Genomic DNA, 72,089 nt, shown 5'->3' with positions numbered 1-72,089 from the left:
TGAAGATCAACTAAAGATTAACTGAAGAGAGAGAGGACACAAGGCAGCTACACATCAGTTGCAAGCTGACTCATCCTTTCTCAATTCATCTATATATTGAGCTCTCTCCTATGAGCTCAGGAGGCTGGAATTTTGTGCAAAGTAATGATATGCTGTTGGTTTCACTATTGAGTTATTGGGTGATTGTTTGAGAGAGGTGAAGAAGAGCAATTCTTTCTGCTGGGAGGTGTTGCTGGGTTGGAGCCTTCAATGGTTGTAATACTCTCAGAACCTTTATTTCTTCATTAATAAAAGCTATTGAGGTTCTTCTACGTGCTCTTGTTTCAATAATATATTGTGATGATTGCATGTTTGGTTTACACTAATCCATGAACCAGTTATGATTGCATGCCTCTTGTAGTTTCCTTCTTTGTTATTTTGCAGGATCTCATTGTAGCTGGGCGAGCAGAAGAACAAAGAGCTAGGAGCAAGCGGCCAAAGAGAAGAGTTTGGATTCGACATTAAGCGCAAGGCAACGGTTAGTGCATTTCTCCATTCTCTTTTGCTTTCATAAAGAAGTAAACCTTAAGTAGTTTGTTTTACAGTTGTTGCTAAGGAACTGTCACCCTTAGAGTGGGATAGGGTCATCCGAGTCGGATACTTTTCCCTACAACAAACTGGCGACTCCGCTGGGGATCGTATCCGTTTGATTGTGTTTGTAGTATTTTGCTATTCATTTCCTGAACAAAAGAGTACCAAATCGAAAAGCTTTTGACTATATTAAATGCGAAGTAGAGGGCAGCTACTCTTGCTCATTTTCTGAGCAAGTTCATGATTTGAAGAGCTGATCTACAAGGATCCTTGTAAACTCTTAGTGATAGCTTTGCACCTTCTTAATCATCCCTTTGAGTGTGCTTGACTGATTGCTTCTGATTTGAGCAAAAACCGTGCATTTTTGAGAAAATTATGACCCGGAAACTGTGAAAACGCAATTCTCGTTTTCCAAAGCAGGTAGTACACAGGCTACCTGCTTTGCAACGCATGTCCCGAAGGGGCTACCTGCGCTGAGAGCCAGTTTGGCTGTGCAGAGCCTGCGTTGGCCCAAATTTGCCTAGTGCATTTGGGGTTTCCTCCTTTCTCTTGCCTGTTTTCACTTAGTTTTGCTGCTAGGTGTCAGTCTTGTGCCTGTTCTGAAACCAATATTACTTGCCATCATTCTGCCTCTGTTATATAACGAAATTGTACTTGTTCTTTGTATTTCTTACTCATTTACAATTTCTCATAACGAAGAGTAAACTAGTCTTGCTTTTGGCCTCTTAGATTTGAACCTGTGTTAGGCATTTTGCTGGTCTAAAGAGTTAGCTTATTTGCTGTCCATAGCTGATTAGTCATTTTACTTTCGTTAGTATGGTTTTATTTCATGTATTTCCAGTGATTAAGCAAGTGAATCTTAAGGTGTCTTTTGATTTTGGACAAACTTGTTTACTTTCTCTTTAAATCGAAATCAAAGTTATATAACCACTTTCTTTTTGTCTCCATCCACATTAAGAAAGGGAAAAGAAAATACATGCATTGTGCATTTTGCATTTGAAAAAAGTTTGCATGATGATTTAGGAGAAAGTGCATTAGTTTGTGCTGTATGAACTGTGTGAAAAGAATTTGCCTTTCTTCTCCCTCAGTAGTTAAGATTTTCATCAGTCAAAAAGATTTGAAAAAGCTTGCTTCTCATCTTAGGCTGCATTTAGGAATTTGTCATATACATCTCGTGGTGAACCTTGAAAGGAAAACTTTAAAAAGATCAACTTAAAATATACTGAATGAACCTAACAACGCATTTGAAACATAACGCAAACATCTAGAGGTCTAGGTAGAGACGTGTTCCGGCGTCGTTAAACATAGTGACTGTCGATCTCTAAGAAGGTGGGTGATTCCTCCTGAGAGTCGGTGGCACTAATACGGACTTGTGCTCCCACGTACCGTCGAGTATATATTGGGAGACCCCTATAGGCAATTATCCTTTATCCATAGGAAGCCGTGTCGGCCGCCCTACTGATCGCGATGCAGTGAACACAGCATTCACGAAGATCGACCACCCGTACCATAAAACGTATTCTGTGGTTTCGCGAAAGGTTTGGCACACCCTCTACCTAGATCTCCAGAGAAGTTTCTTTTGGCCCTTTTCAAACTCTATAACTGAAAAGGTCCAACCGAGCATTTGTCACTTCGGGCTCGTTAATACATCGAAGGAGACTAGAGTCATCTTTAGCTTTTTCTCGACTCTTAAAACATGAAAAAGCAAAGTTATGTTTAAAAGCGTCTAATAAAATTCATTCAAATCGGAAACAAAAATTTTCCCCTTTATATTTTAGTTGATCGAGTAATCCGCAATCGTGGAAGAAAGTCAATTGAATATCCGTCGTTCTCGGAGGCTTGCGAGTCAACCGTCTTTGTCTCCGGAATCGAAAACAATCCGGACAAAGCGAGCTCGTCGAACCAGTTCAAAATCTCCTTTAAAAGTTAGAATAAGTGTTCCAACAACATCTGAGATTCTGGTCACTCCAAACATTTCCGGAAACCCTGCCTCCATAGATGAAGTTCAATCGCCACGGAGGGACAGTAATACTGATCCTAGTCTGGGGGCAAATACTTGTATAACTGAACCAGTTCCATCTGTAACCGGTCCAGAGAGTTTTGTTCCTCAAACATCCGTCGCGGTCGATACAACCCCTTCTTCGGCACCGGAAATCTTTTACGGACCTGACGGTCTTCCTCTTCCACCTGGTCTGATTGCGATAGAGGAAATTATAGAAGAACCGCAAGTATCCACTCCAATTCAATTTGGAGTAGGGGTCACTCTATTTCCTGCTACAACAGAAGTTTGTCCATCACCAGTGGAAGTTCCTGTAGAATCACTAGGTGATCGATCGGATAGACTAAAAATGACTGAACAACCGTCGACATCTAGGACTGTGTCGAATGACACGGCGATGGCAGAATTACCTGCTGCAAATCCAACAATGTTCGCCGGCATACCATCTGTCCCAACTAGCTCTCAGTCGCTAGAAGGAGCCCACCAAGAGACTATCTCGACAGTATGGTCTGTTCCTGTTTGTTCCGGAGTAATGTCTGGTAACTCTCATGTTGAGACTCATCAAATTGACCCTTTTGGGAATCTAATTAGGCCATCCAGTCCTCCAGGACAATCAATTGCCTTGAGTTCTGGGTTGCTACCGTATGGGGGGCAGTATGCCCTTTCATTACCCCCTCTGGGAGGGTACCCATACGGGAGTTCTCAACCTTATTCAAGTTATGGAGGAATTGCAACGAGTAGTTGGGTACCTATGCTATCCCAGCCACCGAGAGTTGTATATTCTATGCAACAGTGTGTACCTGTGACAAACATCCCAACTACACCGGCTATTGTGACCGTGTCGCAAGTTCAAACAATGCCTGTTGTATGTCAACCTCAGATTGCTCAGGTTCTCATGCAACAGCCCCTTGACCCTGCGACCCAACCACAATCACCTACTGGTGGGGAAACACAAGTACAGTTGGGTACAACTACCCCACATCTTGGTCCAATGGTTAGTGTAGCGCAACAACCCATGGCGTCGCAACCGTGGATAATGCAATACCAACAACCGCAATTCCAACAAGTGTACCAAGGTTCTGAACAGCAAATATTTGCGAATACTGGACAACCATATATTCAAAATGGTCAAAATCAACCACTTTATAGTGGTCAAGTCCATCAACCGTATTCATCATACCAACATCAACTCCATTATGCTGGTATGCAAAGACCGTCTGTTCAAGCGATTCCATCGTATCCTGGTTACGCTTCACCTAACTTGAACCAGCAGTTACCATTCGTGGCGACTTTAGAGTTGCCTGATTTACATCGATTAACAAACGATCCAATTGCTTATGCCCCTTGGTGGCCAGTGATTCCGCACAAACTTCCATCCGACATTCCTAAATTCAATGGAAATCCAGGTGAAGACCCGTCGAATCATGTGATGACATTTCATCTATGGTGTTCGTCGAACACTTTGAATGACGATTCGATAAGGCTTCGCCTCTTTCAGAGGACATTGACAGGTCCAGCGGCAAAATGGTATATAGAATTGCCTAGAGCTTCGTTCGACAATTTCGGCTCCCTTGCCACGACATTCTTGACCCACTTTCAATTACCAATAAGGTATGAAACGGGAACAGAGATATTGACTAACTTCAAACAGACAACCGCAACTCATATATCAGATCATATACATGAGTGGCGACGTCGACGAAGAATGGTTAAAACATACGTTCCTGATCAGCTTTTAGCTGAGTGGTTTATAAAGTCGTTACTTCCGGCCATAACGGAAGATGTGGCAAAGGGAGGAGTCGTAACAGAAGAGCAAGTTATAGCTCGTGCACAATACTTGGATTTAGTATATACTCAGTCCGGCACGCTCTATGACAAAATACCGGACGCCCCTAGACCAGAGTTTTCAATCCCTCCTCCTCCTAAATCAAACAGTGACTCTCATGCCGGTGATGGCGTGATTGGCACGGCAAACACGAATCCGAAAAGGACCAATCAAAAGAAGGCCCGTAAGGATTCGAATCAAAATGCACATGAAGAAGTTCTTGCTTCGGAAGTAAATGCCGTATCGACAGATAAGGGCAAAGAAACCAATCAACCAAGAAGCAAGAAGAATCAAAACAAAGGGAGGAAGAATAAACAAGGTGGGTCATCCCCTAAGAAAAATTCTTCAAACCCTCCTGGGAATAGGAAACGGTTTCCGTGTCACATATGTGACGACGATCATCGGACGACAGATTGCCCGTACAAAGCTGAGTTTAAAAGATTCGTAAAAAATCCGCATACTCCAGCCGTATTGACTGATCCATTTCCCGACCCAAGTCAGAATCTGGTTGACAGTGGAAATGCTTCCCCATCACAAGTTATGATGTTGTCAAGTTTTAAGCGCCAAGATGATGCTTTAATTTCAACATTAAACAAAAGCCGTGGGAATCCACAGCCGTTGAATGGCGAAAGAAAAGGTCGACCAGGCAGTTCGACAACAACTTCGACAGAAGTTGAGCCGCCATCCAACACAAGAAGCATTCCATCGATCCATGGAAGCAATCATCCTCTCCAATATATCGGAGTAATTTTCCCAAAAGGCCCTTCTTTAATGGGCACTTTTACCCCACCACCGCCAAGTAATCTTGCGGAGTTGGATGCAATGGGATATGAAGCCTTCTATTTTTAATGGATCTAAAAGTTTCGAGGATAGTTCCTTTCTCAAGTCAACCTCGTTTAAAAAATGAAATAAGGAGTAAAAGAGGATAGTTCTTTACGATGTCAACCTCATTAAAAAATGAAATGTCCCCTTATGATTTAGGAGGCATGCGCCTCATCTGCATTATTATTATGCTGGGGGCATCATCGAGCAGTTTTAGCAATGTTCATGCTCGTTAAAAAATAAACGCAAGAATCGAGCAGTTTTGTACAGAGTTCATGCTCGTTAAAAAATAAACACAAGTTGTGAGCAATCTTTCCCTACAGTTCAAGCTCATCCAGAAAAAATGAACCGGTAAATAGCCTGGAGAAATGTAACCTTTGAAAGCCATATTAAAAGCCCTTGGTCGTGTTTATATGCCATCACCTCCATCCATTCATTTGGCCAATCGTTCACCTCCATATGTTTGTTTACCCATTTTGAGGAACAGTTGCGAAGAGTGATTTCACTTAGCCATCCTTGTGACACTGCCGTGATTGGAGAATTCCAACCTGTACCTGGAATCTGCTGCTATCCCTGTTCATCACTCGTTCCTCAAAAGACGAGTCTTCTTTGAGCTCTTTTCACTAACTCGTAAAATATGAAAAGTTTGCCGAGTTTTGGCCTTCCAGCTCGTTAAAGGACAAGAAGAGCTATCCCTCCTCTAGATTTTAATCTTTTTGGACCTGAGGGATTATTACACAAAAAGATCGAGCGCTTGTTTTGTTCGGCTCGTTAAAGAAATCGAAAATTCATCCCTTCTGTATTGTTTTATACTTTTTCGGACTTAAGGGATTAGAAGACGAAAAAGGAATTTTGGAGTTAACTTTTCGTACCTTTTCAGACTCTCTAAAAATGAAAAGGACCGAGTTTTCTTTGTCGTTAGACTCGTTAAAATGATTAAATAGCGACAAACTTGTCTTTAGACGAGAACGAGTTTCCCTATCGCTAGGCTCGTTAAAACATAGCGATGGGCTTGCCCGAAGGGTAGGTTATAGAAAAAGCATATGTTATCCTCCTCAAGCTTGACAAAAATAAAGAGGTACTGGTCAGCAATGACTGGGGAAAAATTGGGAGAACCTCACAGCATTAATGGTAGCAAGTCGCTCTTGAACATGACACTTTGTCCTCCGTATCATATCGGGTTGGGTTGTTTCATTCACCGGTCTCATAACCATGGTCCTCGCCACACCATCCACAATTGGGGTAATGCTACCAATCCATCACATCAGTGTCGTTATATGTTCAAGAGATGTGGTTCTGTAAAGAGTCAACCGTGTTCCACCCACTGCCATACATTATCCTTCATCCACTTCATGACTGCCACCCTGAATCATACATCACAGTTTGTTTTCACCTCATCACAATCACTAGCTCCGTTCCATGTCACTGATGTGGGATTCATTAAGGCCCTCCTTTGACGGATCACTCCTTGTCGACATCAGCTCATTATCCAAGGAGTTGATCTAGGAACAAGCCCCTCAGTACTTTGAAGCTTGCATGCCTCAATGGCAAGTTTCTCACTTCCGGCGACAGGTATACATCAATGACCTTCGACCAGAAGATTTTGCATGGTGGTCGACGCCAAGTCCTTTATTCCCACCATGTGGATTGTACTGTCGTACCTTGAGGGTCATCGTCCTTATCGGTGACTCCTCTCGCGCTTGTTAACGGTTTACATCATTGACCGGTAATCAAGCGATGTCTTTCCACGTTCGACTTCAAGAAATTCTCACATGGATCGACTTGTACATCGAGTGAAGATCGGAAGAGATTGAAGACCCCGGATCTAGTTTCATCCATTCGGGCTGCGATATATATTCAGGACATAAAGACATTTGATATGTCCATCATTCCAGCAGATGATCATCCTTCTCAAAGGATGATAATTTCGGCAGAGAATTATCAGTCTACAATCAGACGATCGTCTGTTCTATGTACCAAAATGTATTTATAAAGCTGAGCATGGGAATGCCCGCCTCAGCTAGATCATGAAAAATGTATGAAAAATAATGTATTGTATTGTATCTTATTACAGGACACTTCTCAACAGATTGAATGAACTTAGGATCCTCTCAATAAAGCATTTCACCCGATAAACGACCTCATACTTTAGGGGGCATCTGTTATAGACAATTTTGTGCCTTACAGCAACAAGCATGAATTGTCAATAATCCAAGGGATCCAAAGTTCCCTAAACATGATGTTCCTACCCCTAGAGGAACAAGGTCAGCAAACCAACAGCTCTCAGATCAGTTCTCCACCTGAAAACACTCAAAAACAAGCAATCCTGAAATCAAAGCAGGTGCTCCACTAGGTTTCTGCGCTGAAACTCAGTTTCTCCATGGTGTACCTGCGTTGCAAAGCAAGTGGGACAAAGGCCACCTGCGCTGAGCGAGAAAGGACAAGTGGCACAGTGAGTCATTGCTTTGGAATCTTCCAAAATGACACTTGGATCAGGGATTTCGCCTTGTGATGAGTCAGAGGCTTTGTTTCTCCAAGTGGAAGCAAGGTTCACCAAGTGGACTCAAGAACTGAAGATCAACTAAAGATTAACTGAAGAGAGAGAGGACACAAGGCAGCTACACATCAGTTGCAAGCTGACTCATCCTTTCTCAATTCATCTATATATTGAGCTCTCTCCTATGAGCTCAGGAGGCTGGAATTTTGTGCAAAGTAATGATATGCTGTTGGTTTCACTATTGAGTTATTGGGTGATTGTTTGAGAGAGGTGAAGAAGAGAAATTCTTTCTGCTGGGAGGTGTTGCTGGGTTGGAGCCTTCAATGGTTGTAATACTCTCAGAACCTTTATTTCTTCATTAATAAAAGCTATTGAGGTTCTTCTACGTGCTCTTGTTTCAATAATATATTGTGATGATTGCATGTTTGGTTTACACTAATCCATGAACCAGTTATGATTGCATGCCTCTTGTAGTTTCCTTCTTTGTTATTTTGCAGGATCTCATTGTAGTTGGGCGAGCAGAAGAACAAAGAGCTAGGAGCAAGCGGCCAAAGAGAAGAGTTTGGATTTGACATTAAGCGCAAGGCAACGGTTAGTGCATTTCTCCATTCTCTTTTGCTTTCATAAAGAAGTAAACCTTAAGTAGTTTGTTTTACAGTTGTTGCTAAGGAACTGTCACCCTTAGAGTGGGATAGGGTCATCCGAGTCGGATACTTTTCCCTACAACAGTATCTTCTCTAGAGCCCAGGATACACAGTAGAGAGACGCAGAGGGACACCATAGCGGTTGACGCTGAGCCAGAAGGGCCCACGTAGAGCTTGATGCTGAGCCAGAAGGGCCCATGCAGAAGTTCGATTTTTGCAGCGAAGATGATGTTTCTGAGACGGGATGGCTAGAAACTGCTCTAGAATGCAAGACATTTCCCAGTTGATTTGACATAGAGCCTTAGAGAGCTCCACGTAGGCCCACACAGTTATTGTGCAGGGGCAGCGTAGTTGTAGCTGAGGACAGTTGATTCAATTGTTGGAACAACCGGGATTTTCCGGGTAGAGTGAGGTAATCTCACAATTCTTGTCTGCTAGTTGTATTTCTTTGTAACTGGATTATCGGGAGGTAATCCAAAGTTCTATTCAGAAACTACTGCTTAATAATATAAAACCCTCAGAGTTGTTGCATCGGCTTTCCCGCATTCGGTTTTTTTGGGGACATTTGTCCAATATTAACGACATCATTTGTGTTGTATTTTCCTTCTTAATCAGTCTCTTGTTTCCACATAATATTTAATTAAGTGAAGGCTGCAATGTATGTATTACGATATTTTCCATGGGAAACTGCAAGTAATTTGTTTAAAGGAATTTAACAAATAGGAGTAATATCATCAGTTGCTGCAGTAGTTATTTTGGTTAAGGAATTTTCACATGGTATCAGAGCTATAGGTGGAACAAGAAGAGCAGTTCTAGAGAAGCCAATGCTGAGAAGAAAAGGAGATCGAATAGCTGCAAGAGGTAGCAGTTTGAAACCTAAGAGTGTTTGTGTAGTTCTTAGCAGGAGGGCTGAAATTTCGAGGTAGTCTCTCTCCAAGTGAGTCGAGGGAGAGAAGGGCTTCTAGATTGCATTTTCTCCAATGCAGAGGGAGCATCGCTAAATCCTCAGTGTGAGGAGAAGCTTGTGGGATACACATTTTTTTGCAAACAGTTTGATGGGCAAAACATTGTCAAAGGAGAGAGGAGAAGCACGGTTGAGGGATTTTCTTCCTTAGAGAATTCCTAGACAAGGAATTCGAATTATATAGAGCTAAGCAACAAGAAGGGTAACATTTTTACTAGCTCCAACTCGGAGTGCGTAAGCTAGCCAAGCAGTAGCATAGAGGAGAGAGGATATTTTCGACATTTTTGGTAGAAATGGAAACCAATGGTTTGAGGGATCAGGACAGGTTGGATGTGGCATCCAACTACGTCATTTGGAAGGCTAGAATGTAATTTCTTGTACATGAGCATGCCCTCAAGACGTGGTGGTTGTGTCTGTAGATGCGGATCTATTGAAGAAGTACCGAGCCGAAAAGGAAAAGGAAAAAAGAATGATCCTTGACAGAGTGAAGGATAATGTGGTCTATCACATCGCTAGCAGAGGGACTGATAAGGAGATGTGGGACACATTATCTACATTATATCAGGGATCTTCTGAGAAACGAAAGATGTACTTGGAGCAGAAGCTGAGATCTGGTTAGATGCAGAAGGGGGAGTGTGTGGATCCATTCCTCACGAAGCTTAAGGAGACTCGTGATGGAATGTTTGTTGTGAGGCATACACCTCAAGATTTAGAGTTGGTTAGACTGGCCTTCAATTTTTTCTTAGATGAGTGGCAAGTGTTTGTCCAGAGTATCCTGGGCAGAGCAACCTTGCCAAATTGGGATGAGATTTGGGAAGCTCTAAAACAAAAGTAGCTAAGGAGAGACTAAGTCAAGGTTAAACTTGACGGGAGAAGTAGAAGTGGGTTGAAGCCTAAGGAGGAGAAGGATAATGCATCTCTTGCATTGAAGGGATAGTAGGAGTAGCAGAGATGTAAGAAGTATGTCTCAAAGATCAAGTGTTTCAGGTGTGGTGAGATGGGTCACTACACTATTCAGTGTCCTCTCAAGAAGAAGGACAAGGATGAGAATCACAATCTGAAGCTTGTTACCACGAATATCAAAGAGGAGGATTTCGCCATGACAGTCGACATAACTCCAGGATGGTGGTGGGATGATTTGGAGTTGTAGTTCGTAGAGCTATAGATGGGCAGGAGCCTTGAGGAGTCCACCTTTTCGATCAATACCTTGCTATGAGAGCCTAGATCAGAAGTAACTAGATGGATTAGTGTCAGATGGTGCCTAGGAGTGTCGAGGAGACAGTTGTAGTGGCTAGGAGCACTAGAGACTGAACATCATAGAGCAAACTTTGCAAAAGTGCAGATGGCATAGAGTAGAGGTTAGCAACAATGCAGTAGAATCAGAGGGTCAATGTACAGACTAGTAGCATTCAGGCTCCATCATTCACATGGTATCATACTGAACACAGTTAGTTAAGTAATTTTGGATTCTTTTCCATTGTTTATGGAGTAGCAGCAACAGTTTATAATGCAGTGGCAGTGCTAGCGATAGCACAGATGCAACACTTGAGAGGAAGTTGTAGTATGGATGCAGTGTTGATAGTGGCAGTGTCAACAACAATATAGTTGCAACAATAATGTAGTAGTTGGTGGATAGCATGTCAGACATTAGCAACGCAGAGGACGATGCTTCAGAGTTAGAGTAGTATGCAGCAATGTATATTGCTAGAGCACATTCCTCGCTAAGAGGGAGTGTTGATTTGGGGTAGCATCAAATGTGCTATAGGCCTCAAATTTTGCAGGGAGGCTTGGGCACATAATTTCCAAAGAACTTGGAAAGCGTTTTGTGAAATTCCACCCAGAAACAATTTTATTAAAATAATTAATATTTTTTAATGGGCCCCTAAGTCTAAACTTAGGAAATTATAAATATTAATGGGTATTAATCTAATTGTGGATGTAACTTCTAGAAGAAGATGAGGATCAAGCTAAAATTATCTTAGGCATTGATTATATTTTAATCTGGGTCGTTGAATGTCAATGAGAAGATTATTTAAGGAAGCTTGAGGGTCATTTGGAAAACACAATGAGAGATAAGGTGATCAAATTTATGAAGTGAGAAGTTCTCAAGAGGAAATTTTGATCGAGGAGATTTCTTGCAGTTGAGGGGCAGGGATAGTTGGGTTGGAGTATCTTCTCCAAAGCCCAGGATACACAACAAAGAGAGGCAGAGAGACACTAGAGGGGTTGATGCTGAGTCAAAAGGGTCCACGAAGAGCTTGAAGTTGAGCCAGAAGGGCTCAAACAAAGGGAGCGTAGTTGTACCTGGGGACAGTTGATTCAACTGTCAGAACAACCTGGATTTGCCGGGTAGAGTGAGGTAATGTCAAAATTCTTCTCTTCCAGTTGTATTTCTCTGTAACTAGATTGTTGGGAGGGCATGCAGAGTTTATTCATAAACTACTGATTAATAATATAAATCCCTCTAAGTTGCAGCACCGTTTTTCCTACACTGGGCTTTTCCGGGGACATTTGTCCAAAAATAACGGTGTCATTTGTGTCATAGTTTCTTTCTTTCTTAGTCTCTTTTTTCGCATAATATTTAAGTAAGTGAAAGCTACAGTGTATGTATTACAATATTTGTTGTAGGAAAATGCAAGTAATTTGTTTAAAGGAATTTAACAAATAGGAGTAATATCATCAGTTGCTGCAGTAGGGATTTTGGTTGAGGAATTTTCACACCACACCCATCCTTAATGTTTTTTTTTTTTGTTGATTTGGATGAGTCGACCGCTTAGTCGAACAGGTTCAAACGCTACCTTCTCCGTGTCGTCGTATGAAAATGACCTTTGGTCCATGTTAATATAATGTGGTGGAGGGGTTTGACAACCAACCACCCTATTTAATACATCCTAGCCATTGGATGGGGCTGGCGGGGATGGAAACCCATTGCCCCTTTTTTAATATTTTTTTTTTGTTTTTTATAAACAAATTAGACAAAAAAAATCCGCCTGATTTTTGGAATTACTAGACAATTTAAGGAGGCAACAAATTCACCCTTTCTAGAGGCCAAAATTTGTGTGCTAGTAAATGCCAAATTGTTGCACCATTAGTGGCTGCCACTGGGCCTAGTTTGACCAAAACCTTGACCAGCCGTAACTTTCACATACAAACTCAGATTGAGGTGTCATTTGTGTTGTTGGAAATCTTGTGTCGAGATATTAGATCTGACCCTAGTTTCACTTCAATCCAACAACTTTATATTTTGAGCTTTTCCAAAGCCACTTCTGAATTTTGAGCATAAATGGAGCCACCTAGATCAATTGGCCTGGATGATTGCTTGGATTGACAATGATTTTATCTTTTCCTTCTCATTTCCCAGATAGCCATGATATTTTGGGTTTTCCACTTGATTTTTTTTATTTTTATTGGTGATCATGTTCCTTATGGTTGTGAGTTGGAACAAACACTCTGAAATCCTCGGAAAAACTTAGGTTGAGTTACTTGTCTTGAAGCCCAGGTTGGGACAACCACTCTAGAGCCCTTGGTGGGTGGAATTAATAGTCCCTGGAGCTAGGTTAGAAAAAGTCTCTAGCGCCCTAGAAAGTCATGGGTTGAGTTACTAGTTCCTGAAGCCCTGAACAACTTGGGTAGAGACCAATCTAGTTGGTGTTGTTGATGCCCAACTTTGAGGTGGAATCACTGTGGTTGAGGATTGAGGTAGTTTGGCCACTGGGAGCCCTATTTTGGTTTTTTCTTAGTTTATTCCATAAGATCCCACATTCATTCATGGAATATGGAATGAGGGTGACTTATTGAAAGAGATATTTGGTTCAGCCTAGTCTATTGTGGGGTGGTATATGGAGGTCCCTAGTTTTGTTGGAATTTTCATATGTTAATATGAGGTAATTTCCTATTGTGATCCACAAGCATATGTGTTGATTATGATGGTTATCTTATGGGTGTCTTGCCATGGTTTCTAATATGTTTATAAGTTGGTTATATGCTGCTTATATGATGTGTTATATCTATGGATCTTTACATGTTTTGATAATATATTGAATGGTTGATGAATGCATTCACTAACAGGTGTTATTGCAGATATGTGAAGAAGACATAGAGATTTCTTGTTCATTCTCAGACTCAATTGCGGACTATTATGATAAGATATTCCTTCGTGACATGTAGCTTCCATGTTCACGATATGTTTGACGAAATGAATGTTATGGCTAGGCCTAGTTAGGTCACGTTATTATTCAAGATTTGTATGATGGGCATTGTTATGATGTAATTTATCATTCTGAGAAGTTATAGGAAGTTATGGGCAATGGCCTCACAACTGACCTGGAAAGGTGGCTCAAATATTGGGACCACATCCCATGAACTAGAGAATTTGGGCTATAACCAAAGTGAGATAGGTTTATCTATGCAGTTGGAGGCTTATAGAAACACGCATGTGTATGCATGCAGTTGTAGGCCCAGTTCATATAAAAAAAGCTTCAACTTAGGGCTTGGTCACCTAGGGTGGTTCTTTGGCCCCTGAGGGTCCTGTAAGCCTTAATGTATGTTTGTGAGTTGTCAATTGTCGGCCCCACTTCCATATCTGAAGCTTGGATGTTGGGTCATGTCATATTAACTCTTTGTCTCATGTTTACCATAGCAAGCCAGTGAAATTGAGTAAATGTTGGAGGGGGATGTTACAAGTCACTCTTTGGTCTACCACCCCACTTATCATCTCCTTGTAAAATATATATTTGCCAATGGAATTCACAAGTCACTCCAACACATCCCTCGCCCACAGTGGAAGGGGAAATTTGGGAAACAAATCCCAAGATATGTTGAATTATAAAGGATTCATTTATGAGGTGGGAGATTAGGTGGTTATTCTTGAGAAAAATGCTCAAGTACCCTAGAACTAGAACTTGTCTCTTATAACATTTGCATTTTCCGTACACTTGAGAGACACATGTAGACATCATTTTACCAATAGATTAACTTGATGTGTATAACCAAATTTGGGGATTTAATTCTACTCCACGAAATCCTATAAACCCAACTTGAACACAAGCTTATTCATAAATTTTTCCATTAACCCCATTTCTGCCATGGTTTGTTCATTCCCCAACCTCACATCGAATCGTCAAACACCCCCTCTCATCTCTAAACACACTTAGCCTAAAGATAAATTTTAAATATAGACTTCTGATGCTCAATAATAGGGAGGGTCATGTTTTATTTCCTCGATTAAACATTGACTGGGAGGGACTTGTTGTTCATAACCTTTGGTCACTGGGACCAATTATTGTTTAAATCTTTTGGACCTGGCTGGGGAACCATGCCATTGACATCCCCCTTTAAGAGATTGCATGGAAGATCATCCTTTTGTACTTTTCCATCACTCAAGCCAAAGTAAGTCTTTTGGTGATAGTATTAGAGGAGTAAGCCGACCTATATGTGACAAACCTTTTTCCACCCGGCACAACCTCCTTCAAGATCTCAAGGTTTGAAAGGCTAATAGTAAAGTCTCTAACACATCCTAAGATTTCTTTGAATTCCTCGTCCATTTGAAACGCTTGTGGAAAAATCAATTACCTCAACCATAGCCCATAACTCCATCTTCTGACTATACATCCATTTCCTTAGCCTAGATTGCCACTTGTCTCACTAACCTCAAAGATACCTAAATAAAGAAGTGACACTATAGAACCATGAAATAACCTCCTTTCCCTTTGGAACTAATCTAGTTGATCAAACCTTCATTGCACATGTTTCAATAACTCCTTTGAATATATGTGAGAGAGTTAATAACACTTAAATTTTTTTTTTTTATATTTTGTTAATAATATTTTAATTTATTTTAAATATGATTACTAAATTGCAATATCCTACATCAACATTATTTTTAATTTTTACATTTAAATATATATATATATATATATATATATATATATATATTCTAAGTAAAGACTAGTTCTATATTAAGAAAATAAAAATATGTACATGGATTCAGACCTTCCGAGGAGGCCGAGGCCAGTCCTCATACAGTAAAACTTGGACTATACTGTCTATCCGTACAAACTGATTTACAAAAAACCCTCCATAGTTCTGATGTGTCTTGACTCTCTGACTGACTGGACTTAGACTGCAATTAGCATACCCATCAGGGATCATAACTAGACAAAACCAGTTGACATAACAGACTCTAGTACAGAGAAGTATAACTGTAATAGATTGAAACAGACAGGAAGATATAGACTGAGACATTAGACTGATACAAACAGGATGAAAAAGCTGCATTAACTTCGACACAAGTTCAAAAAAAGCTTGGCAAATGCACCCGAAGAAGATTAGGCTGCATGGCTGGGCGACGCTTGCTGCTCCTCTTTCTCCGGACTGGGCGAGGCCAGCCAAGTGACAAACCCTTCCTCATCAAGGATCGATTCTCCACGTGAGTCGGTGACCAGGTGAAGGCAGCCAAAGCCATGCTGAGATTGGTCGCTGAGCATCTCCTTCTCCATAGCAGGATTGGAAGACGGCGGGTCTCCCTGAACCGGGGCCGCCTGAACTGGAACATCTTGGACCTGAGTACCCTCGAGACAATCCGATTTGTAGGCTAAACCGTTCATATCCCCCAGTAAAATACCACTGTCCTGAGCGCTTGCTGAGGTAGGGGAAGTCGAAATGGGGGCGCTGGGCTCCTCCTCAGTAATATACACAGTGAGATTAACCACCACCTCTGGCCTGACAAGCTGGCTCGGGAACCTGAGACGGAAGGCTTGATAAGTGCCTTGCGGAACAAGGCTCTCCTGCTCCGAGCTCGAAGATGAGGGGGGAACCGAAGCAATTGGGGCAGCAGGCATCATATCTTCATGAGCAAGGCCGTCTCTAATACCCGACCTGCCTCCCCATCTCAGAACGCCTCTGCTGCGAGGCATGGAGCTCAGAACCAAAGACCCGAAAAACCGTTCAATCTCATGAACCCCGGATGCTGGAGTATCCCTGCTTACACCCCAAGCATCGACAGAGGAACAATGACCCTGAATTGGCCCAGAATTTGCCATATAAAGAACAGAACGGTGACCTCCGCGGGAGAATGACGCTCCTTCATTAAACTGGTTCGCATCGAGGTCAGAGCTTCCATGCTCGCCTTGAATGCAAAATTCTCTCGAGACTGATCCAAAATGCGCTCACTTACCTTGAGCATTAACTGTAAGTCGTTCCCCCAAATTTCCAGGTACAGATGCCTGCCATCCGTCAGTATCGAGGGTATCGTGGCGCGCAGCATTTTAATGACTAGTATAGACACCCACATCCGGGTGTAGTTTCTCTATCAGAGACTTGTCCTGAGAGACAATTTCCTGCAGACTGGCCCTTTGGTCCCTGGAAGTTAAGCTTTCTATGGTACCTTCAAAGTGGTTTTCTTTAGCCTCCACTCCAAGGTTGGCTAGAAGGTCAGCTACCTTATTCCCTTCTCTTCTGGTATGCTTGAATGTGATTGCTTGGTGCTGAGAAAGCCAGTGATCTATTAGTTCGAGCCTCTGGGCCATCCTCCAGCTGCTGCTTACCTTGTGAATTGGAGAGCCGTGTTGAAGCTTTGTGGCCATTCTGATTATGATCTGCGAGTCTCCTTCTATGATGAGGGGGAAGAGTTTTTTTCCGTGTGCTAGTTTAAGTCCTCGCCAAAGACCTTCCAATTCCGCTGAGTTGTTAGTGTCCCAGCCTATCGAGCCCATGTAGATACATAAAGGGTTGCCATTATGATCTCTGAAAACTCCTCCATAGCCTGCTTTTCTGGGGTTTCCTTTAGATGCCCCATCAAAGTTGAGTTGGAACATATCAACAGGAGGTGGATTCCAAGAGTTTGCGTCCTGACTGTGGTTGTTGGGGTTCCTGCCAATGATTGAATTTTGATTTATCCGCAGTTTCCAATTGTCCCAAACAGTTTTTTCCTGAGGAAGAGTGGGAAAGTCTTCGGAATGCCAATCTTTGAGTGACAGAGTCTCCATAATGTTTTGATGGAAATTGTTCCAAATTTTTTCCAGCGGCATCGTTTGATCTTTGAATATTCTTCTATTACGCTCTTTCCAAATATTCCACATCAATAAGCCTGGAATGAGTTGCCACAACGCATTGAGGAGATTACTTTGGAATGGTGTTTGGCTCCCTTTGCAAATGGTTCCTTTGAGGTCTCCTTGCACTCTTCGTTCAGTTTGACAGCGGAAAGCGATCTTCTCCCATAATTTCCTTCCCATTAGGCAATTTTGCATAAGATGAAGGGCTGTTTCTTCCTCCTGTCGGCACATATGACATATGGAAGGTCCAGAGAAACTCCTTTTTCTGAGATTATCCCACGTTAGGATTCTGTTATGACAGAGAAGCCATAAAAATGTGGATACTTTTGGCCAATTAGACTTGTGCCATACTTTTTCCCATAAGTTGTCTTTATTCATCTGCCCTTGAATGATTAAATTGTAAGCCTCCTTAGTAGTGAATGTTCCCTTTTCTCCGTAACCCCATCTTAAAATGTCCGGTTCCTCTGAGACTCTTATTTGCCTCTTTTGTAATTCTGTTTCGAGGAGCTGTTGAGTCTGGACTGAGCTATGTGGTAGGAGCTGATTGACATTTTTCCACTGCCGATGTTCTTGAGTAGTAGCTGTAGTCCAGAAGAGGTTGACTTTGGCCAAGTGATGTATCTCTCTCTCATCCGCTGGAAGTTCCTGGAGAATGTCTTTGATTTTTGGCAACTGCTGCCATGAGTCTTCCCAGAAACGAGCAGTGTTCCCATTTTTGATCTCCCAGAAGCAGTGCTCTTGGATGAGGTATCTATGTTGAATGGCTGAATTCCAGATTGCGGATCCTGAACTTGTCTCTGTCATACGCAGTCTTTCTTCCAAGGGATAATTACTTGCATACTTAGTAGTCCAAAGAGAAGCCCAGGGAGTATTAGAGTGGGCAAGCCACCTCCACCAGATTTTAGCTCCCATCGCTTTGTTGCTATGCTCAAGGTCTTTAAGGCCTATGCCGCCTGCGGACTTGGGAATATAGACCTTGTCCCATTTGAGTAGAGCCCATTTTCGATTCTGTCTTGAGCCCCCCCACAAAAAAGTACGCTGGAGATTCTTGATTTCTTTGAGGACCCATTTTGGGGCAGCTAGAATAGTAAAAAGATACAAAGGCATGGAGTGAAGAACTGCTTTGATAAGTACTATTCTGCCTTCCATGTTCAAAGCTCGATTAGTCCATAGGAACAGGCGAGCTTCTAATTTTTCTAACAGCTGCTTCCAGGAGGAATGTTTTAGAGCTGAGGCCATAAGGGGGGCTCCGAGATACTTGAATGGCAGAGAGGCATAGGTGAAGCCCAGAATATGCTCAATGGCTCTCTGGGTAGAAACCAGAGTATTGAAGAAAAAAATTTTGGATTTGATTCGATTGATGAGGGCGCCAGAAGCTTAAGAGAAGGTGGATAGAATGGACTTTAGAATACGAGCTTCCTGAACTGATGGATGACCAAAAAGCATATTGTCATCCACAAATTGCTAGTGGGTGTAGATAGGGGAATTTTTAAATGAGAGCCCTTTTAACCGCCTTTCATTCCTAGCAGTCGTAATGCTTATACCCAAGCCCTCAGCCATAATTACAAAAAGAAAGGGAGATAAGGGATCACCCTGTCTAATTCCTCTGGAAGGACGGTAGGTGGCTGAAGGGGTACCATTGATTAACACAGAGAAGAAAGCTGAGGAAATAAGATTGTAAATCCATCTAACCCAGGAGTGAGCGAAGCCAAAAGCAATAAGGATTTTTTGTATGTAGACCCAGCTGAGGCTATCAAAGGCTTTAGAAAGATCAAGTTTAAGCAACATACCTGGCTTCTTGGTGAGCTTTAGGGAATGGATTAGCTCGTGCGTAAGAATGATTCCATCTGTTATTTGACGCCCTTCTACATATCCCGACTGCTCAGGCGAGATGATGAGCGGGAGGATCGGTTTAAGCCTGGTAGCAATGACTTTTGAGATAATTTTATATATCATATTGCAAAGGGCTATGGGCCTGAATTTATCAGGGGTATTGGAACCTTTGCCTTTGGGTACTAGGGCTCTGAAAGTAGCATTTAATCCAGGGTACATCCATCTGAGCGCTCTGGATTCCTCTACGACCTTCCAGACTTCATTCTTTATCAAGTCCCAGAATTTGTGAAAAAAATTGGCTGTAAAGCCATCCGGACCTAGCACCTTTCCTTCCTTCATTTGTTTCATGGCCTCTTCTACTTCCTGCATACTGATAGGTTTGATAAGTAGACTATTGTGCTCCTCTGTTATGACCTTGGGTATGTGCTGTAGAAGTTGATTGATAGCTGGCATTCTGTTGAGATCAGGCTCCTGGTGGGCTTTTTTGAAGTAATTTATAAATTCCCCTTCAATGCCATCATGTGTTTCAATCTTCTCTCCCTGCTCATTTTTAATGTGCGTGATGTGGTTTATCATTCTCCGCTGTACAGTGGTTTTATGAAAAAATTTAGTGTTTTTTTCTCCACTTTTTAGCCATCTAATTCTGGATTTCTGCCTCCATAGAGTTTCTTCCTGCTTGTCTCTTTCTATAATTTTGGATTCTATGGTGTGTTCCTGTTTGGAGAGTTCCTCTGTTCGCCCCCCATTGATAATGGATTGTTGGATTTTCTTCATTTCTGCATTGAGCATAGCCTGGTCAGCAAAGATGTTACCAAAAGTTTTGTGATTCCATTGTTTGATGGCTCTTTTTAGATTCTTAAGTTTTTGCTGGAACCTGGACATTCTTGTACCGTCGATCGGATTGAAATTAAGCCAGCATGATCTGACTAGCTCTTCAAACTCTGGATGGGAGAACCAAAACTCTTCAAAACGAAAAGGGCGTCTGAGGTTGTTACCTGGCCTGTTCCATTGGAGCTCAATAGGCCAATGATCTGATCCGGAGAAAGGGAGAATCGTTGCAGTGAATTGCCCTCCGATGTGTGTTGCATTGTTTGAGATTAGGAATCGGTCAAGACGCGATGCAATTTGTTGCGCTCCTGCTCTCTTATTTGTCCATGTGAATACCTCGTTGCTTGTTGGAATGTCCATTAACTAGTTGTTGTTGATGAAATTCTTTAGAAGGCCGTCATCATTGTTTGTATTACTTCTGCCCCCTTTCTTTTCGTTCATGCTGGCAATCATGTTGTAATCCCCTCCCGCTATCCATAGAGGGAATGGTCTATCTTTGTTGAGATTTGACAGAGTATTCAGGATGTGGTTTTTTTGAGCAGTTTCATGTGGGAAGTAAACATTAGTTATCAGTCCATGAGTGTTCGTACCTGAGAGATGGAACGCGGCTTGGATGAAACTTTTGTTAGCTTGAATGTTGTTGAGATGGATGATCCGGGCATCCCAAAGAATTGCTAGGCCTCCTGAGGCTCCTTGTGCATCCACCGCTGTGACTAGCCCCCCTGGCCAAGCCTTCGCAGCTATCCTTTCCAAAATTGTAGAGCTACACTTCGTCTCCTGCAAAAAGAGTATACTAGGTTTTTCTTGCATCAACATATTTTTTAATATTCTGCCTTTCCTTGGGCCGTTGAGCCCTCTGATATTCCATGATATTAACTTCATTGAGAAGGGTGGGGGTTTACATTGAAGTACTTAGTCAGTTTGGCATACCTCCCTGACTCCACCAGAATTTCTCCTATCTTGATTGTTCTTTCTAGGGTTGTTTTCCTTCCCCTCTTCTTGCTATCCTTGGTTATAAATTTTCCATCACATGGACTGCCAATCTGGACTCCTAAAGAGTATTTCTTCTGTGCCCTGTTTAGTACTTCTACTAGATTATCCACTTGCGTTTCTGGGATTTTTTCAAAGTTTCTCGTGCGACAAGCCTATTCCAAGCCCAGTATGTCCAGCTCCCCTATATCTAAGGGCTCCGGATCTTCATCCATGACTTGGGTCGATTGAAAAATATCCTCAGGCTCGTTTGGGACTCTTTCGTTTGGCTGTGGGTACTCAACATCCATGCCTTGGGTTTGCCCTGGCATGGTTTTGGCCTGAGTTATCAGGTGCGCTTGACTTGTGGTTTTCTGACCTCCTTGCACTGATGATTCGCCGGGTTGTTCTTGATGTACCGTTTTGCCCTTCTCCTGTTCCTTTTCCGGCATCTGCTCATCAGTTTTGTTCAGGGCTTCAAATCTGTTGCTTGTTGTAGGCATTGCCTTGTTGGTGGGATTTACTTTGGGATTGCTAGCGGTTTTCTTGTTTCCTCTTCTTCTGTTAACAACCTTGGTGAATCCATCTGAGGTATGATTGTCAGGATTATCTTGATAAGAGGGTATCTTATTTTGAGGACAGTCTCTATAGAGATGCCCTATATCATGGCATTTCCTGCATCTAAATGGCACCTGTTCATAATCTATGACTTGAACCCACTCCGAATCTTCATGAAAGAAACTTACCGTGTCTGGAAGCGGTTGCTTGAGATCCATGTATACACAGATCCGAGCATATGAAGTGTTTTTGCATAACTTTGTTTCCTCTGCTACCCTTACAAATTCACCTATAGCATTCCCGATTTCCTGTAGAGACTTTTCCTCCCAATATTCCCATGGCAGTGAGTAAAGCCTTATCCACACTGGCGCACAACTCAGATCCTCCTTATCTGGGTTGAATCTTTCGACCCAGCCTTTGAGAAATAGACCTGCTGAGTTGAAAAAATACGGACCTCCCTCCAATATCCTGGTTCGGTCTTCCAGACAGTTAAATACTGCAGTGAAGAAGCCCTTGGCTCCCAAGTGCAGTGTTATATCTCCCTTTGGATGCCATTTGGTGCTGATCCAACTTCTCAGAGCTCTTTCTGTTGGCCAAATCCCTATAAACTTGCCGATCAGTGCATGATCTCGCATGTACTGTATCCTGGCATTGATGCGTTCGCTTGGGAAGTAAACCCGTGGTCTATGGGTTGCTACAGGTTTGCAAGTTGAGGAACTTGCTTTGTTTCTTTCCTCTGTAGCAATGTCCTTTCCCTTTTGTGGTCTGGTGTCCATTGTGCTACCGCTGGTACCGTTTTCATTCTCCCTGTCAGCCGTATGCCCTGATCTGTTATTCGGGGACGGGGGAGGCTCCTGGCCCTCCCCCTGAGGGGGGATCATTGTCCTGTTCCTTATGGACGCGTCCTCCTGCGCTCTGCCTCACCAGAATCCGTCGCAGGTACCCTGTTCGACAGACCTGCCGCCTGCAGGTTTCCGTCAAAACCCTAGGGTTGGTCACCGCCGCTGTAGCTCATCGCTCCACCTACATTTAAATATATTACTTGTAATTATAAAATATTTTTAAAATGATAAATTATATAATTATTAAGTTAATTTTCATTTTAATTTGAAATGTTTAATTTAAATGATACAAACTAGAAACATCTCATAAAATTGAAATGATAAATAGAAAAATAATATCGCCTTTATTTACAAATTTAAAAATAATAAAAATAATTTAGTTTAGTCTTATAAGAAATTAAAATTGGAATTATAGAGAAAATTAATATGGCCTTTATTCACAAATTTAAAAATAATTTTGTATATTTTGTTAAAATAAAAAATAAAAAATATAATGTGATTTATTATAAAATATCAATATACTTAATGATTATGATTAAAATTGCAATTATTTTTGTTAAGATTCACATAGATACATATTTTATATCAATTTAATGTTTAAATAAAGCTCAATCATTAATTAAATTAATATTTAATATTTTTATAGTTATAAACAATTATAATTTTAATATTATTATAAAATTATTTTTAATTTTCAAATAAATAATAAATATTTCTAAAGAGAATTAAAATAATTCAGGTACTTACTATTATTATGACTAATTATATATATTCAATATTTGAATAAAGAAAATTCATAGTTAGTGATCAAATTTCAAGGGTTGGTCTTAATTTTATTTGGAAAGGCATATATTCATCTAATTCTTTGGAGATGAAAGGTTGTGAAAAAAATGTACTTTTATTGACAAATGTATATTAAATAAACTCTTTATAAAAAAAAAATTCAAGATGAAAGTGTCCTTCTAAATATTTACAATTTGTAAAATTTAAATAGTGACCACATTAAAACACTATAATATCTCAATAGAACTTAATAAATAAGCAAACATTTTTCTCAAATTCCATTAAAAAAAGGTAAACATATGTTTCTTCTATACATGAGATGATCCTTAAAAGTATTTGGACTTACATTATTGAATATATAAATCTATTTGCATAATGGAAAATAATTTCTAATTTTCCTTTGTTTCTAGTTTATAATATCTATTTTGTTCAACATGAAGTAGTTTAAAACAAGCAAAAGAAACAAATATATACCTGCAACAACCAAGGGAATTGAAATTTTATTTTCATAGTGCCCAATCAAACTACCAAAAGGCTTTCATCTCCATTAAAAACTTTAGGTTTTATACATTCAAAAATTTATATAATTAATAATTATCAGGAGGAATCGGATGGAACGCGGAGCGTTAAACAAGGAAGGTAGGGCAAGGGTTTGACATCTTAGGGTTTGCAGAAGCTGAAGAGAACGGGAGATAACGACGGGGAAAAGAAGAAGGGTAATCCCTCTGCAAGCAAGTACGAGCTGCGAATCTATAACACGAGGCAGGGGATAAACAATACCAGGCAGAGCTGAAGCAAACCATGGAAAGAAGGTAGGGGAGGGGAGAGATCCCCTCCTACAAAAATATAACAGCAGGTGGAGAAAGTCGGAGCGGAATGCAGAGAAACCCAAAGGTGAGTAACAAAGATGCGCCAGTACTAGGGGACCATTGGCAAACCAAGACAGGAGGTCGATGCCTACCAAGGGCACAGAAGAAACCAAGGTATGTAATACCCAATAACAAACTCGAAGATTATAGATGTTATATGAGAGATCATGCCTTGATATGCAAGTTTGTCAGGTTTTGGCCATCAGAAAAGGACCTAGTAAAATGAATACAACAAATATGGAAGCCAAAAGGGCATATAGATATAAACTAGGAGTAAAAGGATTTTTCACAGTGATATTTGCAAACCTGGAAGATAAGGAAAGAACATTTGAAAAAGGACCATACTTTATGAATAATGCCGGATTTTTCATGAGACATTGGGAAGAAAGATATAACTCAGACAATGAGAAAATGCTAGCAGCACCCATTTGGGTCAGATTATTTGGCCTACCAGTGGAGTTCTGGGACCCTGAAATTTTAGAAGGGATTGGTAATACAATTGGGACCTTCGTCAAAGTAGCTGAGTCAACAAAAAGAGGGAGGTACACATCTTATGCAAGGATATGCGTCTATATGAATATAGCAGAGCCATTGCCTGAATATATAGAGCTAGAATACCATGATGAGATATGGTAGCAACCAATGGATTATGAACACATACCTTTCAGGTGTAGAAGGTGCCATGAATACGGGTATCTTTACAAGCAGTGCCCTTTAAACAAAGAAGTGGAAATATCAAGAAAACAAGAAGAAGAACAAAGGAGGGCAGAGAGAGCAGATGCTGGGGAATTGGGCTTCCAGGAGGTCCATAGGAGGAAAAAATCAGGCAAGGAAGGAATAAGGATACAACAACAAGAGAAACCTGTAATAGTTGAAAGTCAAAATAAATTCCAGGCCCTACAGGAGGATGAAGAAGAGAACGCAGGAAAAACGATTGAAGAAGATGACAATGAGAATGAGACAATGGAAATTATTAAAGAGTCAAAGGATACAGACATAGCTCACATCAGGGAGGCCGAAGAAGGGGTAGGGGAAAGCCTAGAGATAACAATAGAGCAAGCCCAGAGAGGGATAGAATCACAAAAGGACAGTGGGAATGAGGAGGAAAGAATCATGAGGAAATTGCTATAGGAATGGAAAAATATTGATGAGAGATTTATCCGAGAAACTCAGAAACAATTATATAAAGAAACATTCCAAAAATACAAGGATAAGAAAGGCGGCACCTTGGAAAACCAAATAGACCAAACAGGGGCACAAGCAAGCCATAGCTTGGGAATGGACAGTACTGGAAAGGGGGGCAGAAAGAGAGGTAGAAGAACACTAAATGAGACTATACAAGCGGTAGGAGAAATCTTGGTCAACTCAGGTAGGGTTATACCCCTATCAGAGGTTTTCCAACAACCACCAAAGAAGTTTTAAATGATAGTCACAAGTTGGAATATTAGGGGCCTCAAGAGTAAAGGAAAGCAGAGGTATTTAAAAGAGAAGCTGAATAAAGACAAACCTAGTATCATGATAATCCAAGAGACGAAAATTAGCTCGCAACAACAGGAAGGAATAATTAAAAAACTAAGAATGCAATATGAGGTAATGGCCCAAGATGCGAGTGGTACAACAAGGGGCCTAGCAATCATATGGAACCCTGAGGAGATAATATTTGAAAATTGGATAAGCCTTCCCAGAATCCTCACTGGGTTGTTTAAAATAGTAGGATCAGTGGAGAGGATCCTCATTTCAGGAGTATATGGACTGCACATACCAAGAGAATGAGAAAATTTTCTTAAGAACGTGCAAGCTGCTAGAAGGATCTCCCCTGGAACACCTTGGATAGTAGGAGGAGATTTTAATATGATTAGAACTACAGATGAAAAGAAAGGTGGCATAAGAAGACTAGATCAGAATATGGAGGCATTTAATGAGATGATTACAGAACAGAGGTTGGTGGATATACCAACAATTAATGGTATTTATACATGGAACAATCGAAGAGGGGGAAGAAATCAAATAACTTCTAGATTAGACAGATTCCTTTTATCATAACAAATTATGAACCGGGATGTTCTTGTGGAAGCAAAAATAATGCTCGCAATAGGCTCAGATCATTGGTTGATCAGGCTGGAAATAGATATCAAGAAAAATTCAGGTAAAAAACCTTTCAGGTTTGAGGCCTTTTGTCTCAGGAACCCTCAATTCTTACTAAAAATAGAGGAATGGTGGACTCAAAGTACACTAAAAGGAAAAGGGAAGATGCACACTTTCCAGCTAAAACTCAAAGAATTGAAAGGGAAAATAAAGAAATGGAATAAAGAATAATTTGGGAATATACTGGAGGAGAAACATAAACTAGAAAAAGAAATGGAAGAAATACAACAAAGAATAATTACAGAAGGATGAACGGAGGAAAGATGTAAAGAAGAAGGAGTCATAATAAGTCAACTAGAAGAGTGGAGGAAACAGGAGGAGATCCTGTGGAAACAAAAAGCCAGGGTCAACTGGTTACGGGAAGGAGAAAGAAACACCAAGTTCTTTCACCAAGCTATGATACAACATAGACAAAAGAATAGGATTTTCTCCATTAAAAATGAAGAAGGGGAAAGGATAATAGAACAAGAAGGAATTGAGAAAGTATTGGTTGAACACCACAAAGAAATTCTGACAGAACCACAAAATGATCGTACAACAGCTATAGAACGCATATGTAATGAAATCCCTAAAATAGTGACAGAAGAGCAGAACAAGGTCCTTGTCAGAGCAGCTACGCTTGAGGAAGTGGAAGAAATTGTGAAGAGTATGAATAAAGGAAAATCACCAGGACTTGATGGATACACGGTGGAGTTTTATCAAGCAGGATGGCATTTTATGGGTAAGGAGATCCTGGAGGTAGTAGAAGAATCCCGCATGAAACAAAAGGTATGGCCAGCTATAAACTCGACCTTTTTTACCCTGATCCCTAAAAATGCTAACTCTGAAAATGCCCAGGGTTTTCGCCCAATTTCCTTGTGTAATGTAATATACGAAATAATAGCCACTCTGATAGCAAAAAGATTAAAACCCCTTATCTCTAGCTTAATTTATCCAGAACAAACAGGATTTGTTGAGGGAAGACAAATTCTTGATGGTTTAGTAGTAACACAAGAAGTGATACACTCTCTAAAAAAGAAGAAGCAGAAAGGAATGATGATAAAGCTCGATTTGTCAAAAGCCTATGACTGCTTGAGTTGGAAATATCTCAAGAAAGTCCTGGAGACCTTCGGTTTCAGTAACAGATGGATAGAATGGGTGTACAACATGATATCAACTCCTAATTTCTCAATTCTAATAAATGGGGTACCTACGACAACTTTCAATGCTACTAGAGGAATAAGGCAAGGGGACCCTTTATCTCCTTTCTTATTCATAATGGCAGCAGAGGGTCTAGGAAGATACTTTAAAAAGGAGATGAGGGAAAGGAGAATTAAGGGATTAAAGTTATGGGGAAACAATCTGCCCATAACCCATCAACAGTTTGTAGATGACATTATGCTATTCTGTGAGGTCTCAATAAAAGAAGTAAGGAATATCAAAAGAATCCTGGACCTGTTTATGGAGGCATCGGGTATGGAAGTTAATAAGGAGAAATCATGTACTTTCATATTTAACACTATGGATTCAATCAAGACTCATCTAACCAGAACGTTAGGGTTCAGGCAGGGAGAACTTCCAACAAAATACTTGGGGATTCAGTTAGATACAAATCCCACAAGAATGGTAAATTGGCAGAAGATTATAGAAAAACTCAAGAACAAATTGGCAAGCTGGTCTTTTAGATCTCTGAATATAGCAGGCAGAATAGTTCTACTGAAGTCAGTCCTCCAAGCAATACCTATTTACCCCTTATCTATCATGGCTGCTCCCAAAGGGGCGTGCACAAAAATAAAAGAAATTTTTGGAAAATTCATTTGGCGCAGACAAAATCAACAAAGGAAATGGGCTTTGGTCTCATGGAAAAGTTTAATGAAAAGAAAAGAGGAAGGGGGCCTTGGATTGAGAGACCCAGAGGTGCTAAACAAGGTGCTAGGAGCAAAACTGTGGTGGCGGTGGATGAGGGGAGGAAATGACCTATGGAAGAGAATATGGACCCAGAAGTATAATATGCCTGCAACAATGGATGAAATCCTTAGAATGGAAGAGACCCCGAAAGGCTCTACAATTTGGGAACTTGCAAGCCAGAACAGGAATATTATAAACAACCATGCCTTCTGGGAAATAAGAGGAGGAAGGAATGCCAGATTTTGGGAAGAGGGGTGGCAACAAAGAAACAAATTGATCAATATTCAAGCTCTGCAAAGTATACAACAAAAAGCGCTCAGGGAGGAGAGAAAATATGTAAGGGACTATTGGATACAAGGAGAGACAAATGGAATATGGAGAATATGGAGAAAGCCAGAAGAATGGGATGAAAACATCAATCAAGAACAACAAGGAATATATTTAAGAGAATTGGAATCAAGGAAAATAAAAGCCAGAACAGGGGAAGATATTCTCAGATGGGGAAAATCAATGAAAGGAACCTTTACAGTTAAGGAGGCCTATTATTTGACAAGGCATCAAGAGAGGGTGGAGGAAACCACAGAATGGAAAGCTATTTGGGACAGCAAATGGTGGCCAAAGATAGCCATATTTGCATCGCTAGTTGGAAGAGAAAGAATTTTAACATGGGATAAAATTCAAAAGAGAGGCTTCCTTGGGCCATCGAGGTGTAGTCTCTGCAATATAGAAACTGAAACCCAGGAACACATTTTGAACAACTGCTCGTATGCTCGGCATATATGGGAAGAGGTCAGAAATCTTTTTGGTAAATTAAATAGAGACCCCAGTGACATAAAAAAGACCATTTTTCAATGGAGTAAAGAACAATTCCTCTGTAAAGTGGTCAAGAGAGCTTGGAATCTGACAGTGGGTTTTGTGATATGGCTCCTTTGGAAGGAACGAAATCCAAGGATTTTCTTAGACAAAAAAATAAACCAGAAGGAATATGGAAAAGAATTCTAAGCTCTATTAGAGAAACGGTTCTGGCCAAAGACTGGGATGAGGAAGATTGGAAAGCAAATCAGGAAGAAGGAAAAATCCTAACAAAATTAAATCTGAAATTTGATATGATATACCCCAAGAAAGAAAGATAGTAAAGTACTCAGATTCACAGCCCAGAGCAGTTCAGATACCCAAGAGAAAAATTCATCAAGTTGAATTTTGATGGGGCAGCCAAAGGGAACCTAGGGAATGCAGGCTTTGGGGGCATCTTAAGAGACAGTGAGAAACACACCAGATGGGTGTACACGGAATGGGGAGGTGAAATGACTAATAATGAAGCAGAACTGTGGGTGGTGCATCAAGGGTTAAGGATAGCTGTAAGGAATAGCTACATGAACCTAGAGATAGAGGGGGATTCACAGGTAGTAGTAGAGATGCTCTGGTAACTTAATAATGGGAGAAACTGGGAGCAGATAGCTAGAAGTTGGAGGACAACCGGGATTGTTCAAGATTTGGCGGAATTATTAAACAGAATAGACTATAAAATTATCAATCATGTCAGAAGGAAGGGCAATAAGGCTGCAGACTTCCTTGCCAACTTGGGGAATAATGAACATGAAAGGAAAATTGATAACAGATGGCCTAAAATAATGAATAATTCGAGATGGGAGGAACTTGCAACCATAATTACTCAAGACCATGATGAATCCACAAACCAATAAAAATGATTGCAAGAGCTCCCCAATCGGGGTGATTTCGACGGTGTACAGAACAATTAATTCAAATCAGGTGAGAAGGAAGGACAGGACAGAGGAGGGTCAAGTAATTGTGAATAGGGATAGAGGGATCATCAGAAGAGAGCGCATCTCAAGGAGGAATGCTGATGGAGTGGTGACTGAGGGAGGTGGGAATGGCAGAATGTCAGAAATCAAACATGAGTATGATAGTACAAAGGAAGAATGAAATGACGCAGGCGGTGAAAGAGGTAACAAGTGGCAAGTAGAATGGGCAAAGGAAGAAACGAGAAATCGGAAGAGACGAAGACATAAAAAAGGAAAGCGGGATAAAGGAAAGCAAATGCGAAATGAAAAAATAGAGAATTGGTGAAGAGGTAGGGTGGCGAGGGTTCAGACCAAGATAACAGGAGGACAGAGGAGTTGGAAAATCCAAACAGACAGTGTAGAAGGTAAGGGTCGAATGGCGACAAGAAGAAGGTCGAGGAATGATGGGAATGAAGCCAATGGAGAACGAAGCAGCCAGGAAAATAAAGGAAAAGGAATAGCGGAAGAAGAAATGGCTGAGGAAATCTTAATTGTCCAGCAAGATTCAGAGGATGACATAGAGATGTTTGATTCAAACCAGGACAGAGGGGAGCAGGCACGAGAGAAGGTTAGGAGGGTAGTAAAGCCCGGGACGAATGATAAGCAGGAGACTAGGGAAGATGACGAATGGAGAGGTCAAGGGCGAGAAGGAGGTCGTGACTTCGGCAGTGCCTCGGGCACGAAGAGTCGGGGAGGAAGAGGAAATTACAGGAATATAGGAGGCATAGGAGGGAGACGGGGACAACGCGGAAGGGGAAGGGGAAGAGCGGGAGGCTACCGAGAAGAACATGCAACTACATCTGCTAGAAAATCCAGAAGATCTATAGGAAAAAAGATTCAGTTCGCGGAGAGAGCCTATTGTGAGAACACCAACAAGGACATTAGAAGGATAATAAAACAACTGGAAGAGGAAGCAACTCAGGGACAATCAGACTCTGAAATGGAAGACTGGGAATATCTCCTCCCGGATCTAGGAAACACGAGAGGCCGTATGACTCTGTATAAGCAGGCTCTACACATATACTGGGTAATGAAAAGACTGCTAGCTAAGGCAATGGAGCAAGTAGCTATGGAAATGGCAGAGCCTTCTCAAGGAATTCCAAATCTAAGGAAAGAACTGAAGAACATCCAAATCACTCTGTTAATGCAGGACAAAAAAATGGATAAAATACAGCAGCAGATAAAGGACTGCTACCCAGACATCAAGAAAGAAGTGGAGCAGCAGACAGGCATGGCGGCGCAATAATGGAAGATATGTATATATGCTGGTTTCAAGAAATTGTTAGATAGTAGAGTGGCATCTTTAGTTCCTTTTTGAAGTTTAGAATGCAGACACGAAACAATAGAAATCTTTATGATTGTTTAGTATATCTAGCTTGGACAAGAAGAATTAGAACTTTCTATTTTTGGATGGATGTTAAGAATTTAAGGTGGCCAATAAACCCGGTTTCCCCTTGGGGCGGGTTGAGGCCACCACAAGCATGTAGTGGTTTTGATTCGCAGTAATAGAAAAAGAAATGTCCCTCCGTAGTTTACAAAAAAAAAATTATATAATTAATAGGATAATTTTCTATATCTAATAAGGAAATATTGTAATGTGCAATATACATCTACGGTGTAAACTAGATCTAGCCATTATTGTTGTCAAAAGCTAAAGAATCAACTTTATTGATAAACTGGGTAGCTCACAAGTGAGGAGCTCCACCTCGAGACTGCCTCTAGCAGAACGCTTTACATCAATCATCTTACAATCAAAAATATATATAGTTTTCACACATCTAGGAAGTTAGAACAACTACCTAAGAAGTAGGAACTAATTCCTAATCTAATGCTCTAGTGAACCAAATCTCTCTAGATTTACATATTCTCCATTATCTTCAACACTCCCCCTTATTGGAGAAAGGGGTTCACAAGTATTCCTAACATTTCCTTAAAAAATTCAAACTTGATTCTACCAAGAGGCTTAGTGAAAATATCAACAGCATTGTCACATGGATTATAATATTCAATATGGATTTCCTTTGACTAAACTTTCTCCTTGAGAAAATGAAACTGTGTATCAATTTGCTTTGTATTTTTATGAAATACTAGATTATTTGCAAGTTTGATATAGTTCTGGTTGTCACATTTGATAACTATTGCAACCTTATGTTCTGCTCCAGCATCATGGAGAATTCTCCTCAACCAAACTGCTTCACAAGTTGTTGGACACATCGCTTGATACTCAGCTTCTGCTAAAGACAAGGATACTGCGTTTTGCTTTTTTCTTCTCCATGCAATGACTATGGACCCAATGCTAAATGCATAGCATGTTATGGATCGTCTATCATCTACATTTCCAGCCCAATCGAAGTCTAAAAAACCTGTCAATCTAACACCAAACGAATCAGTATAAATAATACGAAAGTCTAAGGTTCCTCGCAAATACCTTAAGATGCCTTTTGCTGGAACCCAATGACTCTCAAGAGGCTTTAACATGAATTGGCTCAATACACTGACTTCATAAGCCAAATCTGACCTAGTTGTAGTCAAGTAGATTAGACTCTCAACCATCTGTCAATACAATGTTGCATCTGCCTCCTTAGAACCATCATCATTTTGAAGTTTGGTATTCTGTTGTAAAGGCACTGTTGCAGCTTTGCACTGATCCATTCTGAACTTTTCCAGTAAGCTCTTGACATACTTACCCTATGACAGAAAAGTCTGGCCAGAGTCCCTCCAGACTTCCAGACCCAAATAGTAGTGTAGCTCTCCAAGGTCTTTCATCTCGAAAACCTGTGACATATGCTCTTTGATTTCTTTAATGAGTTCATATGCATTTCCTGTAATGATAAGATCATCTACATATAAATAAATCAAAACAATTCACCCCTCTTTGTCAAACACCTTGTATAGATTAGGTTCACTCTTGCTTCTTTTATAACTATGTTGTAGGAAAAATGAATCAATTTTGTCATACCATGACCTGGGTGCCTGTTTTAGTCCATACAATTCTTTCTTCAATCTATAGGCTAAATGTTCTCCCCCTTGTTTAACAAACCCCTCAGGTTTCACTAAATACACTTATTCTTTTAATTCTCCATTTAAAAATGCATATTTCACATCTAGTTGGTGTATCGCCTAAGGATGTTTGGTAGCTAAAGAAATTAACATTCTGATTGTGTTTAATTTAGCTATAGGGGTGAAGGTTTCCTCATAGTTAATACCTTCTTTCTGTGAATACCCCTTTGCAACCAACCTAGACTTATATTTGTCTATACTCCCATCTGCTTTAAATTTATGCTTGTGTAACCATTTACAACCTATAGGTTGTTTGCCTTCAGGTAATTCAACTAGATCCCAAGTTTTGTTTTTAAGTATTGATTCATATTCCTCTTCCATGGCTGCCCTTCATTCACTATATTGACTAACTTCTTTATAACTAGAGGGTTCAACAACACTTAACATACTAGTTATAAAATAATTCTCCCTATTTCTTGTTGGAAATTGAGTTTTCCTACCTGATCTCCTGAGTGGTGGAGTGGCTTCAAACGTGTTCTGATCTCCTCTCTGCGGATTGGTTTCAAACCTAATTTAACCAGCCACCTCTTCTTTCGCCTGTTGTTGTTGTTACTGCGGCTGTCACTACTCACCAGCCCCTGTTTCATCACCTTCTTCTAATAGTAAAAGCACATGCCATTCTTCATCACTCCAAACAGGGTTTCCATCATCTAATTATTCATGGAATATCACATCTTTGCTTGCAAACACCTTATGAGTAGAAGGATTAAAGAAATTATAAGCCTTAAAATCACTGCAATATCCAACAAAAGTACACTTAATGGCTTTTGAATCTAACTTCTTCCTATCTTCTTTCGGGACATGAGAAAAAGCCTTACATCTAAAGACTCTAAGATGACTTACTGCAAGCTTGAAGCCAAACAATGCTTCGAAAGCAGTTTTATAATCTAAACACTTAGTAGGACTCATATTCTTAAGATACACTACAGTGTTTACATCTTTTGCCCAAAAGCCATTGGTCAAATTCTTACCTTTCAACATAATGCAGGCACACTCCATGTGTTAGGTCCCTATACTACTAGTGTAACCCCTTATTGTTATTAGTACAACCCCCTTATTATATTGTTGTGCCCATGTAGTCCCCATATTGTTATTATTGTGCCCCATAGAAGCCCACTATTTTTATTATTGTGCCCTTACATTATTATTGTTATGTCAACTCTGATCTGAGAAGAAATCGGTCTGAACCTCGCATCCAAATTTCAGATATTTTCGTGCTATATTTTCGGAGATATAATCTGAGGAAGTTAGGGTTTTTGCAAGCTCCAAAATTTCCTCTAAAACAGGTCATCGTGGAATTTTCGCTATAACTCTTTCGCTATGACTCTTTAGAATTTAAACAAAAAGCCCATTTGAGACGAAATCGATTTGAACCTCGACTCTGAATTTCAGATCTTGTCTCGCTCTATTTTTGGAGATATAATCTAAAGAAGTTAGGGTTTTTGTAGACCCCTGAATTACATTCCAAATAGGTCACCTTGGGAAAAGTGTCATAACTTTTGCTCTGAGCATCAAATTAAATTTTCGTAAGAATTTGCAAAAATAGGACAGGTGGTGGGCTCCAGTATTGTAGCAATAATGCTACAACTCCTGGGGCTTCCTATCTCTAATTTTATCAACCCGGTAGTTCGTACAAACTTGGAAGCGACGGTGCTGTATGCGCAAGTACTAGCTCTTGTCATAGCTGTCACTTGGTCAGCTGGCACAAGTCCGCTAGGGCTCAAGCCAACTTCGATATGCTCTCAGAAGAAGCTTTCTAAATGATGGATGGAGGCTATCTCAAAGGAAATTAATCTACTTTGCAAAAATGAACTGAAAGCCAACCAAAACATGGAAACCCTAGTAAACCTAAATCTGACTAGCTTAATCTCTATGATGCAATGGTTGGAGTGAAAATGTCTAAGAATGATGCCATTACTGCTAGTGATATGAATTGCATGAACTTAAACTACTTCCATTGAAAAGAACATTGTTTTTGTATTTTTGCTTAAGTGGTTGGAGTGATTATGATTTTGTTTCTTATTAGGGTTTGGCTGTGCAGAGGTGGTGCGAAGGGAGAGAAAGCTTGGGAAAGGTCAGGAGGGCTAGGAGAGGTCCCAGGGGATCCCTAGCATCAGTCCACATAAGTCCACAACGTTCAGGTGCTCGGCAACCGAGTTTGCAAGCTTCTACAGGATGTCTGCAGGGGATCCTACAGGAAACTCAGGAATTCTACAGGAAGTCTGCTAACTTCTACAGGATGTTTTACCGTGGGAGTTTTGGGTGATGGTGAAGTGATGAAGCGGTATGGGTGGATAGGTAAGGTGGAGATGGAGCTTGTGATGGCTCAGGGGCAGAGAAATAAGATGGAGAAAGAGTGCATGAAGTTGGTTGGTGGATAGAAGGATGGAAGCAACGAAAGGTCAAGAAAATGGAGCTACGTGGGCAATGGAAGAGTTGGAAGGTAAACGAGCTGAACATAGGTCGAGTAGGTGGCTTTAGGCGTGGTTAAGAAGAAGAAGAAGGAAACGGAATGATACTGAGCAGTGTAAATAAAACAAATTGCTTATGTCTTGCACCAAAAACGAAAATCCATTAACCTGTGCTACCTGCGCTATTAAACCAATGAACAACAATGTAAATCGTGAAGAGAAGTCGTGCATGGAGTTGGAATGACGAAGTATGGCTCAAGATCAGAGTGCATGGATGGATCTATAATTAAAATGACTGTGTTGCAGCTTGCATAAAAGTAAAAAAGACTGTGTTTTTTTGGTGGTTGGTACAGACTGCACCCTAATCTCTAAACAGAGATGGCAGTGAAGGCACTATCAACCTTTTCTTGGAGTTCCAATGAATTACAATCCTCCTATTCTAATCTAAGCAACTGAAAGCGATTTAACCATAAGCTAATCCTTCTCAATCTCATTAAAGAAATCAAATCAGCAGACTGTGTTCTTGAAATGCATGTCAAAACAAAGAAACAAATTGCTGAAAAGAAAGGCAAATAACACTACAAAGAAGAGGAGGTCTATTGCTCTCAGGTTGGGCCCTAACCTGAGAGCTATAGCTCCCTTAAAAGCTCAGAATTAGATCCAAATCTACTTGCCTTTATTCATAATCAAGAGTCTAATGTCATGCCAAAACTAGCTTACAAAAACAAACACCGAGCTGTAGCTCGTGCTCAGAAATTACAATATTAGTTCAAAAGTTCAAAAAGCTCCTATCAAAGGCTACGGCCTTCATATTTATACACAATGAAGATCAAGCTAGCTTCCTCCATTCGTGGAGCTTGGCTGTCCAACTGAAAGTCAAACTGCTGATCCTGTAGAATCCGTTGGCTGCCTTTAAGCTCGGTGGGGAGAGCTGTTGGAGCTCAGAGTTAAGGTGAAAATCACGAGGAAGGTCATCAAGACTGTGGACAACCTCCCTATGAACCCGCAATGTCACCTTTGTTGTCTCCTTGTCTCCATTTGCGTGGTCTTTTGCTCTCTTTAATGCCAAAAACCTAAAATCGTCATGTATTAGCCACATAGATATAATGCTTGCCCTTCTTCCTACAAATAACATGAATATACTAAGAAATGAATGCATAAGTGATAAAAGATGAATGGTTGAGCAAGGTAAGTAGGCCAAATGAGCCCAAATTGTACCAAAAATTGGGGCTCATCATCACCCCCCAGCTAAAATATTTGCTCATCCTTGAGCAACTTTGCTCCAGCTCCTTGGCCGAGAACTACGGCCCGGAACATGCTCTTCCTTTCCTATTCTTGGTGGCCCTGCCTCTTCTGCCCCTGGTGGTGACGAGGGTGGCGCTTCTTCCCTCTTTTCTGTTTCCTTGAGCCGGGATTCGGAAGTCGACTGGCCTATCCTTTGTGTCCAGGTAGTTATTTTTGGGCTTCCCCTCTCGGGGGTGGCCGATGTTTTAGAGGGGGATCTCTCACTGGGTGAAGTAGGGACACCCCCTAAAATGGTCTGGCTGTTGGGTGGAGGTTGCGGCTTGCCCGTTTTTATTCTCTTACTTCTCCTAGCTTCAAAAGGTAGAGGGATCTCCCTCTCTCTCTTCTCCTTTGGCTTTGGAGGTGTACTGAGGGCGGCCAGCGCAGCTGCTGCCTCCTTTTTGAGAATGCCAGCCTTCTCTTTCTTGCGTTTTGCTTTCCCAGGGCTCCCTGTAGAGGGCCCCTTCCTTTCTGATTTCGGGCTTCCTGTAGAAGACCCTGCTTTACCCGCTTTCGGGCCTCCTGTAGAAGACCCTTTCTTTACCAATTTTGGGCTTCCTGTAGAAGACCCTGTTTTGACCAATTTCGGGCTTCATGTAGGAGACCCTTTCTCTGTTTTCGGGCTTCCTGTAGAAGCCTGTTTCTGCTTTCCTGTAGACACAGGTGTCACCACCTTTTCTTGCTTTGCTACATGGGTTTTTCTTTTTGGTTTGGTTGCAGGTGCTGATGAGGTACTTGGGCTGATGTGGACCATCTCAGCTTTGTCCATTCTGCTCTGCAACCTCTCCTCTCTTGCTGATAAGATGGGTGTGTCACCTTTTTATTTGTCATCCTTTTTATCATGCTTCTTCTTTTTTTCTTTCTTCTCCACTGTGGTCGGGGTCTTCTGGCCTGTTTCCTTCTTTCCCTCGGCCACTGATTCTTTTTCCTCACTGTTGGAGGAACCACTTTCTTCAGTCAGCATCCTTATGTCTCCGTCTCTTGTCAAATTCCTGAATTCTTCCCATGAGAGGGGAACCTTATATGAATGAAGCGCATCCTCCACAAGAAGTTTGATCAATCCATGGTGGGCTACCTGATCTGGTATACCTTCTTTTAGCTTTGTGGCACACTCAATTAGAGACTGTAGCAGGAAATAAGGGATGCTCAGTTTCTTTTCTACAGGAAGATCAATCTGGTGCCTCAATTCAGTGAGCAACCGAAAGTGATACCCGTACACGATGCTATAATGGCCTTCATAGGTTATATACTTCATGATCTGTAGGCTAACTTCATTCAATGGTGGCAGCAAACTGGTTCTACGCACCCCATTTTTGTCCTCCGAGAATTCCTCCTCAGGTGGAAAGAATTCTTTCTTGGCCTGCTGGCTCAACTTCCTTTCTTCCTTATCCCATGGCAAACCCATTGGAAGTTCAGTAATTCGACTGATATATTGCGGGGTGAGCTTGAGGCTTAGGCCCCTGAAGTTCACTATGGCCAGTGTCTTGGATTTCGGCCTCAGAGCCTGCAAAAATTCTTCTGCCACTTCATCGTCGTAACCCTGCAATTTGTCACAAAAAGATATCCATTGAACCCGTGTGAAGAGATCCACCACCTCCTGGTTTTCCCTTAACTTGGTTGAATCAGTGGGTTCTCGTCTAATAAACCCACCCGGCATGATAAAACAGTTTCCTTAACTAGAGTTGGTGATTGTGGAAGAAATTTGGTCTACTGAGACAGAGCGTAGAATTACGCTTCTGTCATGCACATAATCCACAAAACTTATCCCTGAGGAACTTAACACAATTTAATTACCCTGACATCCTGTAGAATGACAGTATAGGCACAGCAGACAACAATTTCACCACTTTTCTATGGCCAGACTGTGGACGACGATTCTGCCACCTTTAAAAACCAGTTGCATTAAGAGTTCAGGGTTACCTTTTTAATCTGCCACCTTTTTACGTGAGGCACCCGCCTTCCTGTAGAAACTGCGTTCCTGTAGAAACAGCGTTCCTGTAGGAGCAGCGCGCGATTTTCGGGAAAGACTGCAGTTGGTCTGCGCTCTGGGTGTGCTTCACAAGTGTTATGATAGCCAAAGGCTCGGCGTATCGAACTGCAGAAAGATCAGGATAGCCACTCGAGTTCAAAACGGTGGTTGATAAATGCATGAGGGAAATCTAGCCGATTAGATTTTGAATCGGCGAAATCCATGGCACGGTGGTGAGCTGTCCCCACCGGACCGTTGGGCGACGTCATCCCATCATTTTCCTGCGAGTTCCCTTGCTGCCGCATCAATTCCCGCAGATCTGCCGCCGCCTCTTCTGTTAAACTCGTTTTTTCCCGACGGGATTGCTCTCACGTGCGTGCTGCCCATTTTTTGTCATGGCCGCCACCCAAACATCCAACTATACCATTAACTGGCCGACGTGGCCGGCCGACGTGGCCGGCCAAATGGCGATACGGCCGCTCAACCCATTCACCTTTACACTTTGCAATCGATTCAAAGTAAAATTCATGCAATCTGATGGAAGGAAGGGTCGAGAGACTTACCTGCGCGGCTGCACACGATGTTTCAGTTTTTTTTTTTGGACGCTGATGAGTGGATTTACCTGCTGCTGGCGAACTTACACAGGCCCAGAGGTCCATGTTTACAGGCTGCCGACGATGGATTGGATGCTTTGGTTGCATGCGCCCGCGTTTCATTGCATATGGCCGGCGCTGTGAATGGTATCCACTCTAGCGGGCTTAACTGTTACAGGACCCCCGCGGGATGTCTTGTAACAGTTCTTCCTCCTTGGGTGCATGCTGCATGACGAAGGATCTGGCCTCGCGATCACGCTCCCGGAGCTTCTAGATGACTGGGATGAATATGGTGTGAGATCTCCAGCATTTTTTCATTTAAAATTTGCTTTTTCTTGAGAACTCATCGATCTGCTTTGCTGGTGCAGGTAACTTCGTTGCATGTCGACAAGGATGGCAGGATGAGGTGACAACAATGTGCAAGGGAGATAACAATAGCTTGCATGCGTCGAAACTGATCCTTAGTCATTAGATCTCCTCACAAAATGGATTCTGGGCCGTTCTGAGCTTCTACAAGAAGTTTCCTGTAGAAATACAGAGCTTCCTGTAGAAAGGCCACGTTTCCTGTAGAGAGAGTCTGCACCTTCCTGTAGAAAATCTGCGTCTTCCTGTAGAAGACTCAAGCTGTAATAAAATTGCACATACCTTGGAGAAAATGAGTATTCTTGGAGGAGGTGCTGGTGAGGTGTCCTGACTGCATGATAAGGACCCTTGGCTTTGAGTTGAGAGGCTCCCTCTCCTCCATAGAACACCTGCAATCTGCATGCAATTTCACATGATAAACTTGTTGTCTTTGTCTTTCTTGTTTTTTTCTTGTTTTTTTCTTTTTCTCTTTTTTTTTTTTTTGAAAGATAACAGGGGCACCTTAATGAGGTTTTCGCCCTTGCCATCTGCCCTGAGCGCCTCAGAAAGGTTTTCAGTCAAGGATCTTTCCCAAATTGTCAGGCGGAAAGAGTTGATAGTGCGGGCACAACCAACCTCCCTAGGAGCCTAAGACTCTCTAGTGACAAACAAGACAAACAAGAGCAATCCTTCTCTAAACATGCATTTACTATATAAGAAATCAAGTGTTTAGATCCCACCTGTAATCCAACACTGTTGCAGTAGTCCAGCCTCGCTGATCTGGATGAGCTCCTCCTTCACTTCGAAACCTGCATTCACTAACAATCAAACGATTAAATAACACTTGATAATCTCATAAAATAAAACATGTTTAACACATAGACCAAGGAGTACATGAAACAACTCATAAATAACAAGTTACTGAGAAGAATGGACTCATTTGCATTAATAGGAAACAAAAGGAACAATTACAACCTGAGCCTTGGTGTTGTGCAAGTCCCTCCCAGGGTCCATCAAGAGTTCTCCTTTACTTTGAAAAAGCTCATCCACTTCCAAATAGAACAAGCAAAGATGGCAATCTCTCCTCACAAGCTTCTAATGGGAGTCCTAATTCCAGCAGCATCTACCCTTAGAAATGTTTAGCTTCCAACCTCCCCTCCTTCTGGCCCAATGCCTGTATTTATAGTGCTCTAGAGGAAGTTATTCAGGTCCACCATCAATGGGATAATCCCCTCTTTGGATGGGATAGCTCCCTTATTGATGGGATAAGTTCCTCTTTGGTAGGGGTACATGAACCATCTGGAGGCGCTCAATACACGTCGAACAACCTTCTAGAATTCTCTAGAAATGACCACAAATAACTTTTTAAAGATGAAACTTGCGCATTTTGACCTTTACAGGGGTACGCACCTGCCCCTTTACATACAGAGCGTACACGTATGCAGCTTTTGTGAACATTAGGTGCGTATCCGCAGGAAAGGTTGAGAGAACCTACGTAACCAGAGATAAACACATTTACAAAGACTTTCTCTCTTTCTTGAAGTTTGACATGGAGAGCAGAGGCATGAGACTTGCCGAGGAGGATAGCATGACTGTTGATGGAGCCATACTAACTGTAAATAGCCATGGTGACATTTTTTAGTGTAACAGATTGCCCCCTAAAGTGCGAAGCCTGTAGTAGATTAGGGTTTTGTATTATCTAGGAAGGGTGAAGCGCTTTATCATTTCAAGGATTATCTCGTGGAGAGCCTGGTCAGAACTTGCAATTTTCAACACAAAATACATGTATAAGATTATATCATCGCTGAGGTAGGCATTCCCATACTCAGATCAAAACTTTAACTAACAGACTAACTACTCTGATACAGGAATGATCTTGCAGTACATCATAATCATAGACTTTTGTAGACACAGTATGGGTGCAACCATCTGTTTATGATTAGTCTACTAGATAATGAATACAAAACTCCTCGCAGCCTGGATGGTGGAAACTAGATCCAGGGTCTTCATTTCTACTTCCCGAATTGGTACGATTCTAGCCATGCGAATAAATGAGTTGATGTCGAACATGGTAGAAACCACTTGATTACCAGTCGATGATGTAAACTGTTAACAAGTGTGAGAGAGACCACCAGTAATGTCAATGGTTCTCAAAGTACCCAGTACAATCCATGAGATGTGAATGAATGAGTTGATGTCGAACATTTCACGGAATCCTTCGATCGAGAGTCAATGATGTAAACTGACGTCAAAGGCGAGAAACCTGCCATTGATGCATGCAGACTTCAAGGTACTGACGATTTCTAAGTCATCTCTCTAGATAATGTGCTGATGTCGATAGAAAGCGACCCGTTGCAGGCAAGCCCACAACACGAAATCATTGATCAAGTTGAAGAAATGTTGTTGTAAGGGCTGACGCAGGGATGGTCAAATGGATGAAAAGTATTTTGCAGATGAAAGTTTTGCTTACAGACCTCTTGAACACATAACGACACGACAGATGGCTTGGTGATGAACGACTCAAAGTTAATCCCCGGAACCCGGCTGAAGACTTTCAAAGTGGTTTGATCAACTGTGAGGTAAAGGATTTCCCAACCCAGGTGAATGAAAAGTGTCGTGTCCAAGAGTGGTAATAAAGTTTCTTCTGAGACAAAAGATAACAAATAGGCTCATTCTTCTCTCTTTTCCCCCACCATTTCTGGCAAGTACCTCTTTATTTTTAACAAGCTTGAGGAGGATAACATATGCTTGATTATAAGCTCATCCTTCGGATGAGTCCAACCTAGTTTTGATTCGAACCCTAGGAAAGAGTGGTTCGTTCCTGTTTGTAATTGAACAGGTCCTTTACTGTGAAATTTTAACGAGCCCAGTATAGGAGAAACTCGACGTTTTTCAATTTTAGAGAGTCTGAAAAACTTAAGAAGACTCCAGGTTTAACTTTTTCGTAAATTTGTGTCCCCCAAGCCCGAAAAAGTATAAAATAATACCTGGGAGAACCGCTTGATCTTGCGACCAAGGAGTACTTTCATGATTAGTGTCTCTAACCTAAAAAGTAAAAAGCGATCAAGGACACGTCGTTTTCTTTCCGTATCGAGTTTGAAATGACAAAAACCCGGCAATCTTTTCCTGATTTTACGGTCAGAAAAGAGCTATAAGGGGACCGTCTTTTAATTCCGTTTTAACAAGTGTAAAAGAAACGCTCGGCGATCTTTTCATATTTTAGGAGTCAGAAAAGAGCTTAAAAGATGACTCTGACGTGAAAAATGATAATTTACCCTAAAGTCCCTTTGTCCTGCACAGAAACAACACATTACTCATACCTGTTTAAGATGGGCAAAAATTCATCGAAAATGTCCTTTCATGGTGAAAAATAAACAAATCTAGCATTTATTTATCCAAAAAACCTATAAAAAGACTTCTTACCATGTCATTTTTACCATTTTACTGTTGAGGTTGAGAAAAGGGCTTTTGACAAGAAACTTCCCGTGGAGATTGTGGAGAATCCGACCATCAGAATCGAACGTCGTTTCACCAGGTATTCTACAACACCCCTCTCTTGTTTTCCATCCGTTTAGAATTCATTTTTAAGCTTTTATTTGATTTTTTGGGGGCATTGGGGTTTCAAGATGCGCCCTTCGGGGTACGCAGGTCATGCACTGCTGACCTGCGTACCCCGATATTTTCCCAATGGGAAAATTACGGGGTGTACGCACCCGGCCTTAAGGGAAGCTGCGTCTGGGTGCTCTGTCCCTAAAGGCCGGGGTGCGTACCCCGCAAAACATAAATTGAAACCCTCATACCTCCAAAATAGCCCAAATTTTTAAATTTTATGGATTATAACTGATGTTTTATGATGTGCAGGGAGCACACCATGCTTGATTGGCGTGAAAGAGAGCACGAGGATGTTGATTTGGCCGCGATAGGTCATCAACCTTCCATTGATGCATTAAAAGCATGCGGACTGTACAAATACTGGGCCATACCTGGCATGAGGGACCAAGTGCCGTTCCTTGAGTGGCTGGTTGAAAGGTGGAACATTCAGGAGCAATGTTTCTACATCGGAGAGCACCAGCTCGAGATAGAGCCCTCCGACATATATTTTCTCACTGGCTTGCCTAACAGGGGCGAGCAACTTTCTCTATTCGGGACTAGGCTGGGTGGCCAATCCCTTGCTAGTCTCCGACTAGAGTGGTGCAACAACCAAAACCATGAGAAGGGGATAGAAATCAAGTACATATCCCGACCTGAACTTATGTTGATAGCCTTTACTGTTACCAGACTTTGCGGCGCGGCCGCTTTGCAGCAATCCACCGGGTCCCAAATGCGGATGGCTATAGACTGCTTCCGAGGCACCATTTTCAACTGGTGCGATGCTGTGTTGGCTAATTTGAAGAGCCAACTAACCAGGGCAAAGAGAGGACAACTGAAGACCTTTGGATATGGGCCTTTAGTTGTAAGCTTTTCCCTAGAGAGAGTTCCAATGCTGGTCCCCTGGCATCTTACAGTTCCAGTTGGGGCTCCTCGGGAGCCTAAGTTGACGAGATGGGTTGCGGTAATGGCCCGGCATCCTGATGAGGGCGCAGCAGTTGTTCGATTTCCTGATGGTTACTTTCACTGGCTAGAGAGCCAGGTCTTTGCTATTCAGGACTTTCCTTATGCCGGAATGGATTTTCGGAATGATTCGGACATGGTTCTTCCACAGGGAGAACAGTGGGACGACAAAGGTATTTCATTTTCCACGAGTTTTCAAATTATGTATTTTTTTTGTTTTTATATATCGCCTCAAAACTGACAGCACAAATTTTCAAAATGCAGATGTAGGTCCGCGGCGTCCAGCCAACCTCCAAGCTTTTGAGAGGAGAGTACCAGCTGTACCAGCACCATCCCCACAGGATGCGGTCGCAGAGACCTTAGCCGAGTTGGAACAGGATCTAGAGCGTCTGACGGCGGATATACCAGAGACCACCATAGATGATATTCCCATTCGACTTCAGCGCTATGTGGTTACAGTCCCAGGACCTTTTAGGAGGTTCTTGTGTAGGGTAGCGCGGGCAGTGGTCTCGTATAGAGAGCACCACCAGTGATTGACTAGTCACTTTTGTAGACACATATGACATTTTGGCTTTTTGTACTTATCATTTTTGCCGATCATAAGGTGTTTTTCAACCTATGATCGAAGACGATGTATATTTTTGACACACTCCTATCTATATATATATCATTATTACCGGCTTATCTTGTTTAACATACGTGATGAAATGTTTTTAAATTTACTTGTATGATTATCGCAAATGTCTGTCCAACATTCGAGAAGCAATTACATCTGCTAATGTATTTAAACACCTTGGAATATGCTGATTTTCAATGTAATCAAATTCACGTTCCAAGAGACGCACTCTCAAAAACAACCTTAATAACACAGGATTTCTAATGGCATGTACTCTATTAAGCTGTATACAACGAGTTCAGAATCTAACCTCACTATCAAACGTTGAATTCCAAATGAAATAGATTCAGACAATAATTCAACCACTGCACTGTATTCTGCAATGTTGTTCGTCGTTTGACCGAGGCTCACCCCATGCATAGAAACTAACTCGTCAGAGGGCGAATAGATAACCCAAGCTGCGGAAGAGATATTCCATGTACTACGACAAGCACCATCGGCAAATCCAATGTACGTTTGGAGAGGCGTCAACATCTGCAATATCAAGAGTAAAACCAAGATAAGCCAGAATAACGACGAAAAACACACTTTCTAAGCTAAGAACACTAACTAAACTAACAAACATACTAGCTAGAAAGAAAACCTAACCTAACTAAAAATTCTCCATACCCACCATTTAAGCATAATACCTCTTTAGGTAAAGTCCATTTCTGGGTTTACCCAAAGAGTCCCCATCAAAATCTACCAGCTCATAGGCCCCTTTTGCTAGTTTTCGCTTTATAATGTAGGGTCCATGCCACATAGGAACGAATTTTCCAGCACATAGCTTATCGTTAGCTTGATCATATAACAGCACTAGGTCTCCCTTCGAAAAACTCCGAGGGGTCACATTTCTATCATACTCAGCTTTCATTCGCTTCGCGTGGGTCTCGATTGCCAATGCAGCGTCACGTCGAGTCTCATCTAATTGAGCTACGTATAATAAACATTTCTCCTCTTCGGAAGTGGCTGGGAGTAATTCAACAGCCATTTGAAGTGATGGGATCTCGCATTCAATGGGTAACACAGCTTCCAGGCCATAAACTAGCTGGAAAGGAGTGAACCCTGTTGAAGTTTTCACTGAAGTTCGGTATGCCCATAGCGCTGAAAATAACATGTTGTGCCAATTTGACTGATGAATACCAATGATTCGTCGGATCATGATAACCAGAACTTTGTTGATAGACTCAACCAAACCGTTGGCTTGTGGATAATAAGGAGTAGAGCTATTGTGGCGCAAACCAAGCTGGCTTGTAAGCTCAGTCATCATGATGTTTCGAAAATGGCTCCCATGGTCAGTGATGTTTGCTTGTGGGACACCAAACCTAGTTATAATGTGATTGAATACGAAAACTGCAGCTGTTTTGCTGCTTGCGTCGAATGTAGGCATCGCCTCGGCCCATTTAGTAAAATAATCAACCGCGAGGATGATATACGCATGCCCCCCGGCCGAGTGAGGGTTACAAGTAATAAAATCAATACCCCATTTAGCGAAAGGACCAACGACAATTATAGGATGGAGAGGAGCAGGTGGTGCGTGCATCTTGCGATCAAACACTTGACAGTTGTGGCACTTTCGGACCGCAATGATACAATCTTTAAACATGGACAGCCAGAAATAGCCTGCGCACAACACCTTCTGAGCTGTGGCATACCCAGACATATGACCACCACATGCTCCAGAGTGACAATCATTCAAAACCCTCTCAGCCTCTTCGTGAGTTAAGCAACGTCGAAAAACTAAGTCTGCCCCGCGGCGATAAAGTGTATCTCCAATAATCTTGTATTGCTGGGATTGAAACCGAATTTTTCGACGTTCCGCCTTTGAAGCTTCTGACCGGCAACTGAAAGTGAGTTAAGAACGAGGTAGCTAACTGGCTAAAATTATAAAAAGAGGCCCGTGGTAACTCAATGTACCACTTGGCCGCGAGACCAATGAGTGTACGCTGGAAAAAATGTAAGCAGATCGAATCATCCGAGATAGAATTTGAAGCACACTAGAGATGGTAAGTCATCACATGATTGGACGGATCCTCTCCAGAATTACCTTCGAACTTGGGTATATCACTGGGTAACTTATTTGGCATTGGCGGCCAGAACGGAAGATATTGAATTGGATCGTTCGTTTGGCGCGTCAAGTCTGGTAAATCCAAAGTTGCGATAAACGGTAATTGCCAGTTAGGATCTCTAAAACTCTGGGTCAGAAGACCAGTCCCAGGAGGAGGATATCCAGGATAACTAGGAACAGGAGTCGCATTAGGGATATTATAGCCTCCTGGAAAACCAGGATTAACCGAACCGTACTGGGGTTGTTGAGGTTGTTGATAAGTGTACCCAGGATACAGTCGATACTGGTAAAGATGTCTGAGGAGTGGTTGCAGAGACAGTAGAAACCAGAGCTGTCGATACTCCAGAAGTAAGCGCGGTAGATGTAGCGGTAGTTGCAGCAGCCGTTTGAGATGGAGTACTAGGTGCAATTGGCGGCTGAGTAACTACCGAAGTTACAGAAGTTTGAACATTTGACTGGACGGGTTGCGGTTGCTGGGGTGGACCAGAAACTACGGGTTGTCCAGCTTGAGGTACCAACTGTATACTTGGCTGCAACACCTGTTGACCCTGTGATGGATCCCACACTATCATTCCGGGGTATTGACCCGTAACAGGTTGAGGATACTGAGATCCATAACCGGATTGAGGATAGGATTGATAATTGAAAGGTACAGTTCCCATACCTTGAACATATGACTGACCTTGAGGTGGTTGATAACCTTGACTCGATTATTGACCTTGAGGTAAATACGGATACTGGGGTTGACCTTGACCTTGAGGTTGATACCATTGAGGTTGATACCCTTGGGGTTGATACCCTTGAGGTAAATATTGATACTGAGGTTGACCCTGGGGTACATATTAAGGCTGGGGTTGACCTTGAGGCATGTATTACACCATAGGTACATACTGACCTTGAGGTTGCCCCCCAGACACGATTTGTGTACCTTGAGGTTGCCCCCCAGGCGTTAACTGAAGCTGCCCCCCAGGCGGTAATTGGCCACCTTGAGGTTGGGAAACGGGAACTGAACCTAACATCATGTAAATGTCTCCTACACCCAATGGTATATTACCATTGTTTCCAGCTAATAACTCATGATCAATGGGTTGAGGAGATGCCCCCGCAAAGGTACCAGAAAGTGATTGATACCCGGTGGGAACAGAAGGATTGCCGTGTAAGAAAGATTCATGAGTTTGAGTAAACACGGACGACTGACCAGACATATTTACAGGAGTATAAATACCTCCAGGTGGAAAGGGAGTACGAGGTGTAGAAAAACCTACCCCTGAGTTGTCTAAATAATTGGTTAACGAAAGGTACCAAGTAGTACTTCTAGGAGGACTGTAAAAGATAGATTCACGCTCCCTGAGCTCAATAGTAAGTTGATCTTCAAGGTTAGAGACGCCTATTTCTTCCTCTGGAGCAAGTTCTTCGATAGCAATCAGACCAGTAGGAAGATTTTCGGTGATAACTCGTTCTACTCTTGGTGAATCTGGAACACTAGAAGTTGGAGTAACAGGTTCAGATATTTTAGGTTCTTCGCCTGTATCACTAGTAGACGAAAAACTACCAGCAAGCTCAGAAACTGTAACAGCTTCGGGATTATAACCTGTCTCTAGACTTTGGTAATCTGGATGGACTACCAAGGAATATTCTCCTTCTTCAGGTGAACCTACTCTACTGCCACTAGGAGGAGTTACAAGGACATTCAAACCTTCTAGATTACTCGGGTCATCTCGAGGAGGTTCACCCCAAAGTCTACGGGATCTCCTCAACAATTCGGCCACAGAAACAACTTCAGGAGACTGGCCCCGAAGTCTACGGGACTGTCTCGGTAATTCCGCCACAGCTAAAAACTTTTAACTACTACACATGAAAACAAAGTAAAATCTCAAATCAAACCAGCTAAAGTCTCTAAAGAACCAAACAAATTTGAAGCACACGCCTAAAGAATCTAGGGCGTCAAACCAAGCACAAACAGTAGCCTTCCAGACCGAAAACGCTAGTTGGAGATGAAACCCAACATCGCCGGATTCAGTACAGAAGTGGCGGGTGGAACAGTTACCCCGGCAACCTGCTTAATGAATAGACTGGCACAAGTTCCTCCACTTTAACCGTCTCGAGTGAAGTGAACCCCCCGGAAAATCCAAGTGAGTCTAGCCGACGTCTGCTCCAGGTACAGTGGGATCTTCCCTCCAGCGTCACCTCGGTAGAATCCTAAAGATAATGGTCACTAAGGCTACCAACCGCAACAAATGCACCTGGGGGAACAGTCTACACTCCGACAGCACGCAATTGCAGAGTATCAAGCTCAATCCCCTTGCCGGTTCCTTGAAAATAATCCAAGGTTTACCGACAAGTGACCCCTGGCTCCTCGACAATGGTTAATCTGAGGTTTACCGTTTGTAATACGTGCGTGTCTGGCGTCGTTCCCAATGAGGGAGGATTGATCCCCTCACTGGTTCGGACACGAGCTCGTGCTTCTCCTTTAAGAGCAGCTTTCCCAGAGTACAAATGAGACAATTGGATTTATTCTATCACAAGATAAGCTACTTGTTTGGTTTTGTTGTCTTGGAGAGTTAATTACTCTCCTACTCCAAGACACTATCCTGATCTAAATTGGTGTTTCAGAGCCCTAGTAAATAAAAATTACTAAGTTGATTTTACTTTAAGCGTTAATTTTATGGTTTTTCTTAAAGACAAAAGGTAGCGGAAATGAAACCAATGGGGTGTAGACTCGACTCAAACCACTACAAAGATGCACCTAAGATGATCTACGCTGCTTTTCTCTTTCAATGAAACTCCTAACTAAGAGAGTTGGAAAATGCAAATTTTATAGAAAACAACTTTCTTAGTAAATACAATCAAAGAAACAATTCTCTTTATCTTTCCAAGCATACAAACATGACCACTCCTTACGTGCACGAAAAATTCTTTTTTCTTTCAAAAATCCCTCAAAGCTACTTGAAACAAAACTTTTCAAAGGAGATGTTTTTGTATTTTCTCTTATTTAATAAAGCATATAAATCTATTTTAACGAAAATCAATCTTAAAAGCTATAAAATCTATGAAAAATTGACTCACAAGCAAATCAAAAAGAAATTTACTCTAAGCAAACCTAACGAGGCAAAAGCCTACAAGGATGATTCTAGGTTGTTTTACCTGACCACAATCAAGCCAAGGACCAGCTAATGCAGAATCAAAAGACCAGTCAAAACAAAACTCAAATCTTTTTGTTCTTTTTGTAAAATGGAATTCAATACTCAATGAACAAGTACTTAGAAATTTGCCAAAGAGACAACTCAAAGGTAAGTTGCTCTCACAGGTAGACTTTACGACAGGTCCGACTCCTAAGAAGGCTGATAAAACCAGAGAGATCTAAGGCTTGACAACTTCTACCGCCAAAGTCACTACAAGACCTACTCAAAAATCAAACCCTAGGGCTTAAACTTCTATGAAATCCACTAAAACACTCAATGCTATCGAAACAAGTTCAGGTGAAGATCTTTGACAAGAGACTAATGGATCTGGGCAGTAAAAACTAAGAAAAAGCAAAATCTAAGAGGAAAAATGCAAAAAATGGAAATTTCTTAATTTTTAGCAGGGTACGCAGGCAACATGTTAAGCCAGGTGCGGGCCTGCTCTGTGCACACAACAACAGTGCGTACAAGTACACACTGTGCAATACTCAGAGGGTGCGTACTACTGAAAAAACCAAGAAAAACTAAATTCAATCTAACCCTAAGCTAACCCACCCAAATACAAAGTCACAGAGCCAAAAACCAGAAAATAAATGACTTTTCTCAGATCAAAGTTGCATACAAAGGAAAAGACTTTCACATCAATGGAGTCCCCAGTGGAGTCGCCATTTTGTCAGGCGGAAAGAGTCGATAGTGCGGGCACAACCAACCTCCCTAGGAGCCTAAGACTCTCTAGTGACAAACAAGACAAACAAGAGCAATCCTTCTCTAAACATGCATTTACTATATAAGAAATCAAGTGTTTATATCCTACCTGTAATCCAACGCTGTTGCAGTAGTCCAGCCTCGCTGATCCAGATGAGCTCCTCCTTCACTTCGAAACCTGCATTCACTAACAATCAAACGATTAAATAGCACTTGATAATCTCATAAAATAAAACATGTTTAACACATAGACCAAGGAGTACATGAAACAACTCATAAATAACAAGTTATTGAGAAGAATGGACTCATTTGCATTAATAGGAAACAAAAGGAACAATTACAACCTGAGCCTTGGTGTTGTGCAAGTCCCTCCCAGGGTCCATCAAGATTTCTCCTTTACTTTGACAAAGCTCATCAACTTCCAAATAGAACAAGCAAAGATGGCAATCTCTCCTCACAAGCTTCTAAATGGGAGTCCTAATTCCAGCAGCATCTACCCTTAGAAATGTTTAGCTTCCAACCTCCCCTCCTTCTGGCCCAATGCCTGTATTTACAGTGCTCTAGAGGAATTTATTCAGGTCCACCATCAATGGGATAATCCCCTTTTTGGATGGGATAGCTCCCTTATTGATGGGATAAGTTCCTCTTTGGTAGGGGTACATGAACCATCTGGAGGCGCTCAATACACGTCGAACAACCTTCTAGAATGCTCTAGAAATGACCACAAGTAACTTTTTAAAGATGAAACTTGCGCATTTTGACCTTTACAGGGGTACGCACCTGCCCCTTTACATACAGAGCGTACAAGTACGCAACTTTTGTGAACATTAGGTGCGTATCCACAGGTAAGGTTGAGAGAACCTGCGTACCCATAGATAAACACATTTACAAAGACTTTCTCTCTTTCTTGAAGTTTGACATGGAGAGCAGAGGCATGAGACTTGCCTAGGAGGATAGCATGACTGTTGATGGAGCCATACTAACTGTAAATAGCCATGGTGACATTTTTTAGTGTAACACAAATTTTTCTCTCTTTTTTTTTTTTTTGAAAGACAATAAGGGCGCCTCAATGAGGTTTTCACCCCTACCACCTGCCTTGGGCGCTTCAGAAAGGTTTTCACCCAAGGATATTTATTATTTATTTATTTATTTTTTATTTTTATTTTTATTTATTTTTCTTTTTTTTTAGATTCTTCAAGGTATGCCCAAAGCAGAGGCAGAACCCTTCTCTATGACCAACACTGCCTTCTCCATAGTTTTGATGAACTCTTGTCTTGACAGAGGCTTCCTGTAGATCTTCAACCGATGCCCATTGACAAGCATGGGGATGGCTTCCTCATCAATGGTCCGAATAAGAACAGATCCATTGTCATGACATTTTTCCACTGAATATGGCCCTAGCCATCTGGTTCTCAGCTTCCCATTGAAATCTCTGTATCTGGAGTCATACAACAAAGCCCAATCTCCCGGCTGAAATTGCTTGTCATGGAGATGTTGGTCATGCCACACTTTTCTCTGAAGTTGAACCACTTCTGAATGAAGGAGGGCCTGCATTCGGTGCTCATCCAGTCCATTCAGCTGCAATAACCTTTCTTGTTGTGCATGGCTGAGATCTAGGTCCAGCTGAGTTGCCATCCTCAACGTGTTGTATTCAAATTCAATGGACAACAAAGCTTTCTTCCCATAGACCAGCTCATAAGGTGTGAAGCCGGTGGTGGTCTTCCAAGTGGTGTTGTAAGCCCATGTGGCTTCAGCCAGGCGATCTGCCCAGTCCTTTCTGCTGTTGCTCACCACCTTAGTCAAGATCCCTTCTAATGCTCTATTGGTGACTTCCACCTGCCCATTTGCTTGAGGGTGATAGGGGGTGGAAGTCCTATGCTTGATCTTGTGATGAGCTAGTAGATCTTCAACCAGGTTGGAGGTGAACTGGCTCCCTTGATCGGTGACCAGCTCTCTTGGATAACCAAACTTATAGAAGATGTTTTCTCTTAGGAACTCGGCCACCTTTTCTTATGTTGCTGCTTTGATTTCTTTGGTCTCTGCCCACTTTGTCAGGTAGTCAGTGCACACAATGATGTAAGACCTTTGCCTTGAAGGAGGGTTGATTGGGCCCACCAAGTCCATACCCCACTTCTCAAATGGCTCAAGAGTCACCTGAGGTTGGAGAGGCATCTCATCCCTTTGGGTCGGTTTCCCCATTCTTTGGCATTGGTCACACTGGCTGACATATCTTCTGACATCTTGATGAAGTGTGGGCCAATAGTAGTCTGCCTGCAGGATTTTGAAGGCAGTTCTCTTTGCTGCAAAATGTCCTCCACAAGGCCCATCATGACAGGTGATGAGGATATCAAAGACTTCCTCCTCCCTTACACAACGCCTTAAGATCTGATCGGGGCCAAGCTTGAACAGATTGCCCCCGATCCAAGTAAATGAGGCACTTTTTCTGATGATTCTGCTCTTCTCTCTTGAAGATAGGTGCAGAGGGAACTGTGCTGAAACAAGGTACTTCGCTATATCAGCAAACCATGGAGAGAGTACTGAAATAGCAAACAGATGTTCATCGGGCATCTGGTCATCCACTGTTCCATCCTCATCTGCAGACAAATCCAATCTAGATAAAAAGTCAGCAACAACATTTTCTCTACCTGGTTTGTCAACAATGGTCAAATCAAACTGCTGCAATAAAAGTAACCATCTAATAATACGAGCATTCACATCTGGTTTATTCGTTAAATATCTAATTGCAGCATGGTCTGTATGTACAAAGGTTTGATAGCCAGTGATATAATGTCGAAACTTGTTCAGTGCATGGACCACAGCCAAGAATTCTTTCTCGGTTACAGTATAATTCAGCTCAGCTTTGGACAAGTTTTTGCTAACAAAGTTAATGGCATATGGAAGTTTTCGCTCAACTTGTCCTAAAGCTACACCTATGGCTTTGTTCGAGGCATCAGTGTGGATGTGGAAAGGTAGGGCCCAGTTTGGACCTCTCAGGATTGGGGTTGACACCAACTTGTCCTCCAATTCATTCAAAGCCCTCTGACAATCGTCAGTCCATTTAAACTCCACATCTTTTGCCAACAAGCCAAAAAATGGCGAGGCTAGCTTGCTGAAGTCTTTAATAAATCTCTGGTAATATCCTGCTAATCCCAAGAAACTCCGAACATCCCTTACCTTTTGAGGAGGTGGAACCTTCTTGATGAGAGCAATTTTGTTAGGGTCCACCTGTAACCCTTGGCCAGAAATGGTATGGCCTAGCACGATCCCTTCAGTCATTAGGAATTCACATTTTTCAGGACTAAGGGACAAGTTCATCTCAATGCATTTGGTTAGGACTTTTCCCAGATTGGACAATGCTTCCTGGAAGTTGGCCCCATAAGGAGTAAAGTCATCCATATAGATTTCCACTGCATCATGGACCAGCTCCGAGAAGATGCTTAAGACAGCTCTCTGGAAGGTAGCAGGAGAACAAGTGAACACACAGATTCTCCATTTCCCATTTTTCTTGGGAACCAACACCAGAGGGGACACCCATTCACTATCTGAGATGGGGTAGATGAATCCGACATCCAACAGTTTTTTCAATTCTTCCTTGACAATGTCCTTAAGGGCTGGATTCATTCTCCTCTGGGGTTGCCTAACCAGCTTACAATCCTCTTTGATGTATATGTGATGGGTACAGACCGAAGGATGGACTCCTTTCATCTCCTTATAGCTCCAAGCAAAAGCATCTAGGTGACTGCCCAACAGGCTACACAACTCCTTTTCCTGGGAAGGAGATAGGGAGGAGCTGATCTTTAACGTTCTCTCAGGGTCGAACTCCACATTCTTGACTCTGGGAGTGACAGGGTTGGTTTTACAAAGATCCACTAAGGTGCTAGCTTGGGCATCCTCCACCAATTTCTCTAAGGATAGTGCACTGGAAGGTGGATTCTGGATCAAGGTCTCGATCAAGTCATCCTCGGTTGGGGGGTCTCTTCTAGTGGTATCTAGGGTGCACAGAGGTGCTGAGTACACCTCGTCTTCCTCTCCTTCCTCCAACCAGACTGGTAAGTCATGCTCTAAGGAGGGTTGGGCAGGAGGGTATAGGACTAGCTGCTTGGACATAGAACCATTTTTGATGGTCATATTTCCTGCACGGCAACTTATGTAAGCATCTGCAGTGGCTAACCAAGGCCTTCCCAAAATGAGAGGATATCCAGTAAGCTTTTCCTTGGGTTGCAGAACCAAGAAATTTGCAGGGTATTCCCAAGATTCGATAGAGACCAAGACATCCTCCACAATCCCTTCGGGAGTCACAGTGGAGCGATCTGCTAATTCCAGTACTGTCGAGGTCTTCCTCAAGGAACCCTGAACATTGAGTTTGAGCATGGTATCCCTGGTCATCACATTAATGGCAGCCCCCAGATCAATCAAGGTGTGTGGTATGATGGTGCCATTGATGTGGACATCTACTACAGGACTTCCAGGATCTAGGTACTTTGGGCAGATGACTTGTCCTAACATAAGGTCAGACAGTTGTCCTATGACATTGATGGTTGAAGCATCTTTCTTCCGCCTGCCTGGGTGTTTGAAACACTTTTCCTTAACCAGTTTGTTGTATATTGGCACATCCTTGATGGCTTGGAGAAGTGGTATTTTCACACACAACTGCTTGAGCTCTCCCAGAAGCTCATCCTCCTCTGGGTTGGGTTGTGTGGTGGCTGTTAGTCTCTCAGGAAAGGGTGGAATAGCCTTTGGTTCACTTTCCTGTTTATCTTCCTCATCCTCTGGGGGAGGAGGTTGGCGATCTGGTAGAGTCTTTCCAGATCGAAGATTGATCTCCTGGATCTCCACAGGATAGGTAGGGCATGAGGTTTCCCCAGTGTATACCTGTTGGGCCTGTCTATTGTTGGGGTTTGGGTTCGGTTGAGCAGGCATTTGAGGTTGCCTTGGAGGAGCAGGAGGTAATGGCTGAGGTTGAACTGGTGGTGGAGGAAAAATGGCGGGAGGAGTATTGTACTGGGGCCTCCACCCCGACTGAGGTGCATTCCACTGAGGCTGTTGCTGGGTATGTGAATGATATGAATGAGAAGTAGGTTGAGTAGGGTACTGAGGTGGATAAGACCATGGAGGAGGCATGGACCAGGAAGGATGAGCAAGGGGAGCCCAGGAAGGCATAGGAGTTGATTGGTTGGGGCTGTAATAAGCTTGAGGTGCCCCTTGCATTCCCTGCTGATAAGGTCTAGATCCTTGTGGCCTCCTTTGGTTGATGAAATAGAGAGGTTCAGTGGGGGCTTCTGTCCCTTGGTACATGGCTTTAAACCCAGGTAAGGTTGGACACTGATTTGTGGGATGGTCCTCCTCACAAACGAAACATACTTCAACCGAATGCAATGGGCATTCGTTCTTAGGGTGTCTCCTTGTGCACCTAGGGCAGAAGACAGCCAAGGCTCTCTCAGCTTCTTCTTTCTTCTGCTGGATCCCGAATATGTCCAGCTGCATGGCAATGGTCTGTCTCACCTCACTCTTAAGATCTTCTAATTGATTTGCAAGCTCATGTTTGGAGAAAGGGACACTAGTTGAGAGGATGTTTCCTCTACCTCGTTTCCGTGCTGCCCTGGAGTGGTTTCTAAACACAGTCTTGATGTCCTCATAAGGCCATTGGTAAATGTCCCCCCCAGCTAACATGTGAAGGGTATCTAAGAGGTCTTCAGGGACTCCTCAGAGGAGGACCAACTTGAGGGATTCAGGGTCAAGTGTGCACCTGGCCCGCTTATAGCTAAGTTGGAACCTCTCCTCATAATCCTCTAAGGACTCATCATTTCCCATGGTCATCCGAAAGATTTCTCCCTTGGTTTCCTTGGACCTACAGTAATCCCGGTACTTGGTATTGAAAGCTTGCTGCATCTGAGCCCAAGTAGTGATACTATTCCCAAGTAAGCCCATGAACCAGCGTAATGCTGCATCCTTAAGAGTTGAAGGGAAGAGTTTCAGCTTTTGCTCATCTTCAGTATAGTCATAGGTTCTATAAACGACAACAAACTCAAATAGTAAGGTATCAGGATCTTCAGTAGTCAGTCCATGGAAGTGAGGTAAAGAAGAGGGGCTAATGTTCTTCATTTTCATCTCTCCATTGGTCTCTCGGATGGGGAAGACACCTTCTATTCTCTCATCTTCTCTTCTATTGTCAGCCATAGCTTCAGATGGAGTGGTCTCTAACTCTTCTTCTTCTATAAGACCTTTGTATATCTCGGGATGTTCACCTATAGGTTCTTCTAGGTCACTGTCACCAAAGAAGAGAGAAGGGTGACTCAGTGATGTGGTGGGGGTGTTGGGTAGGAAATTTCCTGATTTATCTCGGTTTCTATGAGGCATGAAATGGAAAAGACTTTTTTTTTTTTTTTTGATTGCTTTTGTTTTTTTCTTTGGTACCTGCAAAACTGAAACAGATTGATCTACGACTAACTATCTTGCTGAAATGAAGATGCAGAATTGAATTGAAGGCAGGAAAGAACTAGTCTACTTTGCTCAAATGAAATTACATAAATGGAAATGCTAATCTACGCTTGCCGAATTGAAATTGTGGAATTGAAAGGCTATTCTAGGAAAGCAGGAAATGCTAATCTATGAAAGCAGGAAATGTCTATGCTACTTTTGCAGAATGGAAATGAAATAAACTACTGAGCAGAAGGAAAGAGTAAGAAAATAGAAGAAAAGCAACAATTACTAATACTCTGACGCTTCCTCGGAAACGGCGCCAAAAAGATGGTGGGCTCCAGTATTGTAGCAATAATGCTACAACTCCTGGGGCTTCCTATCTCTAATTTTATCAACCCGGTAGTTCGTACAAACTTGGAAGCGACGGTGCTGTATGCACAAGTACTATCTCTTGTCGCAGCTGTCACTTGGTTAGCTGGCACAAGTCCACTAAGGCTCAAGCCAACTTCTATATGCTCTTAGAAGAAGCTTTCTAAATGATGGATGAAGGCTATCTCAAAGGAAATTAATCTACTTTGCAAAAATGAACTGAAAGCCAACCAAAACATGGAAACCCTAGTAAACCCTAATCTGAATAGCTTAATCTCTATGATGCAATGGTGGGAGTGCAAATGTCTAAGAATGATGCCATTACTGCTAGTGATATGAAATGCATGAACTTAAACTACTTCCATTGAAAAGAACATTGTTTTTGTATTTTTGCTTAAGTGGTTGGAGTGATTATGATTTTGTTTCTTATTAGGGTTTGGCTGTGCAGAGGTGGTGCGAAGGGAGAGAAAGCTTGGGAAAGGTCAGGAGGGCTAGGAGAGGTCCCAGGGGATCCCTAGCATCAGTCCATAGAAGTACACAACGTTCAGGTGCTCGGCAACCGAGTTTGCAGGATTCTACAGGATGTCTGCAGGGGATCCTACAGGAAACTCAGGAATTCTACAGGAAGTCTGCTAACTTCTACAGGATGTTTTACCGTGGGAGTTTTGGGTGATGGTGAAGTGATGAAGCGGTATGGGTGGATAGGTAAGGTGGAGATGGAGCTTGTGATGGCTCAGGGGCAGAGAAATAAGATGGAGAAAGAGTGCACGAAGTTGGTTGGTGGATAGAAGGATGGAAGCAACGAAAGGTCAAGAAAATGGAGCTACGTGGGCAATGGAAGAGTTGGAAGGTAAACGAGCTGAACAGAGTTCAAGTAGGTGGCTTTAGGCATGCTTAAGAAGAAGAAGAAGGAAATGGAATGATACTGAGCAGTGTAAATAAAACAAATTGCTTATGTCTTGCACCAAAAACGAAAATCCATTAACCTGTGCTACCTGTGCTATTAAACCAATGAACAACAATGTAAATCGTGAAGAGAATTCGTGCATGGAGTTGGAATGAAGAAGTATGGCTCAAGATCAGAGTGCATGGATGGATCTATAATTAAAATGACTGTGTTGCAGCTTGCATAAAAGTAAAAAAGACTGCGTTTTTTTGGTGGTTGGTACAGACTGCACCCCAATCTCTAAACAGAGATGGCAGTGAAGGCACTATCAACCTTTTCTTGGAGCTCCAATGAATTACAATCCTCCTATTCTAATCTAAGCAACTGAAAGCGATTTAACCATAAGCTAATCCTACTCAATCTCATTAAAGAAATCAAATCAGCAGACTGTGTTCTTGAAATGCATGTCAAAACAAAGAAACAAAGTGCTGAAAAGAAAGGCAAATAACACTACAAAGAAGAGGAGGTCTATTACTCTCAGGTTGGGCCCTAACCTGAGAGCTATAGCTCCCTTAAAAGCTCAGAATTAGATCCAAATCTTCTTGCCTTTATTCATAATCAAGAGTCTAATGTCATGCCAAAACTGGCTTACAGAAACAAACACCGAGCTGTAGCTCGTGCTCAGAAATTACAATATTAGTTCAAAAGTTCAAAAAGCTCCTATCAAAGGCTATGGCCTTCATATTTATACACAATGAAGATCAAGCTGGCTTCCTCCATTCATGGAGCTTGGCTGTCCAACTGAAAGTCAAACTGCTGATCCTGTAGAATCCGTTGGTTGCCTTTAAGCTCGGTGGGGAGAGCTGTTGGAGCTCAGAGTTAAGGTGAAAATCACGAGGAAGGTCATCAAGACTGTGGAAAACCTCCCTATGAACCCGTAATGTCACCTTTGTTGTCTCCTTGTCTCCATTTGTGTGGTCTTTTGCTCTCTTTAATGCCAAAAACCTGAAATCGTCATGTATTAGCCACATAGATATAATGCCTGCCCTTCTTCCTACAAATAACACGAATATACTAAGAAATGAATGCATAAGTGATAAAAGATGAATGGTTGAGCAATGTAAGTAGGCCAAATGAACCCAAATTGTACCAAAAATTGGAGCTCATCAACAGGCTATAATTTTCTGTGTATCATTTTCATATACTAAGGGCGAAATAGGGACACATGGCACATCATACAAGTTTTCTCTACTGAACTAGTCTATAATTAGGTCACCATGGGAGATTTGGCATAACTCTTTCTTGGAGAATCAAATTCTAATCAGACTTGCAGGGTTAGAAAGAGGAATCAGAGAGCTATGGTAGGAGACAATTTCAAAATTTTGAGATCTAAAAGTATAGAGTTATAGCCATTTCAAGATCGAGCTCTTGAAATCAATAAAAGATGATATGAGGAAATTTGATGGAAAGGATACAGTAAATTGGATACTATAGATGGAGCAATATTTTGATCTACATGGTGTAACACTGTTGCAAAAGGTATGTCTTGCATCTTCATATTTAAAACCAGATCAATTTTTATGGTATAAAGGGCTTTGTTCTCGTAAACAACTTGTTACGTGGTTAATTTTGATGGAGGAAATGATAGCACATTATGAGGATACAATGACCAACACATTCTTTAGAGCAACACCACAACAATTGGAAGAAAAAAGATAAAAAGGACTTTGTTACAAAGTGGAAAGAAAAATTATGCCAACAAGGAAGTCTACCCCTCACAACTATAAAGATGGAAGTGTTGTTTCTCCTAGACTTCCACAACCTACAAGGGTTACATCACAACAATTGGAAGAAAAAAGAGAAAAAGGGCTTTGTTACAATTGTCATAACAAATACATTAAAGGTCATAAGTGTGTTGAGAAGAAATTATTTTACATTGATTATGGAGAGGAGGAAGAAAATGATCAAGAAACATCAAAAGAAGAGTATATACACCAGGAACCAACCCCAGAGAAAGAAGAAATGAATCCGACCATATCTTGTAAAGCATTGGAAAGAATTACCACTCCTAAAACTCTCAATATAGAAGGACATATCAAGAAGAAAAAAGTTCAAAAAGTGAAAGATCACATCGAGAAAGAAGAAATGAATCTTACCATATCTTGTAATGCATTGGATGGAATTACCACTCCTCAAACTATCAATAGAAGGACATATCAAGAAGAAAAATGTTCAAGAATTGAAAGATCACATCGAGTCTCAAGAAATCAATCCGACCATATCTTGTAATGCATTGGAAGAACTTTCCACTCCTCAAACTATCAACATAGAAGGACATACCAAGAAGAAAAAGGTAAGAGTGTCGATTGGTTCGGGCAGTACCCATAACTTTGTTGATTGTAAGATAGCCAAGGAATTGAATTGCTTCCTATATCTAGCACCGGAGTGTCAAGTGATGGTTACAACTGGAGGAACCATAAATTTCTCTAGAAAGTTCCATAATATCAAGCTATCCATGGGAGAATATGTATTGAATAGCCCAATGCTTTCCATTCCAATGGGTGGAGCTGATGTTTTACTAGGAATCCAATGGCTAAAATCTTTGGGTACAATAGATTTAATTTTCAAGAACTTTTCTTGAAATTTTTTTGGGAAGTAAAGGAAGTTGAATTGAGGGGTATCGAAGGAAAACCTGTAAATATAATCAACTCTAACAGCATGACAAAGCTTCTAAATAAAGAACAATGGGCTGTAATTGCACAATTATGTTCACTAGAGGATTCCACATCGAAATCATGTATTTCTCTAGATCTCCAAAACGTTTTGGACAATCATTCCAAGGTATTTGAGACTCCCAAAGGCCTCCCACCTATTCGTGATCATGATCATGCTATTAATTTGATTCCACGAAGTGTTCCTCCAAACATCAGGCCTTACATATATCCATATGCCCAAAGGAGTGGTAACTCATTCAAAAGTTGCAGAAGATCCCAGTTCAAACAATATTGTGAGAACTTGACAAGGAAGGAAAAATCATATTGGAACCTAAAGCAGTCACAGAACCGAGAAATCGAAAGCTACGAAATAGATCAATTTCAGAGTATCTCATCAAGTGGAAGAACTTACCTGTTGAAGATTCCACATGGGAGGACAAGAATTTATACAGAAGCATCAAGAACTACTCAAGCATTGAGGACAACACTTTTTGGAGGGGAAATGTTAGGTCCCTATACTACTAGTGTAACCCCTTATTGTTATTAGTACAATCCCCTTATTATAATGTTGTGCCCATGTAGTCCTCATATTTTTATTATTGTGCCCCATCGAAGCCGACTATTGTTATTATTGTGCCCTTACATTATTATTGTTATGTCGGCCTTGATTATATTATGACCCCTTAGACTCCTATATATAGAAAGGAGGTCTTGTCATTTGTATCATCCAAGAATTGTTCATTTGTGTAATGTAAAGGAGGTTGCCCCCTCGAAGAGGCTGAATTCGAAGGTGTTCATCTATCTTTTCTATCTTTTAATGAGCTGGTTTCACAACACTACGAGGGTTTTGTTTTTCCTTTCCGCAACCTTGTTTTGCTGAGGAGTGTAAGGTGTTGTGAATTGTTGTCATATTTCATGTTATTTGCAGTATTTGATGAAGTCACCCTTCTTGAATTCTCCACCTTGGTCTGAGCGAAGAATTTTGATGAACTTTCCTATTTTCTTCTCAATCATACTTGGGAATTGCTTGAAGTATTCAAAAGCATGACTTTTCTTCCTAAGGAAATACACCCAGGTGAACCTTGTACATTCATCAACAAAAATAAGAAAATTGTAGGCCCCTCCTAACGACCTTATCTACATTGGCCCACACAGATCAATGTGTACAAGTTCAAGTATATCCCTCTGCTTCATATCAACAATAGCAGGAAATTCATATCTATTTAATTTACCAAGGGTACATGCTTCACAGTCAACATGCATACTCTTCAAAACAGGAAGAACATTCACCATATCTTTTTTTTGAAGAAGTAGTAGGTCATTGAAGTTTATATTCCCAATCTTTGATGCCAAAGATTCTTCGCAGACATGGCTAATAATGCCAACGCTTGATTTGATGCACTTCTGACATCGAGTTTATACAATCCTCCTACACGTACACCTGTTTCAATGAACTCCATTTGATCCAACATGTCTTTAATTACATAATAATATTTAAAGAACTCTACCTTCAGATCCTGATCTATTATTCTAGATACATAAATCATGTTATTTTTGATCCCGGGTATATACGTAACATCATGAATATGCCTAATGTTTCCATCAGGTAGTACAATAGGGACATCACCATATCCCTTAATTTTATACCCTGTTTCGTCTCCAAGGTAGACCTTCGTACCAGTGCTGGATTCTCTAAAATTTTTAAACCATTGCCTCTTACCTGTCATATGGGAGAAGGCTCCTGAGTTCATCAACCAGATTTCTTCTTCATCCTCCTTAATTGACAATACATAATCAGATACAAAGAATCTGATATTCAAATTTTGATCTGCATCAGCCAGATAGCCTGCATGCTTCTTATGTCTCCATTGACCTTCATCATACTTCTTCCGGCAATGTTTAGCCACATGACCAAATTTACCGCAATAAAAACATTTTGGTCCAGAATCACTTCTGTTTGGAGATATACCTTGAGATGGAGGTGGCTTTCTTTGTGGGGTTTCTCTGCTTTTGTTTGCTACATTTGTCTTTCCTCTGAAGGGCTTCTTCTTTGCCATTAGGGAAAGATCTGACCTCTGGGGTTTCAGGGTCATCCGCCTTCCCTCTTCCTGCATTAGGATCCCTTTCAATTCTTCAAACTTGGGGCTTTTTTCTCTTGCATTCAACCCAGTGATTAACATATGATAGTCGTCAGTCATACAATCCATGGTAATCGTGAGCAAATCAGTGTCTCATACTGTTTCTCCATTTTTTCCTAGATTATTCTTAAGCTCCTTGATACGAGAGATGAACACTGCTACTGACTCATTCTCCTCCATTTTAATGGAGAGAATATTTCTCTTTAGAAACAGTGGGCGGTTTGAGTTATTGATCTCATACAAGTCTTTGAGAGTTGTCAAGATGTCTGTTGCAACTTTACATTCTCGAATATGAGGAATAATGCAATCTTTCACAGAAAAATTGAGCAGCACCTTTTCCTTGGTCTATGTATTTTCCTAGTCCTGGATTGCTGATGTTGATCCACCTGTAGCTAGGGTCAGCTTCAACTCATCACTGGTTGCAATCACCCATGCAATTTGCCACTCCAACAGGGTCTGCAACTTAAATTTCCAATTGGAGTAATTGGAACCGTCAAGCTTATTGCTCTCATTCAAATAAGCCTCTGCCATCTTATTGTTCATCTTGATAAAGAAAAACGACCTCCAGCAAAATAAACCATATCTATCCCAGATCCGAAGAAAAATTTCAAAGTGAAAGCTTGAGATTCAAATTAAAAAACAATGGTCCAATTGAATTTAAAAAAATGAGAGCCCCTTTGTTTTAAAAAAAAAGAAACCAAACAAAAAAATCCTTTTACAAAGCTCTTCCCTTTTTAGATGTATGTGACCAACATTAAAAATCCTAAAACATTTAAAAAAATGTTACCATACACCCTCAAATTTGGCTCACCGCACCATTCACTCTCAATTTTTTTGAGTAGTGATCTGATAATCACCCTATGAGTGACCTCAGTTAAATATTTAATGAATAAAGGTATTACATACTCATACGTTGGTGTGTGTGTCTATGTTAATTTAAGCAATAGATCGATCAGATTGCAAATACACAAACACTTGGAAAGGGAAGACAACAGAGAAATACAATAAGCAAATAAAAGAACACAAGAAATAAATAAGGAGTTCACCCTATTCTCCAGGGCTACATCTCCAGTACAGCTCTCAGTGGTGGCCTTATTTTATTGTGTTTCAAGCAGAGAATTACAATGCAGGAGCTCAATATGAGTCACCTGAAACAAATTTTCTTGGTAGGGTGGTTCTTGGATTACCCAAGCCACTGGAGTGCACAGACTCTATTGCCTACTAGTTCTTTGACCTTTCTGGTCTGACAGATCCTCTCAGGGATGGCTTGAATCTCTCAAGCTCTCTGGTGCTAGACACTGCCTTTGGTCAGCTCGGCCCTTTGTCTTCTTTCTGCTTTTGCTTCACTGTTTTCTTCTCTGGGTTCCATCCTACTCTCGGGGTCCTGGTTCCTCTTCTCTATCTCTCTCTATGTGTTTTGTTCTTTGTTCATGCTTTAAGGCCATTCAAGCTCATGTTTGTTCAGTTCCTCCATCGAATCGCCTTCTGCAGTTGCAGCTGGAGTTCCCTGTTCAATGTCATCATCAGGCTCACAAGGAGTGGCCACATGTCCTCCTGTAACTGCACCAGCCTGCTTCATCAGTTCACTTCTTCGGTTACGTTGTGGAATAAGTCTTTCTCTCCGATAGCGGTCAAAATGGACCTCAAGTTCTTCAAAAATTGTGACATAATCCATCATCGATTCCGCTTCCCCATCGGGTGCGATCTCTGTCGTTAGATCGGGGACCCCCAGATCCGACGCCATACGCATGTTTCCTGTGGTTGACTTACTCGACCGTTAATGGGCACTGAGCGGCAATTTTCTCTCTCCTTCGCTTACCCTGCATCGATCGCTGAGTGGAATCGCTCCGCTTTCATCCAAACCACTTACCGTTCAAGGAGCCCCCGATCAATACTGCGAGTTTCGGAGTGGGTCCCGCATTTTAGCTTTAGCTCTTTTCACCTTTTGTCGACGGCTTTCTATCTCTCCATGAGACCATTGCTCGGGTCTTCTCCATTTCGAGCCTTTTCACCTAGCGATGCGCAATTAGCGCTAATCACACATCAAAAGCCTCCTCCATTTCCCGATCCGAGCCTCCCAATGGATAATTTCGCCTCCTCCGCAGTCTCCATGGGCCTTGGTCAGTGCACTTTGGCCGAGGTCCTCATCGTTCCATGTTGGCTACCAACTGCCACTGGTTCAGAGGTTTTTTGATCGTTGTTTTGAGTTCTTTGATGTTTTTCCCTACCTAATATAGTCATGGTTCTTTTGACAGTTCTTTATGGATCCAAATTGGATCACGGCCTTCCCATTGAAAAATATTTTGGACCACCAAAAGTTGGTTTTCAAGCATCGAATAAGTGAGGTTATTGCTTTCTCACTTTCCCAATCTCAATCCACTTTGCACTGCTTGGCTTTGTACCTTTGAGCCCAACTCTGAGGTACTCAACATCTCCCCTATGCGTTGTCCTCACCTTCTTGTCCAACACTGTGTCTTCCTGCAATTCATTAAGATATTCAAGTAGCAGGTCATCAATAGAAGACAATTGACTTTTCTCTTCAGGGTCCTCAATCATTGAAGGTTCAAACAATCTCAAGAAATCTGCATTTACAATTGAGTATATGTGCATGTAAGCTGGTAGATCAAGGCGAAAATCATTTTCACCAATCTTCTCAAGTATCCTAAAGGGTCCATACCTGATAGGCATTAGCTTTTTACCTTCACCTTACATTCTGTCCTTGCTGATATATAGCCAGACCTGGTCACCAACTTGAAAACTATGCTCGATCCGATGCTTGTCATGCCTAGCCTTATACTTATCTTGACCCTTTTCCAGTTGTTCCTGTACTGCCTGGTGGATCTCCTGGATCTATTCAATGAACCTAATTGCCCTGTCCACATCATTGTGTCCGTCAACCATGGTATCTTTACCAAAGACAAAATCTAAAGGAGACCTTTGTGTGAAACCAAAATAGGTCTCAAAAGGAGATCTCTGTATACAAGAATGCTTTGCCCTGTTGTAAGAATGCTGAAAATAACACAAGTGTTCATCCCAAAGCTTAGGATGTTTGTTGCAATATCCTCTCAGTAACTGGATCACTGTCATGTTAACTACTTTTGGTTGGCCATCTATTTGTGGATGAAAAGTTGTGCTTTTCTTCAGTTTGGTGTCCATCAGTTCCCATAGACTCGACCAAAACTTCCCCACAAATCGAGTGTCTCAATCAGATACAATGGAAGTGGGTAATCCAAAATGAACCCATACACGTTCAAAGAATAATTTTCCAATTTGTTCAACTATAATCTATTTATTACAATGTATCAAAATACACATTTTGTTGAACCTATCCACAACAACATATAGATAATCATGACCCTTCCTAGATTTAGGCAGTACTCCAACAAAATCCATGGAAACGCTTTCCCAAGGGTGAGAAGGAACTGGAAATGGAGTGTACAAGCCTAGTTTTCTGTTACTGGGCTTGCTTTTAGCACACATAGCACACCATATTACATATCTAGAAACTGTCTCATTCATTTTCGTCCAATAACAAAACCTTTCCAACTATTCAACTGTTTTACTTACCGCAAAGTGACCTGATATCAGAGAAGTGTGTGCTTCCCTAATTATCTTTACTCTCTCAGTTTGTGGAATTCAAAGTTTCCCACAATGGTATAAGAGTCGGTCCTTCATATGATCGTCCAATTCTTCTAATCTTTTGCCTTGACTCAAAGTTGCATATACATCTTTAAAGTCCACATCCTAAGCATATTGTCCAATGTAGCTTTCATGTATTACAGAATTATGCTTAAGTATGGTAGATGCATTTATAATGGGTCTAGATAACATGTCTGCAACTTTGTTATGTATGCTCTTTATATATCTCATGACTAAATGAAACTGTTGTAGAAAATCCTTCCATTTGTAATGTCTTGATTGCTGTAACTTAGTTTGGGAGTGCAAATATTGAAGTGGTTGATGATTAGTATGTGTCACTGTTTCTTTGCCCATTAAGTAATGTTTCCACTTTTTCACACTCTGAACTAATGCATACAATTCTTTATCATATGTAGGATAGTTAAATACTAAAGGGATTAAAATTCTCAGAATAATAGCATATGGGTTTGTCGTGCTGTGTCAACACTGCTTCCATGGCATAGTCACTGGCATCAGTTTTGATCTCAAACGGTCTTTGCAGATCTGGCAGTGCCACTACAGGTGTTGTACTAATCTTTTCTTTCAAGGTGTTAAAGGCTTTTTGATGTTTTCCTCCCCACTGAAACACTTTATTCAATCATGTTAAAGCATGTAAGGGAGCTACAATTGAGGAAAAGTTAGAAATGAACTTCCTCCAATACTATGCTGCTCCTAAGAAGCTTCTTACTTCTATAGTAGACTTGGGTTTAGGCCAGTTCAGAATGACTGCCACTTTAGAGGGATCTATTTTCAATTCACCTCCCCCTACTATATGACCTAAGTAGTTTAGAGATGTTTTGCCAAATTCACATTTTGAGAGTTTAACATAAAGTTTTTCTCTTTTCAAAACATCTAGTGTCTGATTAACATGCTTTAAATGTTCTTCCCACGTTTTACTAAAAATCAGAATGTCATCCAAGTACACAATAAAAAAATCATCAAGAAAAGGTCTGAGTACATCATTCATTAATCTCATGAAAGTAGCAAGAGCATTGGTCAAGCCAAAAGGCATAACCAACCATTCATACAATCCTTTCTTTGTTCTGAAAGTAGCCTTCCATGCATCTTGCTCTACAACCCTAACCTAATGGTATCCACTGTGCAAATCTAGCTTGGTGAAATAAACAACTTCCTTCAATTGATCTAAAAGATCATCTATGTGAGGAAGGGGATATTGCTTTTTTATTATTATCTTATTCAGTGTTCGATAGTCAATGCACATTCTCCACAAGCCATCTTTCTTTCTCACCAAAACGATTGATGACCCACATGGTAATGTGCTAGGCCTGATGAATCCCTTCTCGAGCAACTCCTGCACCTTCTTCTCGATTTCAACATTCTCTAAAGCAGAAAACCTGTACATTCCAGTATTAGGCAATGGAACACCTTGCTACAAAATAATATCATGTACTATTCCATTTTTGGGTGACAGACCTTTAGGTTCTTGAAATAAGACATCATACTCTGAAACAACCTTTTCTATATCATCTCGTTGTTCAGCATTACAACCCTCAAATACAATGATTTTATCAGGGTTCTTTTCCTTCACAACCATCAGTAAGAATTGTTTGCATGAATTTATCATTCTTTTCATTTGCCCTGAGTTTATGAGAGTATAATTATTCTTGAGCTTATGAGCTCTTACAAAGTATTTGATTCCATATTTAACAAGTAGATACTTGTTCTCATCTCTATAGAAAATAGCCTTCCTATCATACAAGTAAAGACTTCCTAAAACAATTCCACATATATCCAAAGGAATTATGTCTAACTCAACCTCATCTACAAATGCTGACCCAAAAGAAAACTTGAGTTTTCACTATCTAGTCACTTGTAGTTGTGCTTTATCATTCAACCATCCTAATGGGTATGGTTTCTTGTGAGGTGTAGTTGCTAATCCCAATTTATTTACAATTGATTTGGAAATTAGATTTACTTGTGAGCCACTATCAAACAAAGTACCAATCTTTTGATTTTTGGAAACAACTTGAATATGGAAAATCTCATGTATTTTTATCTCATTTTCTTCATCAATAATAGATTGAGCAGAATTACTAGTAGATGCTTCAGAATTCTTACCTTTTATACATGTGGCTGCAATAGTTTTTTCATCTCCTAAATATGACCGCAAATCTTTCTGAATCGCTGCAATAGTTTTCTTCTTCTTTCCCTCGGACTTCTTAGGTCTCAGCTTTGGATGCAGAATCCAACAATGCTCATCATCATGCCCATCATTTTTACAGTAAGTGCATGAAGCTTTGTTTCTCTATGCAGTGTTAGCCTTCCTTGCTTTCCACTTCTTCTTTCTTTTCTCCTTGCTCTTACTTGGAGTGGGTTGAGATGGTCCCCCAACTTCTGGATTTCCATTCTTTCCTATAGCTTCTAGATGAGTAGCTTGTATAGATACCTCATCTATAGTAGTGGGATTAAACATGAGGATGGTATGCCTCATGTAGCTGTGTAGACCACCAATGTACTTCAAAAGAGTTTCTGGTGAGTCTAATGAGATACCCAACATCAATGTTCTCTTTCTAAATTCTTGAGTATACCCTTGCACACTTTTCCCTTTCAACCGCCGAAGAGTCTGCCAACTCATCATGGCTTGTTGCATATAGGTCAATGGATAGAACTGTTTTTTTATTGCAAAAACAAATTCAGTCCAGACAGAGATGGTCTTACCATGTCTTTTCAGATTAGCTTGGGTCCTAACTTCCCACCAAACCAAGGTAGTGCATAGGCTTGCCAGCTGAATCTTACTCTTGTCTGAGCCTATGTTCCGTAACCTGCAATACACATCAATTTGTCTAACCCAATTGTCCAACTTTTCAGCATTTAGCTCTCCATCATATATAGGCAAATCAAACTTAACATCTAGCTTGATCAAAGATGCTTTCTTATTATGCACAGGGCTATTAGGAGGTGTAAGAAAGCTTTCCTCTTTCCCTTTTCCCTTGAAGTGGTCATGGAAGTGAGACTCATATTCTTCTTTATCTTGTTTAGAACCTGAGGAGTCTTCATCCTTATGCTTTCTAAAGTCCTTATACATTTTTTCTACTATAGACTTTATAGCTAGGAAACTTTCTATGAATTGAGGGTCTGGCCCCACAAAACCTTCCTCTGACATTGTTTTCCGATGATAGACTCTCCCAATTTCAGGATTATTTTCCACCAACTCTCCTTCTCCTAATTTGAGCTTTGATCTAGTGAGCATTCAACAGCTAAACTAACACAAGCTTGTCTGACCTTATAGCCTAAAGTTCTGATACCACTTGATCTGATAATCACCCTATGAGTGACCTCAGTTAAAGATTTATTGAATAAAGGTATTACAAACTCATATACTAGTGTGTGTGTCTATGTTATTTAAGCAACGGATCGATCAGATTGCAAATATACACACACTTGAAAAGGGAAAGCATCAGAGAAATACAATAAGAAAATACAAGAACATAAGAAATAAATAAGGAGTTTACCCTATTCTCCAGGGCTACATCTCTGGTCCAGCTCTCAGTGGTGGCCTTATTTTATTGTGTTTCAAGCAGAGAATTACAATGCAGGAGCTCAATATGAGTCACCTAAGACAAATTTGCTTGGCAGGGTCGTTCTTGGATTCCCCAAGCCACTGGAGTGCGCAGACTCCATTTCCTACCAGCTCTTTGACCTTTCTGGTCTGACAGATCCTCTCAGGGATGGCTTGAATCTCTCAAGTTCTCTGGTGCTTGACACTGCCTTTGGTCAGCTCGACCCTCTGTCTTCTTTCTGTTTTTGCTTCACTATTTTATTCTCTGGGTTCCGTCCTCCTCTCAGGGTTTTGGTTCCTCTTCTCTGTCTCTCTGTGTTCTATTCTATGTTCATGGCTATAAGGCCATTCAAGCTCATGTCTGTTCAGTTCCTCCATCAAATCACCTTGTACAATTGCTTTTGGAGTTCCTTGTTCAGTGTCATCATCAGGCTCACAGGGAGTGGCCACATGTCCTCCTGTAACTGCGCCAGCCTGCTTCATCGGATCAATTCTTCGGTTACGTCATGGAATGAGTCTTTCTCCATTGTGGCAGTCAAAACGGACCTCAAATTCTTTACAAACTATGGCTCAATCCCTCGTCAATTTCGCTTCCCCATCAAGTGCGATCTCAGCCGTTAGATCTAGGACCCCCAGATCCAATGACATATGCACATTTCGCATAGTTGACTTGCTCGACCATTAGTGCACGATGAGCAGTGGTTTTCTCTGTCCTCCGCTTGCCACGCATCGATCACTGAGTGCAATCGCTCCGCTTTCATCCAAAACTGCTTACTGTTCAAGGAGCCCCTGATCAACACTGTCGATTTCGAAGCGAGTCCTGCCTTTTAGCTTTAGCTATTTTCACCTTTTGTCCACGGTTCTCCGGCTCTCCATGCGACCATTGCTCGGGGCTTCTTGATTTCAAGCCTTTTTTCCCAACGATGCACGATTCGCTAATCACGCATCAAAAACCTCCTCTGTTTCCCAATCCGGGCCTCCCAGGGGCTAATTTCGCCTCCCGTGCAGTCTCCATGGGCCTCAGTCAGTGCGCTTTGACCGAGGTCCTCGTCGTTCCATGCTGGGTACCAACTGCCACTGGTTCAAAGGTTTTTTGATCATTGTTTTCAATTCATTGATGTTTGTCCTCAATCTGGTTCGTTTGACAGTTCTTTATGGATCCAGTTCGGATCAAGTAGATTAGGGTATTCGAAAATGTCATTTCACAGACCGTTGCAATTTTCGCTTTCAGATCCGCAATTTTCTAGAGCAATGGACAGACTCGCGGGAAATGAGCAGTGATCAATTTTTTTCCCTTCGAATACATGATGGTCAATACTCTCCTTCCAACAGAAACATCGATGATGCCTGTGAATAAAGAAATAAAATCGTGTTGTTACTCTGCCTCCTCACCATGCGAGGATTTCTTCACACAAGCCACTCACTCAGATTATCAAAGCATACTGCGTTTGACTCACCAGCCCTGAAGCTGTGATACCATGTTAAAAACTAAAGAATCAATTTTATTGATAAACTGGGTAGCTCATAGGTGAGGAGCTCCACTTGGAGATTGCCTCTTGCAGAATGCTATACATCAATCATCTTACAATCAAAAGTATATATAGTTTTCACACATCTAGGGAAGTTAGAACAACTGCCTAAGAAGTAGGAACTAAT

General features: G+C 41.4%; 3 protein-coding genes and 1 pseudogene across 3 annotated transcripts; 1 reads left to right on the top strand and 3 right to left on the bottom strand.

Moving 5' to 3' along the window:
- Positions 1–15,647: 15,647 nt before the first annotated feature.
- On the bottom strand, positions 15,648–20,393 carry LOC149241303 (uncharacterized). Its single transcript, XM_089370503.1, has 3 exons — positions 19,163–20,393; positions 16,706–18,451; positions 15,648–16,471 (listed from the first exon to the last, which is right to left on the bottom strand). Exons 1-3 carry the CDS (start codon positions 20,391–20,393, stop codon positions 15,648–15,650), a joined length of 3,801 nt encoding a protein of 1,266 aa, XP_089226629.1.
- Positions 20,394–24,276: 3,883 nt separating this feature from the next.
- On the top strand, positions 24,277–24,690 carry LOC149241302 (uncharacterized). Its single transcript, XM_089370502.1, has one exon. The coding sequence runs from the start codon at positions 24,277–24,279 to the stop codon at positions 24,688–24,690; it is 414 nt and encodes a 137-aa protein (XP_089226628.1).
- A 7,223-nt stretch (positions 24,691–31,913) lies between these two features.
- Positions 31,914–32,441, bottom strand: LOC149241301 (secreted RxLR effector protein 161 pseudogene; annotated as a pseudogene).
- A 29,984-nt stretch (positions 32,442–62,425) lies between these two features.
- LOC149241300 (uncharacterized) lies at positions 62,426–63,304 on the bottom strand. Its single transcript, XM_089370501.1, has one exon. It carries the CDS (start codon positions 63,302–63,304, stop codon positions 62,426–62,428), a length of 879 nt encoding a protein of 292 aa, XP_089226627.1.
- Positions 63,305–72,089: the final 8,785 nt, after the last annotated feature.

Source organism: Pinus tabuliformis, chromosome 8 (assembly GCF_031772625.1).
Source record: "Pinus tabuliformis cultivar Carrire ecotype Pingquan chromosome 8, CPIR1, whole genome shotgun sequence".
In the NCBI taxonomy this organism is placed as follows: Eukaryota; Viridiplantae; Streptophyta; class Pinopsida; order Pinales; family Pinaceae; genus Pinus; species Pinus tabuliformis.
This window is presented reverse-complemented; position numbering and strand designations above follow the sequence as displayed.

Excerpts from the sequence above, each read along its gene's own strand:
- LOC149241303 (XM_089370503.1), bottom strand. The coding sequence starts at position 20,393 with ATGGACATTCCAACAAGCAACGAGGTATTCACATGGACAAATAAGAGA. Across the intron at positions 18,452-19,162 it reads AAAGCTCACCAAGAAGCCAG|CTGCCCCAAAATGGGTCCTC; the intron begins GTATGTTGCTTA and ends TTACTATTCTAG. Across the intron at positions 16,472-16,705 it reads TAAAGAAAACCACTTTGAAG|TCTCGAGAGAATTTTGCATT; the intron begins GTACCATAGAAA and ends ATTTTGGATCAG.
- LOC149241302 (XM_089370502.1), top strand. The coding sequence starts at position 24,277 with ATGAATACAACAAATATGGAAGCCAAAAGGGCATATAGATATAAACTA.
- LOC149241300 (XM_089370501.1), bottom strand. The coding sequence starts at position 63,304 with ATGGATTGTATGACTGACGACTATCATATGTTAATCACTGGGTTGAAT.